Source organism: Molossus molossus, unplaced genomic scaffold, assembly GCF_014108415.1.
Source record: "Molossus molossus isolate mMolMol1 unplaced genomic scaffold, mMolMol1.p scaffold_m16_p_15, whole genome shotgun sequence".
Classification (NCBI taxonomy): Eukaryota; Metazoa; Chordata; class Mammalia; order Chiroptera; family Molossidae; genus Molossus; species Molossus molossus.
In genome coordinates this window covers 68467724-68538985 of record NW_023425350.1, presented here as the reverse complement: position 1 = coordinate 68538985, position 71262 = coordinate 68467724, and the positions used below count along the sequence as shown (strand labels likewise).

Sequence of the window (71262 nt, the reverse complement as noted above, 5' to 3'; positions counted from 1 at the left end):
GTCTTCCGCAGTAGACCCCGAAGGAGAGAAACAAAGAGTGAAGGACAGCATGACACTCAGGGACAGACAGGGAGCGGCGGAGAGAGGTGGGAGGTGGACACTGGGGTGCTGTCTACGCAGGACACCCTGGCTGGGTGGATCAGTGGCTGGCAGTGGGCAATGGCAGAAAAAAAATGCAATGTTTGTACAGTCAGGTGTTTATAATTTGAGAGTATTTGAGGGTAAGAGTCATACGTTGGAAGAGAGCATAGTGGTGGGAGTAAGTTGTTCTTCTCTTATTATTATTAGGTGGGTGTCACCCATTTTATGTCAATTGATTGGTTAATTTTATGCCTTGGCCCAGCACATAGTCACTGAGCTCCCACCATGCTCTAGTCCGTGGGTTACAGCGATGGGCACAGGCCTCTCCTGGGGGGAGCTTGTCGGCCAGGGGAGGAGAGAAACACGAGTCAGAGTCATACAGATGTGGGCTGTCAGGAAGGGCATGGCCTGCGGCTTCTGCAGCAGCGAGCCTTCAGAACAAATGAGGCTTCAGCCGAGGTCTGAATTGCAGGAGCTGAGAGTTGAGAGGAAGCGAGGGGCACGGTGGGCAGCAGGGGCAGAGGCTGCCGGAGGAGGGAGCCAGGTGGGCACGGGGCTCCCAGTGAAGGTCAGAACTGCTGGGACGAGACAGGAGAGGAACATGGGGAGGGTGAGGCTCAGGAGGGTGGCCCATTCGAGAGTGACAGATGAGGAAATGTAGGCTTAGGGAGGGAAGTGGTTTGAACAATATCAGACAGCTCAAGAGGACAGTCTTCCTTGCTGGAAAAGCCTGTGCTCCCCGCGGGTGTTTTTTGTATATTAGGGACTTTGCTCAACGAGAGTGCCTGGCGGAGACCATCTTATCGTAGCTCATTAAAACATTAACAATTTTATGGCCCTGGCCGGTTTGGCTCAGCGGTTAGAGCGTCAGCCTGCGGTCCGGAGAGACCCGGGTTCGGTTCCCACTAAGGGCACGTACCTTGGTTGCAGTTTGTCCCCGACCCTGGTTGGTCGTGCGGGTGGCAGCCACTCGATGTGTTCCTTTCACGTCGATGTTTCTCTCTCTCTCTCTGTTCCGCTCTCTTCCTCCCACTCTACCTGAACAAAAAAATGGGAAAATGTCCTCGGGTGAGGATAAAAAAAAACCAAAAAAACAATTTTATGTATTGCTAATGAAGCATCTAGAACACACACGCGACACCGTGATTTGTCTTATACTAATATGAGCATTAATTAAATATGTACATAATAAAAAGTCACTCCTTGTTTACCTACAGAGCATATGTTTCTGGAATCCCTCTGGTTAGTGATATCGCACTGGCAAGAATGGCAGTGCGCTGGGTGTCGAAAGGCACAGCCCCCGTGGCGTGGGCAGGTTGGCACGGCGCGCTGTCTGCAGTGCTGTGCAGGGTGACACCACCTCTTTGCACAGCAGACCCGTTTTGTAAACACAGCTCTGAAGTGAAGTTGGACAACGCAAACAGCAACCTGAAGAATCTTCCCGAATGAAGTCTGATGCATTCACACATTTGTCTGACAAGTTTGTTTTTCCTTAAAGCAGAGCCTCTCTGTCATGTGCCTCAAGTCATTTATTAAGCCACTTTCGAGGGCTGGCTCTGAACATTGTAACAACACTTCTGCTATCTTCATGCGAGAAGGTGGTAGGTGTACAGATTATAGGTCTACACCTGGCCACTTCTTTTTTTTTAAACCTGGTCGTTATATATGTTTCCTACCTGACGTTATACACAAATAGATTGCCTAGCTCTCTGTGCTTGGCTGGAAGCTTCTTGGGAGAGATGACACAGGTGATGGAAGCTGGACGGCTGACCTTCAAGATCCCCCGTCGGGCCACGTGCAGCATCCATAGTGAACTTCCCTCCCCCGCAGGATGTGCCCTGTGCCGAAACCACCTCTCACGGGGCTGCACTGGTTTCCTGAGCTGCCTGCCCTCCTGGCACTGCCCTGGCTTCTTACCTCGTGACCTCCACCTCGTCACCTGTCCTCGTGGTTTCTGACTGGGCACTTCGGTTCGCCACTCAAACACATCGGGCAGCTCTCAACCTCCACTTCCCTCCCCCCAGGCCAAGCGGAAGTCCTGGGTAAGTGACAGTGTAGCCATCTCATTCTTCCTTGAAGGAGGGTAGCCAGGGTAGACATGGCCAGGGTGCTCAATGGGGTGGAGGTTCAGATGATGGAGAAAGAGTTTCGGAGGCAAGCAGACTCGGTTTGAATCCTGGCTTCACCAATTGGCGAAGCTGTTAGCAACTTGGCAAGTCATTCCAGCTCTCGGGCCTTGTTCCCTTAGCTCTAAAAGGGTGAGGAAAATTCCAGTCTCGGGGTTGCCGTGAGGATCTAGTGAGATAAAGTACACAGATCATCTGGCACGTGGTGGGTGGCAAAGCCTGATAACTGTCATTTTATTCCGGAGGGGGTGGCACGCAACAAGAAAATCTTGGGGGTGCACCTAAGAGATAGCGGAATTCTGTCAAGTTCAAGGAGCAAGTGCTGTGTCAGGAAGTGCGGGAGACAGTTGTCAGAGAGGCAGGAAGGCGGACTCAGCCCCCATTCACTGACCACGGGCGGTCAGGCCGCATACGGTAGCAGTGGTCCTTTAAGGATCTGGGAGAAGGGAGACAGGAATCCGTTTCTCTGGTTGAGCAAGCCCTCTGATTCCTCCTCTGGCACCAATCTGTACCCCAGAAAGCCGCCTCCCCCAATCTGGTTGGCCGTGTTCTTCTAACCCAAAGCTGTTTTATATGTCACTCAGTGTCTCCATTAGCTGCTCTTATGTCAACCAAAATACATTTGCGTCTATGTCTCTTTGACTAATAGAACTCTAGCGGTGACCCTTGACTTTTTGTTTCTGAGACTGAACTTCCACTTGGCTCATCGATAGTGTTGGTCTCAGCAGGTTCCCAGTTTCATGCTATAAAACTGTGATGGTTTTATTGACCAATTATGATAGGTTAATGATGATTATTTTTATGAAAGTTGGCGGGTCACCCTCTGGACAGCGGGTAGAGCAATGTCATCTCAGTTGTAATCATAGATCATAAAACGCTAGAGGGTCTCAGAAGTCATGTAGTCCAGCCCTCTCATTTAGCAGAGGGAAGAACTGAGGCCCGGAGAGACTAAACTCTGGGTCAGCAAGGCTAGCAGAATGGAGAGGCATGGGCGCTCCGGAAGGCTGGCGTTCTCCTAGGCAATCCCGTAGAGTTTCTGATCTCTTTCTTACAACCGCGGAACACAGGCCTTCGAATGACAGGTTGTAAAGATGATGTTGTGATCTGATTTTTAGGCCAATAGATGAGGAACCGGGTGTCTTAAAGGCCAGATAACCTCTAAGGTTTTGATCAACTCGGACGTTCTCGGGCATCATTTTGTATGGAATGCACGATACAGAATTATTGACTTATTTGCGTATATTCTTTCTCCTGTAAAGAAGCGTGTTAAAGATGGAACTGCATTTCTCATTTTAGTTTCTCCTGCAGCCTTGCGTGTTGAATGTGCTCAGTGAAAGGGCTGCTGGATGAATGGGTGGTAACGTGTTGACAGTGTGTGGCAGGCAGTGTCACAAGGAGTAGCCAGGTCTCGACACGGAGGGCAGTCTGAGCGCAGACTGGGCCCTCATGTGGTTGAATACACTTGAGAAAAGGCCAGAGATTCATGGGGTGGAAGAAGAATTAGTTTAGAGTTGAAATAATGAGAGCTTCAGTCTAAAGTTTTACTGTAAAAAAAACAACAAAAACAAATTCTTGCAACCGGCATTGCAGCTTCTTGGCTCACGAAGGGGGCCTGGAGGACTGGAGATGAGACATGGGCCACCTCGACTAAAACATGTTTAGAGATGAGGACAACATGGAGTCAACACGTTGTCCAAGGCCCTGCTGCCAGCTCTCAGCAGCTCCGGCACCGGAACCCTGGGCTCGCTCACCTCTGTATTCTGCGGCAGATCCCCGCTTGGCTAGGAGACACGGGCAAGGGAATCTGAAGTCCCCACGTCTCAGAAAAAGGAAGAGAAATGTGAGGATACATTTCCATTTGGTTCACAGCTCAGTGAACTCCTTTTCCACTACCTGCTGTGTGAGGTTCCAAGCCCGGCCCTCCAGACACCTGGACAGGATGTTGTCACCTGGCGGCCACTGCGTCTGGGCCGAGGACCGGCTGTTGGCACTCCTCTCTGCTGGGCAGCCTCCGGTTCCCAGAGGCGGTGGCGGTGCTGATGGGCTCCTCACATCTTACTGGGTCCTGCTCAGGTTTGTCGATCTGAGCGATCTTAATCATCAAATGAGTTTGCAGATGTTACTTCTCATCAGAACACAAATTCAGTGCTCACTACAGGGTTGGTTACCAAAAATGGTGCTGGAGACAGGGGCTCTCTCTCCTGGGTGAGAACAGAAAATGAACTCTGCTCCCAGGCCGGGAGGGGAGACGCATGCTGGGGAGCCTCTGTGCCTGGTTCAGTGTCTCACATGAGAGCTTCTGAGACGCCCCTTTTCCTCACTCCTCCCCCATGCTCCCCTTCTCCCCTCCAGCCCTTCCTCTCGCCTCCTCCCTCTCTCCCTTCTCTCTTTTTTTCTTCTTTCCTCTTCTTTCCTTCTTTCTTCCTTCCCTTTAACCAGCAGTTATCGAGCACCTATCGGTGTGAGGTGGTAAGTCAGGGCATGTGTGGGGGGAGGGACATGAGGTCGACAGACTCCAGCTTCTCTTCGTGAAGAATCTGCACACGTGAGTTGCAGAGAGAGAGCAAAACCACACACAGAAGTGACTGTCCAAACCCCACCAGAAAAGTGTCCGGCGCAGAGTGGGGTGCTTCCTAAGAAGATGCAGCTCAAACACAGCTAGGGATCAGAGATGCGGTCGTGCGGGGCTTTGCACTGGCCCTCAGAGTGTCTGCGTTGCAGGTGAGCAGCCGAAGGCGATTTCTGCCTGGATTCTTACATCCAGGTGTGGCCTTTCCTCCTCTGATGTTCACAGGGCTCACCCGCTCTCTGCCGGTGTCTGCAAAGCTCTGAGGGTGACTTTCCTCCCCTTCAGCAGGCAACCTTCCGGGCCCCAATTCCTACGAGTCACAGGGGACTGAGGTCTGCCCAGGGGTTTAAAATGCAATCAAACAGCCCTGGCCAGCGGTTACAGCGTCAGCCTGTGGTCTGGAGAGACCTGGGTTCGGTTCCCGCTAAGGGCATGTACCTTGGTTGCAGTTTGTTCCCGCCCCAGTTGGGTCCTGTGGGTGGCGGCCAGTCGAGACACGTTGATGTTTCTCTTTCTCTCTCTTCCTTCCTCTCTCCCTCCCGCTCTATCTGAAGATATATGCAGAAAAGAGTCCTCGGGTGAGGATTTAAAAAAAATGCAATCAGACAGCCATGTGGACTTCTACACACAGAAAACATAGACAAGATATTATGTAGTTTGTTTGTTCATTTATTTATTTATTTTTCTATTTATTCTCACCCAAGGACATGTTTATTGATTTTAGAGAGAGAGAAAGGTTGATGTGAGAGAGAAACATCAATGGGTTGCCTCCTGCATGCAGCCCTGGCATGTGCTCTGACTGGGGATCAATCCCACAAGGCTTTGCTGCAGGGGATGATGTTCCAACCAACCTAGCCACTCGGCCAGGGTAAGAGAATATATATTTTAAAATGGACTTGAAAATGTTAGCCATTTAGCCCTGGCCTGTAGGAGGCAGCCAGTCGATGTTTCTCTCTCGCATCTGTTTCTTTCTTCCTTTCCCTTCCCCTCTCTCTAAAAATAAAAAAAAATCAATAAAAAAAATTTATAAAAAATAATAAAATGGTAACCATTTTCCATCAGCAGAAAGGAGTCCAGTTGAAAGAAGGAGATAAAAGTACCTCTTGTAAGTTCCCGGAGAGAGGCAATGCCATCGGGAGCATTGGGAAGTGATCTGGGAGGGCTTCCTGGAGGAAGGAGCCAGCTTGGGCTGGGGGCGGGGTGGGAGGTTGGCGGGCACACGGAGCGCACCACTCCTGAGCTTCTGGAGGGGAGAGCTGTGTGCAGAGGCTCTGCGCCCAGACGCAATGTGAGCCCGCACACGAGTGTGCGAGCCGTTGTCGAGGTCGGGAGGCAGTGGAGGGCCGGACAAGACAGTAGAAGAAGCTGAGGCGAAGGTGACTGCAGGGCTGAGAAGCGGAGATGGAGCAGGGCCCATGGGCACCTCCCTGAGGGTGTGGAGGTGGAAGGCGCTGGTGGAGGGGAAGCCAGTCCCAGGCTGTCAGTCAAGACACATCGGTGCTGTGGGTGGAATAATCCAAAGGGTGGCTCAGGAGCACAGGGTCTAGAAGTGGCTCTGACAGCACTCTGTGACCTTGGGTAGATCACCTTACCTGTCCCACCTCACTCACCATCCTGCCATTGAAGAGGGCACCTCCTCTGGACGTCCGATGCCCTGGAAACCCAGGGTCACGAGGCCCGAGCAGAGTGGGGTGGGCAGTGAGGAAGCTGGGAGGGGAGGACAAGGATGTGGACTAGGCACCAGCACCAGGACAACCGGAAAGACACGAGAAGCTGCAAAGTTTGGTGACAGATTCATTGTTTGGGCGTCAAGACAAAAATAAGGGGAAATGATAGTAGCCATTACTGGGACACATCGATGTTTCCTACCTTATAAGATGCGCATTGTTATTATTGTTATCCCACTTCACAGATGAGGAAACCGAGGCTTGAAGAGGTACAGGACAGTTCGCGTTAACACTTTACGTGTGATAGAGCTGGATTTGAAAACTTGACGTTTTTACTCACCCCGGAGCCCTCAGCCCTGCTTCACTCAGAACCGCGTGCGAGCCTCCGCCTGGGTCTTCGGCAGTGGCGTGTGGTTCTCCACGAGCAGCCGGCTGGGAGGCACCTGCCGTCCTCAGGCTCAGGCTCAGGTTAGGCCCGGGATCCGTGACGTGTGCAGGCTGGCCTGGGAGGAAGGGGGCGCTGGGGAATCGGCCACCAGACCGAAGCGGAGAACAAGAGGCCTCTCATTTGTGAAATGCTTTCTAGCTTTTGCCTTAACTGACTTTCACGACAGCCCTGGGAGTGAGGCTTGGAATTTTCCAACCTCCATTTTGCAGCTAAGGAGCCTGGAGAGGCGGAAAGAATTGCCCAGGGTTATCTGGTCGGTGACTAGCAGGAGAGTGGAACCTGGTTCTCTTTCCCTGGGCTCTGCTCCTGGTCAGTACTGGACATGGGTGTCCCCAGAGGACGCCCACCGTCTGCGGGGTCAGAGGGCAGGTGAGCAGAGCAGGTGGCCGGGTCCCAGGACTGCGGTGAGAGAGGCAGGAGGCCTCTTCCTCAAAGCCCTGAGCAGGGTAGAGGCCTGGGCCTGAGGGTCTGCTGAGAGTGGCAGAGCCTGAAGCCACAGCTGGAGGACAATGCCAGGGACACAGAGCTTCCCAGATGGGGTGCCCTGTGGGGTCCCTACTCCAGAACCCAGAGGGTGAGCAGAAGGCAGGGCAGCTACCGCAGGTCTGCCCTCTCCAACCCATCCCGTGCCCCCGAGGAGGCCCTCGGTCAGCGGACTGTCAGAGAGTAATGCCGACAGGCAGGTGCCCAGCCCTGGGCTGCAGTGGAGGGAACAGGTGCTTTGGAGTCAGACTGCCCTGCCTTCGAATCCCGGCTTTGCCACTTCCTGGTTTGGGGACTTGGGGTCTTGGCTGCCCTATCTGTAAAATGGACTAACAACAGCTTCCTTACAGTCACGAAGTGCGAATGAGTGAATGCACACCACGATACCAAGTACCTTCTCTTCACTCCGCGGGCCCACGGTGTGCCAGTGCTGTGCTGGGGGCTGGGATGGCCCTGGGTCCCCCCGGACCAGACTTGGCCTTCACAGCGAGGCCCCACGGCTACCACTTCCCTTCTCCCACCTGGAAGGTACCTGGCCCCCCTAGAGTGTGGGCTCTGTCCCGGCACCAGGGAGGAGGGGGTGAACAGGAGGAGAGGCAGAAACTCAGCCTTGCTCAGAGCCCACAGTTCCCGAGGTCAGAGGTGGGGCTGAGGCGGGGACAAAGTGGAGGGCGGGCACCCCTGGGGTCCTCCTATCAGTCTGCCTTCACCTCAGAGCCCCAGAGAGTTTGATGATGATGATCTCACCAGTCTTCAAAGCTTCCCCAGGAGACCACAGGCAAAGCAGAAGGCACTGGAGTGTGCTCGCGTTGACAGCTGCAGGATCAGAGAGCCTGGCGGGGCTCACAGGCTGCGGGGGTGCCGGGCAGTGCGCAGACGCAAGGCGCTGCCCCGGCCCCCAGGCCAAGTTCACTGACCACAGACAATCGAGGGAGGCTCCCTTCCGAATCAACAGCCTGCACTGCGTGCTCCACGCTTTTCCTTGGGGGTTACCTTTCCCAGTCCTCCTAGGCCTGGGCACAAACAGCATTTCCATATTCTAGGTGAGGAAACTGAGGCACAGAGGAGGAATGTGGCTTGCTTCAGGCCACACAGATCATCACATGGTTGAGGTGTGAGTTCCCCCTTGTCTCCATCACACACGCACACACACATGCACGCGCACACACGCGTGAGTGACTGGACACTCTCTCTAGCCCGGCTAACACAGTGGACTGGGGCGACCCATCTGGACCTCCGTCCTGCGTCTGTCCACCTGGAGCGGGAGCAGGGCCCGGGCTGGGCGGAGGCTCCGCAGCTCAGGCACCCGAGGTGGGCAGGGAGGGCGCTCCTGCCCACCACGCTTTCTCTGTCTGGTTTTTCACAGGTGGCTCTCTCTTGTCTAGGCACACCTTCGAACCACTCTCTCCTCATCTTCCTCCACCTCTCCTGCTTCTTGGCTCACTCCTCTGTCTTTCTCACGTTCTCCTTTCCCCTTCTCACTTGGTCTCCCTCCCTTCTGCTCCCTCCCTCTCCCCTGCTCTCTGGACTTCTTTTCTCCTCCCTTTCAGACCATTCTCCTCCTCCTCTCTTTGTCTCTTTTATCTCCTTCCCTCCTTTTCTGTTTGTTTTCCTCCCCGGGTGCCCTCGCCCACCCTCCCTGCCCAGCTCCTCCATCTGCGCCCCCAGCCTCCCCTCGCGCCCCCTCCCTCTCAGCTCTTGCTCTTGGTGATTTATTACTTGCCCTGCTGCTTCTGACAAACTATTTGTAGGAAAATGAGATTTGGTCCACGCTGGATGGCTCCTCTGGGAGGCGACGTGGGGGTCGGTGTCGGAGCCCCGTGCGGCCCCCCTAGGGCCCCCGGCGCTCGCCTGCAGAGCTCTTTAAGATAAATGAGCAAAATTAAGAGACTCACTGGGGGAAGAAAACGCTGGATGGCGGAGTTGGAGCGGGGGTGCCTGGCTTCCTCCCAGAAACGCACCCACGTGCGCCCCGCTGAGGCTCCCCATCTGCTCAAACTCCAGGGGCACCCTCCACCAGAAGAACTTGCAGCCTTGGGAGCATTTCTGCCTTCCCAGGACGTGGCCCTGAAACGGGCAGAGACCTCTCCAGCACCAGCAACAGTTTGGGGCAGAGCAGCAGGTCTTTGGAGGTGGTGGAAGGAGTCGGCGGGGGCGGGCAGGGGGGGCGCAGACAGCAGAGCAGGCGGGTGACAGAGGGCAGTGGGGTGGACTGCTGGGCTGGCGTGCACACGGGGAACAGCCCCAGGCTGCTGCAGCCACACCTGATCCCATGGGACCTCAGCAAGGTTCGTCTCCTGGGCACAAGTGCCGCTCAGGGGACAGGAGGGGAAGGCCTCAGAGAGCGAAGTGCCGCCTCCTGCCCCCATCTCTAGGGGGTTTAGCTTCTGGCCTCTGGGTAGCAGACTGTGAGCTCCGGAGGGCAGCGGGCAGGGCTGGGGTTTTCCGGCAGCACCTTAGCAACGGCCCCCACAGGCCTCCTGGCTCGCTGCTTGCTGTCTTGCTGTCTTCCAAGTTCAAGGCTCTGTTTTTAACCCCAGTGGGATGTGCACTGGAACCAGTTATTCAAACCATTTTTTCTTATTTCAAAAGACATACACTTATTTTTCTGTCAAACATTAAGAAAATAGAGATATGATAAATAAGAAATAAAAAGCACTTATTACTCTATAGTTTATTATTTATCACAGTTTAAAAAACACATATATTCAAAAAACAAGGTCATATCGTACACAGTTTTACCTGTTTTATCCACTCTACATATGTGCATACCTTTCTAATGATGTCAAATAATCTTCTGAGCCCTGGCCAGTTTGGCTCAGCGGTTGGAGCATCGGCCTGTGGACCAGAGAGTCCTTGGTTCGGTTCCTGCTAGGGGCACGTACCAAAAAAAAAAACAAAAAAACATCTTCTGAGATATCATTTTTTTATTTTTTGCTAATCCTCACCAGAGGATATTTTTTCCATTGATTTTTAGAGAGGGGGGGGGGCAGAGAGAGAAACATCGATGTGAGAGAGACACATTGATTGGTTGCCTTCCAAAGGCACCCTGACAGGGCCTGGGGGTCGAACTTGCAACCCAGGTACATGCCCTTGACTGGGAATCAAACCCACCACCCTTCGGTGCTTGGACTGACTCTCTAACCATGGAGCCACACCGGCCAAGGCTGAGATATAATTTTACATGGATATGATCTTTTATTATATGTTTGTATGTTCTTTGTATAACAGTTTTTTTTTTAGCAAGACATCTATTTTTGTTTATTTCGATAGTTTCTAAATTTGTGCTATTATAAAGATGTGCGAACTTTAGGATGATCCAAATCATCCCATTCTTATCATAGTGATAAGAGCGGTGGCTTCTGCTTCTTCCTGGCTTCATAAGAATCCTCTTCAATCCGCTGTAAGCTTAACAACCCCAGTGGACCTGGTCTGAGAAGCCCGCCTGCACCAGCCCTTCCAGGACTTTGTGGTTTTTCAGAGACCACCTGAATCTGTAAACCAGAGCCTTCTGAGAATGTTCAGGAAGCAAAAGAAGTAGATAAGGCTTCAGCTGCTATAGGAACCAAAAAAAGATAACATATTTGCAGAAAAGTCTTATTTTGCTTGGGTCTTGGTAACACACTTGCAAATAAAACACGGACCAAATTATAATAATGGGCCAAGCTACCCCTAATTGGTGTTCAGCGTGTTGTAAGTTCAAACTGAATTAAAATATGTCCGGCTGGTGTGGCTCAGTGGTTGAGCATCTACCCATGCACCAAGAGGTCACGGTTTGATTCCCGGTCAGGGCACATGCCCAGGTTGTGGGCCCAATCCCCAGTGGGGGGCGTGCAGGAGGCAGCCAGTCGATGTTCTCTCTCATCGATGTTTCTATCTCTCTCTCCCTCTAAAAAATCAATAAAGAAAAAAAATTTTTTAAATGTGTTAAAATGTAAAACTTAGATGTGCTATGGTCATTCGGAGTCTAGTATAAGTCTAGGATACATGAATGGAGAAGAAAGGAATTCAAGGTGTAAAGATGAAGAAAAAAATTCAAGATTCAGTGACGACCCACAGGTACCCCAAGTGATCATCACCTCTGTATGTCTGCCAATCTGGAGTGTGTGGGTCTCAGGAAGGCAGGAAAATGATCCAAAATTATTTGATAATTTGCTTTTTGGGTTCGGGCTGTAATCAGCAATTTATTATCAAAGATGAATGGGCTGTGCTGAGATCTCTGACTTGGGAGGTCTCTCTCAATCTTTCCTTGGGGCTGTGGGGACATCTTATGTCACTTGTTAGAAACTTCAGTGTCCCAAGTGTCTGTCTTTGGCCATAGAGGTGGGAGGGGTCCATGAACTATTTTCAATATTTGGAAAATATTTGGATTACCTACCATAAAATATCTCGGGTTAATAAAAGGTCAAGTTTCTTTGTTTTGGGTTGATTCTTACCAGCTCGATAGGAATACTTACCATCTCAGATGGATGGCTCTGACTGCCATGCTTCTAGGTCTTTGATTTGTAAATGACAGGGACAGCCCATTGTTCAATAGTGTGTGTTTTCTAAGTACCTAGCCATTCGTGGCTGGAGAGAAAAGGGGTCTTTGATGAACCGAGCTCGGGGGGCAGCAGCGGACAGTGTTACCTGTCGCCCTCTCTCTGCTGCCCAGTGGCCAGTGGGGCAGAACCTGCCCAGACAGGAGGACCCTGAAGTTGACAGCATGGTGGGGTTTTCTAGGAAAATCCATCCAAATCTCTTTCTCCTTCAGATGGAGGTGACATCTGTCGAGGGTAGGATGGGACGAGGGCATCCACTGGGTAGAGGAAAGAGGCATACAAAAAACAGGGGACCAAATCACAGCTGCTGATTCGATCTGAAGCCCCCCCCCCCCACCGCCCCGCCACTTCGTTTTATTAGAAAGAAAAGATGCAGGGAGGGGAGTGGGGGGAGAGAAAAGAAATTAAAACACCATGATCCCTTTCATACAATCTGAGATTTACTCTGCATAATCCAGCCGTATTTTTGATAAGAAATTCATGGCTCCTCTGTCCCCAGTAACAGAACGATGATCTTTATGGGGTCGGCGCGAGGAAGCTGTGGGCACGGCCCCCGCCACATTAAACTGTCTCAGTGAAGAGGTAATTTGTTTGATATTAAGAGTTATAAAAATATCAGCACAGAGCAGTTATGCCGGGGATATTGCAAAGCCAATCTGAATTTTAATGTAGTGTGAGCAATAAGCACCGTGTTCCCCGCACGGGTGCCGCACGCCCGCTCTGCAAATATTTGAAGAGAGGAGAAACGTAGGCTTTGAGTGTCTTGCTCTTTTCCCCTTGTGCCACGCGGGCTCATCCCTCACCGGGCGTGGGGGCTGGCACGGCGTCCTGGGTGCCTGGGAGCCAGTCACATTCTAGCATCGTTGTGGGAGAGAATTAGGAGCACGGCCGCACCGCCCGCTTCCTCTCACCCCCTTCCAGCCCCTCACTCCCGAGGGAGCATCTGGTGCTGCCCAGGGCTAGCCTTCTCTGCCCACTGGCCTCTCAGGGTTTCCATCCTTCGGTTTCCTAACACAATGGAATGCTGCTGCCCGTCTCCTGCGTCCTCTCAACCCACCCTGAGTGCCCTTCTTGCCCCTTACCACGCCCGGACCGCACCATCTCTGTCTCTCTGCGGCCTGTAGGTGCATTCTTTGACCTCTCCTCTCTGTCTCCTTCTATCACTTTTCTCATTATTTCCATTTTACCATCATTCCTCTTCCTTCACCTCCCAGTCACCTCTTCCCAGCCTCTTGTCCCATAAATATCCATTCAGCCTTACAGATGGGTCTTTCTGAAACATGCTCACCAATTAATTTCACTTGCACGCGGCGCCTGCTCCTCGTCAGGCATTGGCTGGTGGCTGGAGGAGACACGGCCCGGACAAGACAGGGGTGTCTGCTCCCCAGGGACTCGAGGGCTGTTGGGAGGGGTGGTGGGAGCGGAGGTGGTGGGGGTGGTCCTTTCTCTCAGGGCTCAGAGAGATAGGGTCCCCAGAAGAGGTCTGAACAAAGGGCCTGGGGACATCTGGAACACGGTGTGGAGGGGGTCGCTCAGTGACGGGGCCTCCGAGAAGGACACATTTCAGACGGAGCAAAGAAAGGCGTGGTGGGGGGATTCGTGGGGCATTTTCACAAAAGGCTGAGTCACCCAGCTTGGCTGGGGAGGCTCAGAGGTGTTCAGGGATGCGTCCAGGTTGTCCAGCTCCCAGTTGAGGACAGGTCCTTACTGCACAGCGGTGATTCCCAAGGGCAGCCTGTCCCCTGGACTCTGAGACCCTCTCAGGTCAGCACTATTCCTGAACTGTCTGCCTTTGCGTTTGCTCACCGTGTGCAGGGGTTTCCTTTGCCCGGGAGGTCTGCCCACCAGCGAGCCAGCGTTGGGCAGTGACCGGTGCGTGAGGCTGCGGGTCCGGCCTGGGTGAGGGCCATGCCAGGCGGAGACCGGTGCCCTTCCCGGAGAGTACGCACCTCATTCCCCAGCGCAATCGCCCTTAAAGAAACGGCCATTTGTTGAATTTGAGGAAGTATCAAGAAGAATATCCACGATTACCTGAAAGGTGATTAATACACTCCTCCGTGTTCCAACTGCGTATTCTCGGGAAGCCGGCGTGTTCATGTACAGCAACCGAAACAGCACGTCGCCTGCTCCTCAGCAGACGCGTGATGACGACGCTCAGCCTACTGCTTTTTGGAAATGCAGTTATTTTCCATAAAAATGCATTGTCTGCGTTAGTGTAGATATATTTTGTATTATCTATGTATGAATGAGTTTATTATTCCTTTTAAATGAATTAATAACTATATATTTTTAATGTCTCAGATTTGATTTATAGCACAATAAGTAGTGACACCTATAACCCATATAAACAAACACTCTTGGGCTGCTAGATCTTTTTTTTTAAGGATACAAAGATCTTGAGATCAAAATTTTGAGAACGGTGGGATCTGAGTGTGTCTTTAAAAGATTATTAGTTATAAGTTTGAGTTTGGTATAGAAATTAGGGGCCCACTCTTTGCCCTCCACCTGTCTCTCCCTCGCTCCCCCCACCCTGCAGTGCTCTGGGCTCTCACACTGGTCCCCTTCAGAGCAGCCTCCCCTTGGCCCCCTCCTCCAGCAGCTCCCCTTCACAGCACCTTCAACCACATCACTTCACCCCTCATTCCCCCAAATCTCAGCTCCAAAGTGTTTGCATTCCTCCAGCTGACTTCCCTCATTCTATCCACCCTTATCTTCTTCACCCCAGACTCCCTGTCCTGTCCCTCATAATTCCTTCTCAGACAGGCTCCCGTCCTCTGCTGGCGTTCATTGAGGCCACACATGCCCCTCATCCTGGCTCGCCAGCTTCTACTCAAAGTCCCTCCTTGTCGCTGCAGTGACCAGCATCTGCGTGGATGCTGGAGACCAGCCCAGCCTGGGGCCCTCCTCTGAGGGCCCAGGAGGGATGCTGTGGGTCAGAGGCAGACAGATGGGGCCAGAGCCCAGCACAGTAACAGGGCAGCTTCACATCGCTCGTGGGGATAATTATTTGTCTTGATAGCTAAATTAAGGACAACTATGGTCTAGATCAGGGGTGGGGAAGGTCCAGCCCGTGAGCCATATAAGGCCTGAGAAATCAATACCAGCTAACATCACACACTTCACCAAATCAGCCTGACCAAATACAGCAGGCTAATTTTTAAGTTGATCATTTTGTATGACCCATGAGTGATGCTATAAATATCCAAATGGCCCTTGGCAGAAAAAGGTTCCCCACCTCGTCTAGAGCGTTAGTTCTCAAACCTTCAGGTAGAGTAGGACCCCTTGGCCAGCATGGTGAACACAGGGAGGGCCGGAAACTGATCCATAGTGTACGGCAGGGTCCACACGCCTGTATCTCCAACAAACTCTGAAGCACACCCAACACTGGCCCCTATTTCTCCCGACTCTCACATGTCCCACTATTGTATGGGACGTCCCAGGATGTCAGAACCTGCTCAGTTTGTACTTGACGATATTTGTAACATCGCAGGCATGGTGCTTATTGAGTGGCTGGCTCGCACGGTGTCAGCACGCTCTCCCACCTTTAGCACCGTGCGTGCAGGGGCACGGCAACCTGGGTGTCCTTCAGTGCTGCTGAGCCCTTACTTCTCTGCCTTGAAAGTGAGGACAGCCATCTCTCCCAGGACGTTGTGGGAACTGTGTGGGCTAATGCATGTGGGGCCTGTGCGTTGTGCCATCCAGTTTCCACTTTCATTATTTTTCTTGGTAAGAAGCCCAGTTGCCTATCCATGAAAAGGAGGAACTAGAATATTGGTCACCAAGGTGTCCACTGTTTTTGTCCTACCCTAACTCCCCACCACCCCACGACAGCGCCAGTCAGGGTGAGGGTGGACACCAGCGACTGGCTTCCTGCCACATCCTCCCCTCCCGTGTGGCCCTGACCAGCCAGAGCCTTTGTCCACCACTGCCCGCCAGCACTCAGCATGCCCCCTCTGGAAGCCAGCAGTCCTGTCGGTCTTTCTTCCTGCTTCATTCTTTGGACTTGCTGAGTGTGTCTTGAGCTGGAGGATCCTGATGTAACCTCGATGCCCTATCATCTCACTGCCGTGGCTCCAGTGTGGTCCCTGTGCCGGCTGCTGGGGCTGGAGAGGTCATTATGGGAACTCAGGGCGATGCCCCCGACCCCCAGGCTCCTCCCATCATTTCAGCCGGCCTGGGGGTCACGATGCTCTCAGGAACCTCTGTGGCCCTCATCAGCTGATGCTTCTTGCTTACTGGCCGTGGGCACTTGCTCAAGCTGCCCTTGAAGGGTGGCTGTCACCACTCACGCTGGGGCCATGAGCTGAGTGTCTGCAAATGGGAGAAGAAAAGGCTCCTCTCTTCCTGTGTGGCTCCATTGCAGGGCGCCGAGCAGCCCATGCCCAAGGGGTTACAGTCACTGTACACTCGTGTGGCCTGTTCTCCGCAGAAGATCCTCTGGGCCCTGGGAAGGCTGGGCCGAGTGAGCTCGGTGGTGCTGGCCTCCCGGTGAGGAGCCATGTCCACCGCTGCTCGGGTCTGGGGTCCTGAATTTCCTCCCTGCCACGTGGCTTCCACGAAGACCCCTCAGTGTCACCACACATGCCTGTGATGTCCAAACCCCACGTTGTTTTCTCGGGAAGGTTCGCAGCCCTGCACAGATCAGTCAGAAGGTGTGTAGGGGTGCGGGGAAGCCAAAGGCTCACCCCAGATGTGCAATCACACTCAGAGGACATGAGAGAGGTTGGCCCTGCCCACTCTCCATGTGAACTTCTAGGGAGGTTTCGAGCTGGAATTTGCAGTGGGGGTGGGTAGAGCTGGCCTTGCCTGTGAAGAAGTTACTCTTTCTATGTTCTTTCTTTTGTTCTTTATCTGTTCATTTGGAGATGGCATCGCAGGGTAAAACTGAAGTTTTCTAGACAGAGGTCAAGAAGCTGGGTGCACAGAAGCCAGAGGCCCGCCGCGGGGAGGGGGGGGGATCACGTGAGTCTCGGCCTCCCCCGCTTCCCCGGCTGCCACGTGGGTGCTGCTCAAGGGAGGACCGAGGTCCAGAGTCAGGAGCACGGGAGAGAGTGGGTGGTGTGAAGGTAGGGAGGAGGGCCATGTTTCCAGGTTGCCTTTGAGGACAAAATAAACTTGAAGAATTAGGACTCGCCCACAGTCCGTCTGCAGGATCACCGCGTTCACCTTGGGGAGATAGGACACAGGTGACCCTTCTCCTCAAGGAGAAGCCAGACGGGCCCTTCGCTGGTTCCCTCATTCCCTCGTCACACGCAGGCTGAGTGCTCTCTGTGCCTGTGCAGTGCCCGGCTCTCACTTTCGTGCACATCTGCATCAAGGCGCTGGCAACAGCTGGGCCTGACCGTGCTCCCGCCCAGGCGCTCCTGGACCCGGGGGGCGGTGCCAACGAGGCCTTGGAGCCTGGGAGACCTTGCAGAAAAAGAACAGACAAGGTGCAGAGAGGGAGTACATGCCAAGGAAAGGGGAAAATGAAGAGCGATGGCTGTGGGTCCCAAGGCTAATTGAGCTGCTAGCAGTAGTAGGGAAGTGGGAGGGGCTCTGGTTTGGAAGGAAAGATAACAAGCTCCACTTCAGTCAAGTTTTGTTGCAGGGGGTGAAGGTCAACTCAGTAGAGATCGTCCATAGACAACAAGAAATGTGAGATAGGAAGGGGCCAAGGGGTCAGGGTTTGAGATGTAGGTTGAGCAGTCATAGGGTAATGGAAACAAGGCAGGGTTGGTGAGATCATTCATTTGCTTAAGAAATGTTCAGCCCTGGCTGGTTTGGCTCAGCGGTTAGAGCGTCAGCCCGCGGACCTGAGGGACCCAGGTTTGGTTCCCACTAAGGGCACGTACTTCGGTTGTAGTGAGTCCCGGTTGGGGTTGTGTGGGTAGCAGCCAGTCGATGTGTTTCTCTCACATTGATGTTTCTCCCTCTCTCTCTCCCTCTCTATCCGAAGATAAATGCAAAAATGTCCTTGGGTGAAGATTTAAAAAAAAAAAAAAGACTAAGAAATGTTCAACAAGTGCCTACTGTGTGCTGGGCATGGACCTGAGACCTAGGGGTACAGTGATGATCTGGCAGGGAAGGCATCTTGAATGACTGGTGGGCAGGAAGAGAATGGAGATGCCAAGTCATGAGTGGGACTCGGGGAAAGCCAGCATCAGACTGGGAGGTCAGCCGGGAGGCAGAACGTCAGGAGGGAGACAGCCAACACGGCGGGCCTGTTAGGCCCTCCGCTGACCTGCGTGTAATAGGAATCCAAATAACAGTGGCCTAAATAAAGCAAGGGGTTAGTCTCTCCCAAAGCAAGAAGTGTGGGTGTGTCAGCCGAGCACAGGTTCAGGGACTCCACCGAGTCACCAGAACCCCAGCCCACCCCGCCCCCCGCAGAGCTGCTTTGCCAACGGCCCACACTGTGTGATGAGGGTCAACCACGGCCCCCCATCTCCCAACCCAAATTCTGCGTATCTTCCTTCTCTGGTTTAGGCTGTGTTTTCTGAAGACTAGTCCGTGGATTCCTAGAAATCTACAGAGACACCCCAGGGGCAACCGAGAGGGCTACAGAGGCTGGTGCTCAGGCATACTTGGCCACATTTCAGCCCGGCCAGTTATGTTCTCTGTATTGTATACGATTATATGTATTTTAAACATCCCCTGAAAAAGAGTGAACTTCTTCTGGAGAACAGGCTGCCTGGGCAGCTGTTTTCTAGCATGACCGGGGGCTCATTTGCTGAGACCACTACTGCCAGAGGTGCGCGTGCATGGATGTACCCACTCGTGTACGCTCACCTTCCTGTCCCTCAGTGTCATGTACCTTTCCTCCCCTCAGTGACCCGAACCCTTCCCTCCCCAACCACGTCTGCCTCCTGTCACTCAAAGGCACCCCTTACCCGCTCCAAACCTGGAGTCTTCTCTTAGACTCCCGCCCTAAAACACAGTACCGCGTGGGAGTCCAGTTAGGGCCGCAGCTGGGGCATGGCGGAGGGAAGGCCGGGGGAGAAGTGGGAAGGGAGAAAGGTAGCCGGAGGAGGCACAGGACGCAGGGCCGCGCCTCCCTGATTGGCGGCCGGGTGGGAAGGCAGCTGGCAGGCTGAGTCCCGGCTGCAAGGCTTTGTGGAGAGCTGGAAGGGACCTCACGGGTGTTGAAAGATGGATTCTGTTCTGACGTTGTTCCAGGAGCTCTCTTATGACCGTTTAATCTCCATACCACCCGTGTAAGGTAGGCGGTTGTATGCTCACTTCAGAGAGGAGGAGACCTCACTGTTTATATATGAAGTTTGCTGTGAATGCCGAGGGCACCTGTAAGAAAAACTTGTAAGCCGGGAGGTGTGGTCCATGTACATGGGTGCTTCTCACTGGCCAGCTGGCCAGCTGACCAACCTAGTGCCCAAGGACACCCCCTCCGCTCTTCCTGCCCAGCCTGCTGACCGTGGACCTGGAGCGGAGGCCCGGGATGAGGTCTGCCTTCCAAGGGAACACTAAGGGGTGAGGACAGCGCTGCGCCTCCAGGCCAGCAGCCCAGGAAACGGGCAGATTGGGTTTGAGTCGCAGATGCTCGTGTGCCCTCTGGCTCTTTACTTCTGCTCTGAAAGGCTTGGTTTTCTCATCTGCACAGTGGTGTCTCCAAGAGGACCCCCTCAGGGGGTCGTGCTGAGGAGAAAGAGAGCGAATGCAGGCACAGAACTTCGCAAAGCCGCAGTGGCTTTGAACATTGGTTATGAGGTACGCTGTTCTCAAACCCGGACCTGCTTGGGGGACGCCTCAGCACACCGCACTGAGCTCGGAGTTCAGACGGATCCCTCCGTCCCCTGAGAATCGCCCGGCTGCCTGGGTCCCCTCCTGCTTTCCCGCATGTGGTGTGGGGGTGCCACTGTGGGAGGCGCCGGAGCCTGTCTTCACCGCCACAGCGGCTCGGGTAGTGCTTCCCGTCCCCAGGTCTCATTTCCCAGTCTGGGGAGGTTATGCAACACCTCCCCTGTCTCATGTCACCCCATCACCCCCCCTTTGTGAAAGGCCCGTTACCACTCTCGGCTGTGCAGGACAGCTGGGACTCTCTCCCTCCCAAATGTCCAATTTCAGTCATTTCTAACAGTCTCAAAAGTCATCCACAGGCATGAAGTTTTCCCTATTTCATTACAGCCCCAAGGTAGGGTTTTTTAAGGTCTTTTTATTTTTTAATCCTCACCCAAGAGGATTTAGTGATTTGGAGAGAGACAGAGAGAGAGAGAGAAACATCGATTGCCCTGACCAGGGAGCAAACCTGCAACCCAGGTATGTGCCCGGACCGGGAAATGAACCCACAACCTTTGGCGTATGGGACAATGCTCCAACCAACTGAGCCATCCGGCCGGGGCAAGGTCTTTTTATTTCTAACTTAAAAAACAACATGGAACTCTTTTACAAGTAAGTGATCATGAATGAGTGAGTAAGGGAGAGGTGGGGGGAGGGAAGTACATGAGTTTCTTTGCTGGTTGACATGGCTGGAACAATCACTTAGGGTTTGGGGCGGGCTCATGTGGGGCTGGCTGGTGACTGGTCCCAATGTGGAGACCCCCAGCCCCAGGAGCAGTAATACTGAGAGACATGTCAGACCTGAGTGACCAAGACAGAACATGAGAGGTGCGGGCAGGGGGTACCAGCCTCCTAGCAGTTCAATCTCAGGAACCAAAATGTGGGTGTCTCAGGAACCCCTAACACGAAGGATTTGAATGGAAATATTCTGTCTTGGTGACTTCAAAAATCTCAGGGGAATGGAATTCACATTAGCCACTAACACTAACAAGGTGGGAACCCAAAAGCTTACAGGCCAGGACCCTGGAGTCTGGGGTGGGCAGGAAGTGTGAGGCTCGGGGGAGCGGCGGGTCTGACCCCACAGGCTAGGTTGGGAGCCCCAGCACGCATGGCGTTTCGGGGGGGGGGGTGCTGGACAGAGGGACAGACACGCGGTGGGCAGGTTTTGTGTAGTCCTCACTCTCTCCCTGAGCCAGCGCCGTTCTTTGAAGACAATGGCCCTGGAGATGGAGGTGGGTCAGGTGGTGGATGAGGAAGTAAAGGTGGGTTGGGTTATGAAGGGGGTGAGAAATCAGGATATCATACAAAAGGCAGGAAAGGGTAAAATCTACGAGACATAATATGGAGAAATGTGGTCATCTTGATGGGGAAAATCAAGCGTTCTGGAAAATAGTGCAGAAACGAGGAGAGCCTGGCTATGCCCACGCCGCAGGAGCAGCCGCTCAGACATACGGGGCTGGACCAGCCGTGGCAAGATGTCCGACTCCTCAGAGATCCTTCGAGTCTCTTCCTGTTAATGCAGGGCCCCTCTGCCACCCTGGAAGTGGAGCCTGTGCCCCGCCTCCCACTCTCACCACCTCCTCCTCGTGTACTGGGCTCTCCGGGCTAAAGCAGGTGTCCCACGTGGGACTTCGGGGGGACCTCCGCCACGCAGAGCCTGCACTTCGAGAACACAGCTGTAGGCGTCAGGACGTGACCCAAGCGATGAGCACCTGCCAGGGTGATTTTGTTTCTCTTCTTCTGGTCTGAATGATCACCCCCTGTGTGTATACTACCAAAGAAGGTCAAACAACAGGAACAACGGCAATCACAACAGCGCCTCAACCGTGTCTTCTCAATATGTCTTGAGTCTCCCCAGCCTGTGGGTTCAGCTGAAGACCCCTTATTACCTTGGAATCTTATTCCTTTGAGCTCCCACCTTCTCATGCAGTCTCGTCCTCCTCCCAGACCAAGGGGGAGTCTGTGCAGGCATTTCAGTCTGGGCCACTACCATGCTGGCTTCTTTTATTTTGGGTCATCACCTCCAGTGGTGAGCAAGAGGCTTTGCTCTTCCCAGAAATGCCACCACCAGGGGTTCTGTCACCTGAAGCCACGGCTGATTGGCGCAACCACTAGCGCTCTTAGGAAGTAAGAACATTGCATCTTCTATGCTCAGTTGGGGGAGATCTCAGAGGAGGGCAGCCTGTATCCCTCCAAAATCAGAATTTCCTGAAACACTTCTTTCAATTTACAAACACACAGACCTTTTCTCTCCTTGCGTCCTCACGATGGCTGAGTTGGGTCGGGTTCCTCAAGAAACTCCATTGCCACACCCAATACCACCATGGCCCTCCAACCTTGGCCCCGCTGCAGTGCCTGGCCCGCCTGGACAGATTTCCTGATGGTGAACGACCTCACGAGGGCCCGGCCGTTCCTTCCGACAAAGGGCTTCCACGAGGAGCTCGCCAGGCATATCCGGCTACGTGCAGTCAGTTCACGAGTCTGCTGGGAGGTCCTCAGATCTGCTGTAAGCAAGGATCCAGGTAGATTCCTGGGAGAGAGGCATTTCTCAAGTCCATCTCAGATTGCACCCGAGTCTCTGCTCCGGCCCAACTGGGAAACTGTTACTCAAATTCGCTGCATTGACTCTGCAGGGAGCCCAGGGCCAGAGCTTCCCGGACGACCCACTCCGCTGAGCGCTTGCAGCAGGGAGACCAGCTCCCTGAGGTCAACGGCGGCACGGGCTGGAGAAAGCACAGTTCCGGGGCAACACTCCCTCCTGAATCCCTGCACCAAACTATCCCATCACCCAAGATCGCCAGCCTTCACAGAAATACTCTCTTCTGTTTTGTGCACCAGGGAACGTCAGGGTCCCAGAAGGGCAAGAATAATTTGCTTTAATTAGCATGGACCATAATGCAAGGAAGCTGAAACCATGTACCAGAGTGGATGTTGCTGAGAGGAGGCAAAGATCTCTCTTTCCAGACCCACAAAGTGCCCCAAAGTGCCTTCTCCTTGCCATTTATTACCTGTTGGTCCGGCAAATATGCCTCATCAGACCCTTGTTATAGCACCCTCTGCTCATGATTTTTCCTCTCTGTTCCTCCTTTCCCTCCTTCCTTCTCTCCATCTCTTTCTTGTCCCCTTAATTTCTATCCCTTCCCTCTTTCCTTCCCTATTAATTAAATACTTACTACATGCCTCACACTCTGCTGGGTCCGAGAGGGATGAGAGATGGGTAAGACATTGCCTTTGCCCTTGAAGGGCAAGCGCATCGAAGACTGGGGAGGCACACGTGCACACGATCGGCTATAGTAAAACACGGCGAGCAATACAATGTAGAGCCGCCCCAGGTGTCACGGGAGCACACGGGGAGTGAAGGCGCAGCCTGAGAGGTCACCGGGGAAAGCTTCACCGAGAAGGTGACTTCTGAGTTGCCTGTCAAAGGGGGAACAGGGATTTTCCACATGAACCAAGATGGGAAGGGCATTCCAGGCGGGGCACAGGGAGTCCAGAGCGCGGAGTGTCCATTGGCCGGGAGGGTGGCAGGAACATCCTGAAAAGGCAGCTTATGATCAGCATGTGATGGGATCTGGGTACCAGCCTCAGGAGCTGACATTTTACGCCGCACATAACAGAGAGCAAGAATTTTCATGCACAGACTTCTTCTTCGGATGACATTTCTCGGCTGGCAGGACTAACAGAGCAAGACTCAAGGTGGGCAGTGACCCTGTGTAGGTAATAGTGTTTACTCAACGGGTCCTACATTTATGAATGGCCAGTGTGTGCCAGGGTCTGTGTGAGACACTCTGAGACTGCGAAAGAAGCATCCAAAATCATATATTATAGGAGGCAAGAGTGATGCTTTCTTAGAAAAATTTTGGGGTGGGGAGAGGGAGTACAATACAAGATCACGTGGTTGGCTGTGAGTCAAACGCGGGCGAGACTAGAGAAGCCTGGTGGGCTCTCTGTAGGAGGTGGGCCTGAAGGACCAGTGAGAGCCATTCTCCATTAGGGAAGCCACGGGATGGAAACATGCTCTGAGCACGTGTGGGCAGTAGAGCCTGGCCTGCCTGGACACGTGCTGGGGGTGCGGGAATGAAAACGGGGACAGGGGTGAGGCCACAGGCAGGAGGGCCTTGAAGGCAGATAGAACAGCACAGGACCTTGGAGGGGGGGGACCCCGAAAGCCCTGCTAGGAAAATTCTTCCTGCCTCACCAACTCCGCGTGGTTTCTTCTATGACATCGTACACGTGACCATTGATCTTCGTTGGAACATCCGTAGAGAGAGGAGCAGGGAATTTTGTCTTTGGCTGCCTCTGACTGCCGGAAAGTTCTGCTAAAATCCAGCTCACTATTTGTCGTGTCCGCTGGTTCCAGACACACCCCTGTGTGTATCAGCATCTCCCCCTTGCTGCAGGGTAACTCTTCAGATCTTCAAAGTGGGCTCCAATTTCTGGCCTCCCTTCTGCCAAGTTGGAGATGCTTACTGTCTCCAGCTCTTCCACAAGGAGGTTGTGACCGGGGGTCACAGTTACGGCCGGTGCCTGATGGCCTCCCGGGCCTTGATTCTCCTTTAAAGCGGGGTCTGCTCAGTGTGCGCGGTCTGGACACAGGTGAGTAGGTGGACCAGCTGGGAGATGACACAGTGGAAGTGGCGGTGTGTGGCTGAGTCAGGCTCAGCGCTCAGGATGACCGGGGTGGGCGGAGCAGGGCAGGGAAACCTGGGACCCTGGCAAGGGTCCAACCGTAAGAGCTGCATCAGGAGATGAGTAGGAAAGAGGGAAGCCGGGGTGTTTCACAGATTTGATGAAGAAGAGAATAGACATGATGGTTCTAAATTTCCATCTGAGAGCCTGGAGAACTGGCAGCTGTGTGGGCGGCAATGGGGGCCACACTGCGCCCCTCGCAGGGGCAGCGGGCTCCAGCCCAGGTGCCCACGAGGCGCCCCAGGAGCCCGGAGGCTAGAGAGTGGCTTGGAGTCACGAAAGATGGGGCAAGTCAGGGAGTGAAAACATGTGGAGGAGGAGCCACCCACCGAGAAAGGTGCCGTCCATGTGCAGACGGAGGAACAAAGATGCCCAGATACAGGGTCATGAGCTACCCGAAGCAGAGCAGTGCTGAGGGGCCAGAGCGCCCAGAAAGGGGTGCTTCTCAGTGACACCACATGCTGGCAGGACAAAGGACACCCGCCTCACCCAGGGGAGGAAGGAGGCCAGCTTCCTAGGAAGGGGGGGCCAAGCCCCGGAGCAGACTCAGAGGGACTGAGTGTCTGGTTGCCCCCCACACCCCCTCCCCCGAGGGCACCTGTCCCAGGGTTTGCCTTCCTACCTTCACTCCCAATTTCCCAGCGACCCAGCTAGCCGGCCGAGTTGGTGGTCTCCGTAGGTGGCGTGGCTGAGTCACTTCCCCAGGGGAGGACAGAGGGCCCACTTCAGGGTGCAAGCCCTCAGGGGAGGCCAGGCCACCCCAGGCTGCCCAGCCCGTGCGCAGCCTGAGCGACGCCAGCCCCGGCTGGAGAAGGTGGAGGCGCGCTCTGGCAGTGACCGCGCGCAGGCCCGGGGCCCCAGCTGAGCTGCCCACATCTATTTTCCTTGACATCTGAATGCTGTGGTTTGCAGAGGGCAGAGGGCAAGCTCGGAGAAACTCCACGTCCACCTCTTCTCCATCAGCCCTTTTCCTACCAGGGTGCTCCAACTTGGCCCAGCCCTGCCCCCCACACCTGGTGCCTCCCATCAGTGCCCCACTGGTCGCCCTCAGCACTGAGCACCCATCTGTCTCCTGTCCCTCAGCTCCTTCCCGCCCAGGAGCTCATCCCAGGTGACACCAGGAGCAAACGTGTCTACAGAGGCTAACGTGCTATTTTCAAGCTTAGTAGGCAGAGACCCCGGAATTCTAGCAACCAGGAGACAGGTTATGCCAGCCCCGCTCCTCCCAGGATGCACCGGGAGCCTGGGAACCAGGAGGGAGGGAGGAGGCTCAGCTGAGGAGCTCAGGATTTAATTCTATGCATCATTAAGTAGTCCTCTGAAAGTAGTGTCCCCTATACATCATCCATGCTTAGTAAACAGCACGCTGACATTACATTAGCGGCTGGAAATGAATTTTCTCTTTTATAGGGAAATTGAGAATCCGCCAAGAAGAAAGAAAGAAAGAAGAAAAAAAACCCTCAAAACCAATTATCTAGGCATTTATGAGTTCCACCCTGGTCCCTCTCTCTCTCCTCTCTCACCCAGATGCAAAGAAGCATTTAATATTTAATATATTAAGAAAAGAAAGAAACTTTGATAGATTATGTGGAATCTGGCGTTAATTCCCTCTGCCCCTCCTTTCTTCACCATGCTCCCCTCTTGAAAACAGCGCCTGGTTCAAGCTGACATTTAAATGGATTAAGGTGTTCAGATTTTCTTAATAGTGTTGACATTTTGGAAATATTTCTGGGTGTTTTTTTTTTTCCTCTCCTCGAAATAATAATAATAATAATACATATAAATAAATAAATATTGGAATGGATCTTCCCCTCCACCTGACAGGTGGCTCAGCTCCTGCTCTCCAGTGCTGACACAACTTACATTTTCCGTTCACAGTCCTCCTTGGGAGATGGTGGGGCTGGGGGTGGGGGCGGGGCGAAACTGGGCAGGAAGGAATTTTGCTGACCACTAAGTTGCGGCGGGGCCTCCAGCCCCTTCCCGTCTTCCTGGAGCTCAGGGAGACTGTGTCTCTGCCTCTCTCCCGGCCCCTCGCTTTCCTCCACCACCGGCTCCATGGAGCTTCCTTCACGTGGTCGTGCTGCCCTCCCTCGATGTGATGTGCGGTGTGGTTCACTTGCAGACCTGCTGCTCAAACACGCCAGAGAGATGCACCTGAGAGTTGTCTCCCGTTTGGAAACCAGGCCCTGCCGTCTGGTGGTGAACCCAGGAGAAGAGGGTGGATTTGACTGTGTCTGCGCTTCCCTGGCGTTGCAGAAGCCTTGCTCGCTCTGGGCTATGCGCGTGCACGTCTAGACACCAAGGGCCCTGAGTGTAGGTCCCTGTCTGCTTCATCTCTGCATGCCAGCTCCTAGCACAGGGGGGGTGTTGGTACGTGTTTATTTCATGGGAGGCAGGCAGGAAGGAAAAAGGGGGGAAGGGGAAGGAAGGGAAAGAGGAGAAAAAGGAAGGAAGAAAGAACACCAGCAGCGGAAAGTCTTCACTGGTGATGTTCTCAAAGCCCTGACGTTCTGTGAGGTCTCCGAGCAAAATTCAGTCTGCAGGCATGCTGATTGCATCATGCCCAGTCTGTGCAACTGCCTGCCCACACGTTTTCCGTGTTCATGCTTTGCTCTCAAAGTGCATAGAACCATCTGACCACATCTGACCACATCCCACAGTTCTTTAGAGATGTCTTTTCATGAATATTGCTTGGAAGAAGAGTAAATCAGAGGTCCCTGGGGATTAACTTCTTTTCTATCATTTAGTAATGGCTACTTTAACTCTCAAGACTCAGTTTTCTCATATGGAAAATGGGCAATAATCCAGATCTGAGGGCACTATTATGACTGTTATAAGAATAACACACATTCGTGGAGTTAGATAGTGCCAGCAAACAGTGAGTGGTCCACCAGTTGTGACTGCTTTGTTGTCATGGCTGTTGTTCAAGCCAAACAGTAACAGCTTCTACCAATCATGCTAAACTAGCCAAGATCTGAGAATATTCCAAAAAGGAAGAAGGGGGGGAAAAGACCAAAACAATTATGAATTTTAACTTAGTCTCTTCCTTGAGCTCTTTAATATTTGAATGTTAAGAAGCATTTAGTGTATAAAAAAATAAGAATAAAGAAACTTGGATAGATTTTTAGAAGAGGGGTTTCCAGCGGTATCTGCTAGAAGAATTTCACCCGAGCCTTGGTCATCACACTGGAGTTGGTACAGGATCCGTGCGGACCGAGAGGTCAGCAGTGTGACTTATTCCGTCCAGGGGCTGCACTTATCTGTGCATGGTGTCCCCAACACCCTCACTCACCTTTCTGCTTCTGCACCTCTTCCTGGCCTGTGATCTGCCTGTCCTTCCCCAGGTGCTATGAGTGTTTTCCAGTTGTAGATGCCAAAAAGCATGTTTGTCTTGAATGCCCTCTTGTGACAAAGCTGACTTTTAGTCAATGTTTTAAAGATCTCCCAGCCCAAACTTCCTGGAGCCGTTTTGTCTCCTGGCTTGTCGGTGGCCTGCGAGGTGATCTGTGTGCATCAGACTTGCTTGGCTTCTCAGGGGCATCAGCAAGACCTTGGGGCTCGTTTTGCTTTGCCTTTTTACACTTAGCCACTATTAGTCTAGAGCCCACTTTGTGTTTTTGCCTTCCTTCTGATTTTCAGTGTCCTCCGCCACCCATCTATCAACACTTGAGTTTTGGTGTTGCTGACTTTAGAGTCACTGCTTTTCATAGACTACATCCCAGTGTCTCTTAGTAGAAATAAAAGCAGGTGTGCAGCCCACGTGACCTCCGAGTGCCGTAATAGATGCAGAATTAACAGATGATAAGACACATGTCCCTTTCTCAAGCTTACAGCCTGGTAAGGCCCAGAAGGGCATGGAACTTGCTAATCAGTAAAGAGTGACCATAGTCTAAGTGCATTCAAAGGCTGAATCAGCTCGGATTGGGGAGCAGGGCTCAGGGCAAGGCAGGAGGGTCAGCTGACCGGTGAGCGTGGGATGGTGGGCAAAGGCTGCCCAGAATTAACATACTCACAGTCTTTCCATTTAATACAGAAGGATTCAAGTTGGCTTATGTTAAATTAGATTATGCTAATTTTATCTGATTGACTACCTTCAGGAAATAGCAGAAAGGAAGTTCCGGTCACAGATCTCAAGTCCTAGCTCTCTGCGTCCCTCCCTCATTTGCCCTCAAGCTTCTGTTAAATACCTTCCCATTACTCAGGCCCTGCGCTGGCCACCGCAGTCAGTCATTCATCTGTCCACCCATCCATCCAATCAATCCTCCACCAGTCATTACCTTATCAAGTGATTACTATGCATCTGTGACATCCCAGCTGCTGTGCCAGGCGCCGGCCATGCAGACAGGCTGAGCGTTAGTGCTGGGTGAGCTGGGCCCTCGCCGCTGGGTGACTGTGCACTCTGCATCGTGGACAGCAATTTTCCTCGTCTGTGTCCTCCACCAACTCATGCTCACATAGTAGCCTACACAGCATATGTAACAGACACCAGTGTAAACACCACGGAACCTGAGAGATGGAATGTCACCTGTGGAGCCGTTGGAAGCCTCAGGCCTGTCCTCCCAGCAGGGTGACCGCTGTCCTAGATTCTGGGTTCATTGCTCCTTTCCCCGTTCTTTGTAGTCGGTCTCAAATCTATGCCTTCTAAACAACAAACTGTGTATTGCTTCATGTTTTCGAGTTATGTCTGCGGCGTCGTGAAAGGGATATGCTCGTGCAGTTTCATTTTCTCATCCTGTCCAGTGGGTTGTGAGGTTCCTGTGTGTCGATGTCGGCGTCTGCACCTCTTTTCAAGGCTGGATGCCCTGCCGGCGGAAGACTAGGTCTCAAGTTATTCATCCATTATCCGGTTGATGAACATGGGTTCTGCTGGTATTTTTTAGCGTGCTTTTCCATCACAGCAGTGTTGCTGTGGACGTTCTTTCCAACGTCTTGCTGCACAGGCCGCGAGCCTGTCTGTGGTGCGAGCCCAGAGCAGTAACTTCAGGCTGCAGAGCGTGCACGCCTGCAAATGTGCTGGATGGCGGGGAGCGGCTCCCAGTGTGGCTGACTCAGGTCACTCCCCCCAGGAGGAGCCGACGCTTGCGTCACTTCTTTACCGACACTTGGTGTTGGCAGACTTTCACATTTTTGGGTGTGAAATGGATTCTCACTGTGGTCTTAATTTTAACGTACCTGATTAGTGAGACTGACTTTGTGTGTGTGTTTATTAACAACTCGTGTTTCCTCTTCTGTGAAATGACTATCCACGACTTCTTTTGACTGTTTTTGTTAAATCGTCTGTCTTTTTCTTAACTGATTTTCAGGAATTCTGCTCTGAACATCTGTTGCTGATTTTGCGTTGCAAATATTTTCTCCCAGTTTGTGGCTTCTTTTTCCATCTTCTTTACAGTGTATTTTGATGAATCTGCATTCTTTTTTTAGAAAATCTTTATTGTTGAGAGTATCACAGATGTCCCCTTTTTTCCCCTATTGCCCCCCTCCTCCCAGTTTCTGTCCAACCCCAGGCCTTTACCACCCTATAGACTGTGTCCATGGGTATGCATATATGTGAGTTCTTCCATTAATCTCTTCCCGCACCCCTCCCCACTTCCTTCTGGGATTTGTCAGTTTCCATGACTCCGTTTCTATTTTATTTATTTGTTTATTATGTTCATTAGATTCTACATATAAATGAGATCCTGTGATACTTGTCTTTCTCTGACTGACTTTTTTCGCATAGCATAATACTCTCCAGGTCCCTTCATGCCATCTCAAAGGGTAATAGATCCTTCTTTTTTACAGTTGCATAGTATTCCATTGCGTACATGTGCCATAGCTTTTATATCTACTCCTACTGATAGGTACTTGGGCTGTTTCCAGATTTTAGCTATTGTGAAAAGCACTGCTATGAACATAGTGGTGCATATATTCTTTCTGATTGGTGTTTTGTGATTCTTAGGATATATTCCTAGGAGTGAGATCACTGGGTCAAAAGGCAGATCAATTTTTAATTTTTTTAGGAACTTCCATACTGTTTTCCACAGTGGCTGTACCAGTCTGCAATCCCACCAGCAGTGCAGTAGGATTCCCTTTTCTCCACATCCTCTCCAGAATTTGTTGTTAGTTTATTGATGGTAGCCATTCTGGCTAGCGTGAGGTGATACCTCATTGTCATTTTAATTTGCATCTCTCTGATGATTAGTGACTTTTAGCAATTTTTCATATGTCTCTTGGCCATTTGTATGACCTCTTTGAAGAAGTGTCTATTCAGGTCCTCTGCCCATTTTTTAGTTGAACTCTTTGTCTTTCTTTTGTTGAGTGGTATGAGTACTTTATATATTTTGGATACTAATCTGTTATCAGATGTATCATTGGCAAATATGCTCTCCCAAACAGTGGGTTCCCGCTTCATTTTGATGCTGGTTTATTTTGCTGTGCAGAAGCCTTTAAGTTTGAAGTAGTCCCATTTGTTTATTTTTCCTTTGTTTCTCTTGTCCTGGGCGACGACTCATCGGTAAAAATTCTGCTATGTGAAATGTCTGAAATTTTGCTGCCTGCATTTTCTTCTAGGACTTCTATGGTTTCACAACTTACATTTGAGTCTTTCATCCATTTTGAGTTTATTCTTGTGTATAGTGTAAGTTGATGGTCTAGTTTCAGTTTTTCGCATGTAGCTGTCCAATTTTCCCAACACCACTTATTGAAGAGACTGTCTTTTCTCCATTGTATGCTCTTGCTTCTTTTGTCAAATATTAATTGAGCATAATCCCTTGGGTCAATTTCAGGGTTCTCTGTTCTGTTCCATTTATCTATATGCCTATTCTTGTGCTAGTAACAGGTTGTTTTTACTACAATGGCTTTGTAGTATAACCTGATATTCAGTATTGTGATCCCTCCTACTTTGTTCTTCTTTCTCAAGATTGCTGTGGCTATTTAGGGCCTTTTTTGGTTCCATACAAATTTTTGTGATATTTGTCTAGATCTGTGAAATATATCGTTGGTATTTTAATAGGGATTGCATTGAATCTATAGATTGCTTTGGGTAGTATGGACATTCTAATGATGATAATTCTCCCAATCCATGAACACGGCATATTCTTTCATTTGTTTATATCTTTCTCTATCTCTTTTTTCAGTGTCCTATAGTTTTATGAGTACAGGTCTTTTACCTCCTTGGTTAAGTTTATTCCTAAGTATCTTAATTTTTTTTGTTGCAATGGTAAATGCCCTATATGACAAACCTACAGCCAACATCATACTCAATGGCCAAAAACTAAAAGCTTTTCCTCTAAGAACAGGAACAAGACAGGGATGTCTGCTTTCACCACTCTTATTCAACATAGTACTGGACATCCTAGCCACAGTGATCAGATAAGATGAAGAAATAAAAGGCATCGAAACAGAAAAGGAGAAAGTAAAACTGTCATTATTCGCAGATGACAAGATACTGTACATAGAAAACCCTAAAGACTCCACCAAAAAAACTACTAGATTTAATAAATGAATTTGGCAACATAGCAGGATACAAAATTAACACCCAGAAATTAATGGTATTTTTATACACCGATAATGAACTATCAGAAAGAGAAGCTAAAAAAAAACAAAACAAAAAAATTCCATTTACCACTGCAACAAAAAAATTAAGATACTTAGGATAAATCTGCATTCTTAATTTCAAATTAGTCAAAGTTAACATCTTTTCTTTATGAGCTTTATTTTTTATATTGACAATAAAAGTATTTCCTAATCCGAGGTTATAAAAATATTCCCCCACGTTTACCTCTAAAGTTTCAAGTTTTACTCTTTACATTTAAGTTATCAAGCACCTTAAACTGATTTTGGATATGCTGTAAACTGGAATGCCAATCTAGTTTTTCTTTATGGTTCACAGTTGTCCCGGCAAGGAGTGCTGGACAGTCTATTCTCTTCTCTATCTGAACTGTGGTGCCCTTGTGTTCTACATTCACTGGTGTCCGCGCACAGGGTGTCTGGGTTCTGCAGTCTATCCCACTGGGTAATTTGTCAGTCTCACCCTTGCTGATGGACTAGAGGACTCAGTGAAGCTCTTGAATCAAAATACTGTGTGAAGGAGCCCAAAATAATTCATCTGATTCACAGAACCTTTTCTTTATAAGGGTGATATAGTAAAAAGAATACTGGACTTGAAGAAAAGCATTAAATTCCCAGCTCTGAGGATTGTCAGTGTAATTTTTTTCTGAGCTTCAGTTTCCTAATCTGTTTAATGAGAACAGTAATTTCAGGCCCCAGAAGCTGCACTGAAGAGAATGTTACACTGCATTTGAAAGGATGTAAAAGTGCCCAGTATGAGAACGGGCCCAGGAAGATGTGCCTTGCAGCCACCCCCAAAGACGGTCATGAAATGAGACCAGGGCCAAAATGAATAATTACTTTCAGTTTACCAAACTCTCTTCCCCAAACCTACTGACTTCGTTCCAAACCATTTTAGAGAATATGGGGTTGTGAAGTTTCTTTGCTAAAAGTGATTGAAGGTAACTGGCAAGGGGCAATTTGCTACGTATTTCTGAGTCGAGAATGGCAGGCGAGGGAAACATGTCACACAGGCAAGTCATCCTCAAGTGCTTCAACTCCAGGCTCTGGAGTCCCACTCAGAAAATGACTCTCTTACCATGTGTGGGCAATATCATAATAATAACAAAGGGCACTTTCTAATTTACAAAGTGATTCTGTGTCATTTGGTCCATCCCAGTAGACTGGTCTTGTAACACCGTGAGCTGGTCTGAGGTTGGAAGGCGCTCAGGGAGTTCACCGAGCACGTGAGGAAGGCTGCCAGGACTCAGCTCAGGTTGGCCAACTCAAGCTCTCTCATTACTACATGAATGGCAACTCGACTCTACGTGCTGGGCCAGTGTCAAATACGTTGTCCCATCATCCTCACACGCACACGTGTAGGTCAGATCACACACTTCAGTTTGGGGTTCAGAAAACATTGTCACTGAGCCCAGATATCTAGCAGAACTGGGGCTGGGCATTCTCTCAGGCAACTGCCAAACGCTCAACTCTCAAAAGATGTGGACAGCTTTTAAAGTTTTATGTTCACACACACGGTAATATTTTCTAAAGGGTTTCCCCTCATGCATTTGCAGTGACGTTCCAGGTGGCGCCATGCCCTCCAGGGGTGTATTTATTTGGGGACAATGGTGAGACTGGCTGGATACCTGCTCACGTGCCAAGGTGGCCCCAGGCCGTGCAGCACTGAGTGAGGGTCATCAGCTCCCCTTCTCTGCACCCTCAGTCCCCCAGATATCTCTGTCTCTACCTGCGAAGGCTTCCTTCACCTTCCACCTCGTCTGCTCCCTCCATTCCACACTGGCTCCAGCAACTTCCAGTCTTTCCTTCTTCATCCACTCTTCCCTCTTTACTGAAAGCACCCTGGCCCCCGCTCCAGAGCATATAAACCACCTTCACTTGATCCTGCTGCCGCCCCACCTCCCAGCAGCCCCTGTCCTCCTCACTTTCCATGTGGAACCGGGAAGGACAGGAGGTCACCTGCTGGCTCACTGCCTGCTCCTCCCGGGGTCTCTCCCCAAACCAGCGGAGTTGCCCATCTTCTCGGTCCTCATCCTCCTTGCCCCTCCTGCTTCTTCACACCCCCTCTTCTCTTAGCTTTCACATCGCTTCACACGCCTACTAGCGTACACCCTTCCTGGAGCCTCCCTACTTGTTTTCTGTCTCCTTTCTGACTCCGTATCACCCTTGTCCTCTTACAAGTGGCTTTCCCCGAAACCCTGTTGCCTGCCATCTGCTCCACCTCAAGCAGAGAATCATCATCTCGTTTTACTCCACGCTCATTGAACCATACTCGAAGTATTGTATTTACTTCCAGGCTGCACCTTCCACGGAATTACTACGCACTCAGGGACGTTCAACAGAGGGTGGCCACGATGCGGAGAGAGCTAGGAGCAGCTCATCTTACGGAACACTGGAGAGAACGGGTATATTTAATCGATAGAAGAAAAAAAAAAAACATAGGAAAAATACTCTTTGCTGTCATAAAACATGTGAAAGAATGTAAAAAAGAGTTTTTGTTTACTGACTTGAATCTCTAGAGAAAATAGAATTAGACAGGAATTACCAACAGACAGCTGTGGAATCACTAGCAAGCAACACACTCCAGTCTTGTCACGGCGGTAAGAGCATAGGCTCTGCCGTCAGATGACGTGGGTTCAAATCCCAGTTCTGCCGCTTGGTTGTAAGACCCTGAGCAGCGACTTCATTTCTCGTGGCCCTTGTTTCATCATCTGCAAAGTGAGGGTAGATAATGATGGTCATTGTGATCAAGACTTGTTATTCCCTGTGTTAGACGTTATTTGCGATAAAGACACAATCAGGCCTGACGGTGACCCCCAGGGAAGGAGAAGAGTTGGATGTCCACGTGGGTCATTCGAATAGAGAGCAGGTCACGGAGGAAGGGAACCAGATATAATGGGAAAGGGAGCGCTCACACGGACAGACGGGCCAGGAGGGAAGCATTGTGAGTGAAGACCAGGGCATGAGGGAAGGCAGGACTTGTTTGAGAACCAGCAGCACCCCATCCGATTGCACCTCATTTAGAAGCTGTTGCGGTGAGGCCAAGCTAAAGTGCACGTCCTTCTCAAAACGTCCGCAGCGTGTACTGTATGGGGGGAGGGAGTTTTTCAGCTGACTGCATATAAAGCTATATTCCAACAGGATCTGAGCTCAAGAGCCAAACCCTTGATCCAAGAGGCAGATGTGAAAGCCTAGAGTGTGGCCCCAGGAGAAGATGCTGGAGAACATGCGTGCTGACCAGGAAGCCAGTCAGAGGGAGGCCCAGAGCAGGCAGGAGCGGGTCTCGACCTGGGTAGCTGGGGTTTGTGTACTCGTGTCCCTTGTGTTCATGGTCTAGGGCAGGGCCCTGTAGACATTAGGCTCCCCACGAATAAGTGAGTGAATAAATGAACATATGGCACCACGTAGGCCTTCATATATGTTGTAGTATATTTTTATATATAATCTGAATCAATAATACGTGTGGACATTTGAACATCTTGCAGTTCTCACTTGCTGCTTTCTGGTGAAGTTGTTCAGCAGCCCACACGCACTGTTGAATGTCTTAAGAAAATAATTTCTTTGCTTTTTTGATGCTGTAAGATATTGTTTGGATTAAAAAGGGCAGGAACAAATTGATGGATCTGAAATTTTTTTTCTTTTGGCTTGGAGATGACAGAGCAATCCATCAGAGAAGTTCTTTGGCTCCCTGTGACATTTCAAGCTCAAATGTTAGAGCTTTCTTATTTTTTCTTTTCTCTCTCTTTTTTTCACCCCCTGGCTCTCTATTGAGCTGTGCCTCTAGGAAATGCATCCTGTAGATGTGGCTTCTTTGACACTTGTCATGTGGCAGGCACTCCGTTGAGGCTTGTGGGGTGATGGCTGAGAATATTCAGGCTAGCTTAGCAGGCTGTGCTGAAGTTGGGGAGCTCCCTGACCCACCTGCGCTGCTGTCCCATCTGTGCTCTAGAGCATCCCACCAGCTCTTGCAAAACAGAGCAAGCCCTAGACGGCAGATCAGGGTGCAGATATTCACACCATTGATTTCCATGGCTCGAGTGTGCAAAGAGCAAAGACTAGATGTTAGAGTGCTTGGCTTCTTCTCCCATTTCTGCCACTGGGCATAATGCGAACTCCCCAAGCTGCAGCTTCCTGCCTTTGGGGCAGACAGAACACGGGTAACAATGAAACGAGACCATAATTGTGGATACATTGTGAAAATGCAAAATATAATTTGGTGACATACCACCTCCGTATTAGGATGTATTCAAACGCAGGGGATGCAAATGACAAACATCTATTATCGCACCGGTTTTGTGGGTCGGGAATCTGGATGTGACATCAGTGGGAGGTTCTGGCTCAGTCCCTCAAGACACTGGCTGGGGCTGCATCCCCTGAAGGCTTGACTGGGGCTGGGCGTCAGCTTCCAGATGGCTCGTTGGCGGCTGCTGGCAGGAGGTGCAGCTCCTCACCAGGCGGTGCCCCGCAGCTGCTCCCTGCAGTGAGTGATCCAAGGCAGAAGTCGCCATGTGTGCTAAGATCTAGGTTCAGCAGTCACAGTTATGAGTTCATTAGTATCCACCTGCGACACAGGTCGGCCAGAACAGTGGGGAGAGGGACGACACAGGGGCATGAATTCTGGGAAGTGAACTTGGTGGCTGACAACTACACCCTCTCTCGGTTGAAATGGTTCTTCTGGGAAATGAGGGACCTAGCTGATTACATCTCAGGTCTTCACTCGGTAGCCACATCTCTTCTGGCTAGAAAGAGCTCTCCAGCAAGCCTGCTACCTGCTAGGCAGCTCCTCTCCCCTACCACCCAGCTTAACGTTCCCGCTCTAGTTGTCAACCCTTGTTCTATGTACACAGTCTGTTCCAGTCTCGGGTGGGGTCCCGAGTGGACGGCTGTGCATCGCACCTGAGGGAGGCCTGGGAACCCAGGTCCTACTGGGCTGCATGGGTGGTCGCCCTTTCGCAGGTGCAGCCCGTTCCAGTTCCCTTGGTGCTACCGCATCTGCATTCCCCCTGAATGGGTGGGCTCTGCCTCGGGGTCAGGAAGGAGCTGACTGATAGGGGCGGGGAGGGAGAGGAGGGTTGAGGTCTCCAGCTTTGGCGATCTGCTTCCTATGTTGTTTTCCAAAATGTTCTCGTTTCTGGGCTGTCTGTCTGATTCTGTCACCTCTGAGGGGGCAGAGCTGCATTACCTCCTCTGTTCTGTGGATCGAACCACTAAGGCTCAGAAAGTCCGAACGGAGGCATTTGCCGGAACAGGGGACATGGGAGGAAAAGATATCGAATGTTCAAACGTGGAGTTTGGCTTCAAATGCCTTGAGCTCCACGTGTCCGCGGCATATTAAGTGAGGCTAATGTGCAACCTTGAGCACAGCTTCCAGATGATTAACTGGGCGTGGAGCAAGAGCTAATACCCCGATTATTGTGCTTTATCTGCAAATTTCTCCACTCCTCCAGCTGGCGTACTATTTTCTGTCTTCTTGCTCCCAGATGCCTTGGGTTGCTTTCCTCAAGGCCATCCTCCTTGGGCTCATGGGCCCCCCTGGATTGGTTGAAAACAGATTCAAGGGCCCCACAAGCCGACTGGGAGCTGCTTCCGGCGGGAAGGGTTCTGACTGAGGCTCCCACCGGCCCCCGTGGAAGGAGTCAGGGAGGAGCTGCAGCATCATGGGCTTCGCTCCTTCAGCAGAAAGTCTTTCAAACCATAGTCCATTCATGCAAACAGACCTCCATTTCTGCAGACCGTGGGGGCCTGGCGCGCCCTAAACCACTAGTCAGCTATGAAATAAGAGAGTTGCGAGTTAAGGCGCCTGGGAACCAACCGCCCCAGCTCCTGCCCCTTTGCCGGAGCCCCCCAGCTGTCCTTTCCCTGCCGACTCCAGCTGACACCATGCACGCCAGGACCTCTGCCGCCCTGCTTGCGGAGTCCTCCGGGAGGTCAGCAGAAGCGAGGTTCCCGGGGTCGGGCACCCCCATGTCCAGCTCCACAAGCCCTGGGAACAGCTGCGTCTCCAACCTTATCGCCCCTCTGCCTCCACCGAAACCTGAGAAAGACAGAAAGGAGGAAGTGGCCCAGTTTCCCAACACAAATAACCCCGCAGAGCCTTCTCAGCAGTGACCCTTAGCCTGTCGTGTCAGCCTCGGGCTGAAGGAGGAAGGAAATAGACCTTCTATTGAGTATTTTTCTTCCCCTGTCAGGAAGATCAGAGGAGCTGAGACAGGAGAGAAGAGGAGTCAAAAGCACCTTGTTGCTCCTTCTGCAGGATTTGTGCTGCTTCCCTCCCCTCCCTGGCTCTAAGTAAACACCTCCCCAGCCGGCAAGGCCCGGGGCCCACTCCAGCCGGGCCATAAATAAGGGCCCTTCAGCCTTTCACTCTCTCAAGTGGAGAGGGCACTTCTCAGAGGAACATTTGATAGCGGGAGCGCGGGGGAGAGTGCGCGTGTTAATTGAATCCCAATTTCCTTCTCCCAGGCCCGCTCTTATCTTTTTAATTATACAGGCCTTTAATCTTCCCGAGGACCAGTCTCTGTCATTAATGCGTGATCCCTATTAGAGATAGGGGTCTGCTCGGGGCAGTGCCCCCCCCCCCCCCAGCAGAGGCCTTTGGAAACTTTTTTGCTTTTTAAACACACAGACTTAGCCAGGGCAAATCCCGGCTGAGGCGGGGACACCCTTGGGCTCCGTTCAGCTTAGAGCATGTTCCTTGGGATGTCTGTGTTGGAGATGAAGGACAGGAGCCCCAGTACCTGCTGTGGCCCTGGCAGCTAAGGGGCAGATGAGGGACTCGCGAGGCCTTCTCCAGTGACTGCTTCAGGGGAATGAGTCCACTGTGCCCACAGGACACCGGCGCAAAGGTTGGAGCCCAGAATAGGGGCGAGTCCCTGGTTCCTAAGCACCAGGTGTGCCTTCGGGGCTGTGAATGGACACATGTTCTCAAGGGCTTCCCTCCAGGTGACGGCGGCTCAGGACGTGTGCCCCAGGACCCCCTTTCCCTTCAGACCTGTGCTCCCAGCTGGCCTGTCAAATGGCTAATGAGTTGTAAACGGATACTTCGGGGTGCAAAGGACAGGTCCTATTTCAAGGAGTTTGGCTCATTTTAGGTGTTCAATAAATGTTTGCTAAAGAAGTATTGGAACAAGGGTTCTGAGAGCCATTCAACTTAAAACATGAACTCACAAGTATTTTACAGCTTTTTCTAGGCTGCATGGTAGGCTCCAGGGTCCCTTCACCCAGCAGTGGGATGTATCTACACGAGCCCCCGAGTGTGCAGAGCGTGGGTGAGCCTGGGCCGCAAGGGAGCCCAGTGCTCAGGTGGGGAATGAGATTCACTTGGTTAGTTTTAAATACAGAGTGGGGCAGAGGTAGGTTTACAGTTGTTCCTACAGAAAATAATACAATAATTACCAAATAAAAATACAAGCATAAACTGTTTCTCTTACAACTGTAGACCTTCTTTGCCCCACCCTGTCATATGTAAATAACTGTGCGTATGAAGCAATATGTATATTTTATATACACTATGCAACTGTGTACATATGCACAGCTAACTCAAATATATAGAAATGCATACATATATAAGGACATGCTTATCTTCAGAGAAGTCAGTTGTGATTTCAAATGTATATCTCTGTCTATTATCTATCTATCTATCTATCTATCTATCTATCTATCTATCTATCTATCTATCCAATCCAAACATGCAGCTGACATCACAGCAGACTCCTCTGAAGACAGGAGCCCACACAAAGAGGGTCACCCACCAACTAATTATACATCTTAAGTGTGCATTTGTGCAGGTATTTTTTTTTTTTTCTTTATTGGTTTTAGAGAGAGAGGAAGGGAGAGGGAGAAAGAGATAGAAACATTAGTGAGAGAGAACATGGATTGACTGCCTCCTGCTTGCCTCCCACTGGGGATCAGGCCCACAACCTGGGCCTGTGCCCTGACCGGGAATTGAACTAGCGACCTCTTGGTGCATGGATCAATGCTCAACCACTGAGCCACAGTGGCCGGGCCGTTTGTGCAGGTTTTAAGCTGCGCTTCATTCCTCACTTGCTCACCACTATACACAGCCACCTTAGAGCTTATGCAGGTGGCCTGGCTGTTACTGACGAAGGCCATGTAACTAGAAGGTTCAAGGGTCAAGATTCCAACCCAGGTCGTCCACAAAGCCTGGCCCTCACCCCCTGCCCCACTGCCAAGTCTCCCCTCCTTGCTTGAAACCAATTTGCTCCTGAGAGTGTGTAGTTCTGGCCACAGTCTCCTGTGAGACATAAAGAACCTGGACATGGTCCAGAGAAAAGCAATTAAAACACTCAAGGGGAAGGAGAGGCTTCTGTCTGAGGACAGACTTAAAAAAAACACACACACAGTAAAGGCTGGAAGAGGAAGGTGAGCAGGGATGTGGTGAACTCTACCGGAGAGCGGGGAACGGAGAGGGAGGAGACAGATGTGCCTGCCAAGGGGGCACTCGCTGAAGCTTAGAAGCAGCAATTTTAGGACAATGACAAGAAAGTTCTATTTAACGTTCCATAAGTTTGCTGCCTGCTGCGTGATCCCAAGAGGTGGAACAGGCTGAAAATATAAATAGACTCCTGGTCTACGCATGTATTGCTGTGAGCTCCCTACAGAATACCTGGTTTCTCACTGTCCACTCAACCTGTCTCAGATTCTAATGGTCTAGATCAGGAGTTGGAAAACTTTTTCTGTAAAAAAAAGACTAAATGTTTTTGGTTTTTTGGATAGCTGTATTGCAATTACAGTCGTCCGTCCCTTGGCATGTGCAGGGGATTGGTTCCAGGTCCCACACGGATACTAAAATTCGAAGATGATCAAGTCCTTTATAGAAAATCATGCAGGATTTGCATATAATCTGTGCACATCCTCCTGTATACTTTAAATCATCTCTAGATTACTTATAATACCCAATACAATATAAATGCTGTGTAAATGGTTAGTATGTGTTATTGTTTAGGGAATAATGACAAGAAAAAAGTCTATGCATATTCTATACAGATGTAACTATCAACCATCAGGGACCTGACTACATGGTACACGTCAGCAACAGTGTAACACTTTTTCTGAATATTTTAGATCTGCAGTTGGTTGAATCTGTGGATGCAGAACCCTTGGATATGGAGAGCCAAATGTACTCAACTTTGCCACTGTACTTTGAAAGCAGCAATAGATGATACATACAAATGGGCATGGTTGTGTCCTAATAAAACTTTATTTACAAAAATAAGCAGGGCATGGAATTTGACCAGCACATTGTAGCCGTCCCTTATCCACATCAATTCACAGTCCGGTTGAATCATACACTCTAAAGCTGGGAGGTATCTTGGTGATTACACCATCACTTTGTAAAGCAGGAGAGTGACATCCAGAGATGTCAAATGAGCTCCCAAGGTCACACAGAGGAGACCCATTTCAGGGGGATATTTAGACTCCTTGGAGATAATGTTATGGAGTCGGCAGTGGAAGTTCTTCGTGGATGCAGTGGTCCGACTGGGCATTTCTGACTCATAAGTATGTGCTCAGGCCGAAGGCTGCCTTTCCTTAGAAAATGTTTCAGGTGTAAGAAGATTTGGAAGTTTAGCTTACTTTATAGAAAACTAAAGGCTACTTTTAAATTCCTAGAAACCAGAAAACAAAATGTACTGTTCCATCTACCCTCCCATCCCAGTACCACCCCCGCCTCAGTTCTGAGATGGGAGACTATGCAAATGACATTGACCCTAAGAGTTGAATCGCTGTCTCCCCCAGGGTCACAGGGGTTCCCTAGTGGGGCTTGTCCCAGGAGAACATTCACCACTCATATTTGGGGCAGACTTTCTTGGAAACAATCCTTGACTTTCATGTTCTGTTGGCCAAAGCCAGGAACTGCTCAAATGAGTTGACACTCAGAACCTTACTGGAAAGACACGTGTGCAGGTGCGGCGTGGAGGGAGGGGAGCAGCAGTTGATAAGTCAGGAGTGCATCAGTGCTCAGGAAGTTCTCAGAACTATTACATTTGGTCTTGCTTAGTTTTTTTCTGGGACCCACTGAAGGTCCCTCAAGGAAATAAGAACTCACTCACTCTAGTAACTCTCTACAAGTACAAAGTCTAGGTGGGAGAAAGACACGTCACTGTGCCAGATTTGGTGTCTGGACCTCTTTCTTGATGGTACCTCAGCTGACCTGGGCCACCTTGGGAGCTGGGTGATATGCTCTTTGACAACTCAGCTGAAAGGCTGCAGATGAGCGGACGCCGCATGCAGATGAGCGGATGCGACATGCAGATGAGCGGATGCGACATGCAGATGAGCGACGCGGCATGCAGATGAGCGACACAGTAAAGGGGCAGGGTCTTGGTTTGCCCCTGAGGGCAGCCTCCTGTCTCAGGGAAGAAAAAGGACTGTTCCGTAGACTTAGTAAGGGAGTCCATCAGCTGGGGTTCTGATCCATATAATAAGTGGCCTCTGAGACATTTAGCAACGGGGACACTGGAATCTGAGAATTCAGAGGTGTCCCAGCCACTCCTGAGCAACTATCCTGGAGCGGTGTCCCTCCAAAGGCTTCACACATCCGTAGGAGAAACATCTCTGTAACAAATCACAGGTTTTCCTACCTGTTTCCCGATCCAGGATGGGATGCAGGCTGGGTGTGCGCACAGGGATCCAGAGCAGGCCTGGCTCCTGGGGAAGGAGGAAGCTCTTTCCAACAGGGCATTACGGGGCAGCCGGGCCTGGGCTCAGATCCCAGCTCCCTCTCACCAGCGTCACGGCAGCGGTCACCTTGACTCTGACTCTCAGACCTGGAGCATCTTGACTGACCTACAGCCAATCCTCAGTAAATGTCTCTGTCACCTGGTGCTCTCACACGTAGCAGCCCAGCTGTCCAGCTCCCGCCCGGTACTGGCCTGGGAGGCCTCCACCTCCCCGGGGAGCCGCTATCGAGGACACCACTGTCCTTCAAATGTTTTTAATACTTTTTATCTGCCCTGGCCAGTGGCTCAGTGGTTAGAGCATCGGCCCACAGACCGGAGAGACCCGGGTTTGGTTCCCACTAAGGGCACGTACCTCGGTTGCAGGTTGTCCCCCACCCCGGTTGTGTCTCTCACATCGATGTTTCTCTCTCTCTCTTCCTCCCTTTCTCCCTCCCGCTCTATCAGAAGATGAATGCAAAAATGTCCTCGGGTGAGGATAAAAAAAACAAAAAACAAACTTTTTATTTGATTATAACAACTGGACTGACTATTCAATGCTTTCTTTTCAAATTTTAGAAAATTTGAAAAACCTAGAAAAGGGAATTTTAAAAAATTCATTGGCAAACAGCATGAGACAATCAGCACGGTTAGCACTTCCCGTCTGTGGGCGCTGTGGGCACCCACGTGCTATACAGGACTCGTGTCACCCAGCTCGGGGGTGTCCAGCTCCTCTTTGCACTGACATGCGGCCATTGCTCATGTCCCGCGTGGTGCCTGAGAACGTGTCAGCGGTCACCAACTTCCGTAAGGACGCGATGTGCGTGACCATTTCCTTACTATTGGCCACTTAGATTGTGTCCAACTTTCCGACGTTATAAATGAAACAGCAGTAAAAAGCTCTGCAGGAAAATCTTGGCCACATTCTGATGACTTCTTTGAGGTAGATTCCCAGCAACAGAAGTCGCGGACGGAAGAGTGTGAGGGTCGGTAAAGGTCTCGATGTTGAGGGCGCTGTGCGCACTGCCATGCTGGCATCTCCTCCATCGGACACTTCGTTCCGCTCACATTCCGGGCCCAAAGCCACCCTTACATCTGGCTGGTAAGAACCCATTGCCCCAGCAGCTTACAGTCCAGTGAGGCCCACAGAAAACAGGCCTGGGCCTCAGGGCTGTTCCCACACCACGTTGCCCAGGGAGCTCCCCTGGGGGTCCGGCCGCCCTGTCCCGCACAGAGGTCAGGAGAAGGCCGTGGGCTGTTGAGCCCTGGGCTGCCTGGCGCCACCCTGGCGGGCAGTGCACTTACCAGTGTCCTCAGAAGTACCTGGGACCTGGGCTTGAAACAACACTGGTGAAGAGTGCGGCTGACCCCTCAGAGAGGGCTCTCGAGTGACGCTGGACAATTCCCCCAGAAGGGGAGGGCCACTGACCCCCCCAGAGGCAGACCCTGAGGCTTTGCCAAGGCTCTGGCTCGCTTGGCCTCTCCTCGTCCTCTTTTCCAATCAGATAGAAGCCGATTCCTCTGAGACACTGGCACTTAACTCGGTTCCACAGGCGGGTCTGAGGCCCACCCCACCCTCCCAGCCCCAGCTCTGACCTCAACCGTGAGGAGCTTCAGGCAAAGGTGTTTAGCCAAACTGGTCCCATTACATCTGTCCCCACAATAGCCGCCCCTCAGTCGCCCCCAGGCCCAGGCATGTGCACAGGAGCATGGTCATGGTCCAGGTGGGGAGGGCGCGCCCACTGGGCTTGTCCCCGTGGTCCTCCAGACTCCTCATCTCACGGGGACAGTCATGGCTGAGCAGACCAGAGTAAGGCCCTCAAAGTCACAGGGTCTAGAGTAGGGACCCTGGTTGCCCCAGGGTCTGGGTGATATTACTCTCGGGCAAACTGCATCCGACCAGCCTGCCTGTCCGCAGGTCTCCACGCTTCTGTGTGTGCAGGGAGTCTGGGAAGAGGAAGTGCACGGTGTAGACAGAACACCCGAATGAAAGGGGTCGGTCCACGTCTAAGGTGCTCTGCTGTGCGCACAGAGAAGACACGCCAGGAGCACGGAGAGATGCTGGGACGGTGGGGAGAGCACTGGCCAGGGTCAGGAAGCTGGAGCGCCCCCTGGACCTGGCCACCGAACGCTCTGACCACAGGCCCCCGGCATTTGGGGCCGAGGTCGGGGTCCCAGGCACGGCAGACCACGTCCCAGGTGGCCCTCGGCCCTCGGAAACGAAAGCTCTGGATGTGTGGTCCTTGCGCACTGCTCTGCACTGCTGTTTCCCGCCACGCCCCAGTCTTCAGGGCCACCTGCCCCCCCACAGTCATTCAGTGTTTGGTTCCTATGAGTGGGGATAGCACAACTCTTATTTAATTCAGATCAGTTCAATTCCATCCCATTCAACTCTCCCCCATCAACTACATCTCTGTCTTTTTCACAACCATAATTTGTGGTTTTGAAGGAGATAAAGCAGAAAACATAAACATGCATTAAAAATACCCATCTAGAAAAAAAATACCTCCTCTGCCTTCTACTTCATATTTGCAAAATGCCTTCACATAAAGTATTTCATTACAGACTCAAGCAGCTGGCGTCATGAAATATGGGCTCCGACGTAGAATCCAGTGAAAAGCAAATGAGGACAGAGGGAGGAGCCAGCAGCTCCGGCAGGACGGCGCCCCGCCTGGGGCCTGGGCGGGGACGTGGGGCACCCGCCAGTGGCCACACCTCAGGTACGTGTTTGGAAATGTTTCCTCTTACTTCTTCTGGAATTCGCCTTCATTTTGTAGTTTCCTCTCCTGTTTATGTATTTCTCGGAATCCTGAAATCCCAGAGCTGGAAGAAGCTCCAGGAGTCATCACTTAGCCCAGCGGAGCTCAGTGGGGTCCCTGGGTTGGCAGCATCAGCCCCATCAGGGAACTTGTTGGAGACTCGGTCTCGGGCCCCACTCAGACCTGCTGGGCCCCAGACGGGGTGTGTGTGTGTGTGTGTGTGTGTGTGTGTGTGTGTGCACGCGTGTGCGGGCAAGGGGGCAGCCAGCTGTATTTCATAAGCCTTTGGGGTGATGATCTGAAACCACCCAAGCTTGAGACCACTGGTCTGGGCCAACTCCCCAGTTTCAGACTGAGGCCTCCCTCTTTGTCTCACATGCAGGCAGCTGCACAGCCTCAGTTAGAAGCCAGTTTCCAGACTCCGCCTGCACCCCTTCTCCTGCCCCACACCCCTTTGCCAGTCTCTGGGCCGGCTCCTCGCGCAGTGGTTCTGCTGGCCCGTGTCCCGCTCCACAGCCGAGTGCACAGAGGTGAACGGGGCGGCGGCCCCCAAGCAGCACACACGCTGCTCCCAGCGAGGCCCGCGGGCTGCAGCCCGGGGATCTGACGGTGCAGGGCTTTGGAAGTCACGGCTTCTGAGGACACCTGACCCTGACAGTCAGAATGCACCCCACTGCCCTGTGCCTCCTGCAATCCTCTTCCTCCAGGACACCCCTGTGACAGATTTGGCACAGAGTCCCCCCTCCCTCCCCGCAGGACTCTGGGTTATGGCTGGCTTGTTATCTTGCCTTATAGGAGCTGGGCAGACCTTCCCTTTTAAATTCCTGCCCAAACATGGACTCCAAAAGATGATGGGAGTACCTTGATCCTGGACAGCAGTGTTCTTGGGGCGGTTTGGAAACAATAAAATGTATTTATCACAGGTTAACACAGGGCATGAGATAGGTGGCTGTTTACTGAGTAGCTACAGTGCGCAGGCTGGACATTAGGCCCTTCGGGGATCCCGGTCAGTGCAGCACAGGCCCCCACAGGCCGCCTCCTCCTGCGCCATGCCCTGCGTTTCTCCTCTCCGCTCTCCGTCCCCACCGCTGGGCCCGTGGTCCCTACGTTTACCTGCGGGTGTGGGAGGAGCTTCCTGACTTGTCAGAACCAGGGAGGCAAGGTCACCTGCTAAAGGGAAGGCCAGTGTGGACTCCACGTGCAGAACACGGCAGGGGTTTTGAACTGCTCGGGTGGGAAGTGTACTCAGAATGGACACGAGAAGATTGAAACTTGGCTGAAGAGAGGGTCTACGGGCATGTGGGGCCCTTCGGCATGGCCCGGGGTTTTGCCAGAGGATGTGACAGCTCTTTGAGAGGCAGTGGCCCCGCGAGGTCGGTGAGAATGGGGGAGGGGCAGGCTGGAGGAGACTGGAGCCCAGAGGATGGGCCATGGGGGGCCCAGAGCAGCCGGGAGCATGGTGAGTACGGAGTGGGGGTGGGTGGCTGTCACAGGGCCGGGGAGGAGGAAACATGGCGGCCAGAGAGGGGCTCCCCGCTGTGAGCATGTTGGCAGTCACCCCGGGATGACAGCTGGTCAGAAACAATGGTTGTAGGATGATGGTCGTTGAACCCAGGCCCCCTGATAAGCACCTGACACGTGTTCTCTCATTTCTCCCGCACAACAAACTTTCTGGCACCTGTGAGGTCCGGTGCCCCCAAGGTCCTTTCTTGTTCCCATTGTCATCGAGTCCATGGCACCGCACCTTGGGAGGCAGATGCGGACATTAAGGAAAAGAAATATTCCGTGGCTCACCCGGGACGGACAGCGAGCAGGGAGCTGAGCGGGCCCGTGTCCAGGTGCCCCGGGAAAGCCACAGGGCTTCTAACAAGTCTCACCTGGTTCTTCCGCTCAGAGAGGCTGGTGAGGGTGGCAGCCAGGACAACCCCAGGCAGGACGCCAAAGGGACCCAGACTTCCTGCTCCCTCGAAGCCTGAGCAGGGGAAAGAGAAGAAGGAAGCGAAGCTCGCACTGTCGGGGAACGCACCAGGCCCCCCGCCCCCCGGTTCTGCACCAGCTTCACGCCGGGCGTGCATTGTGGAGCGCTCCAGGCTCCAGGGTTTGTGCTCAAAGTCCATCCTGTTGGCTGGATGCCCGGATGAACCTTGTGCCTGTCTGTGGATAACAGCAGGCACCAAGAGGAACTCTCAGGCTGCTGTGAGGTCCAACGGAGAGAGATGCTGCCGGAGGGTCACTAAGCTCAATTTCAATGCTGATGACTCCTATTCATTCATTTGACAGGTACCTATGGTGCACCTGTCTTGCCATCATAGACACTGGGGCCAAAGCAATGATAAGTCAAGGGGAGCTCCCTATGACATTAAAGCATAGCCCATGACTCCAGCAGGTCATTCTTACTCTTAGAGGAGGGTCGCTCCTCCTCTTAGTCCTAACACACACCAGCCACAGCTCCTGCCCTTGGCCTTTGAGTGAGTTGGTCAGTAAACACTGCCTGGATGCTTCTACTGGGCAGATTTCACCTGGGGGACAGCAAGGGCCCACAAAAGGGGCTCATAGAGAGGCGGTTTTCTGCAGCTCAGGCCCTCCTGACATCGCCCCAGGGGCAAGGTCGAAGCCTCCCTGACTTTGCTGCTGGGACCCACAGACTTTGGGCTTCTTGAAGAAACCTTACATCGGGCCCTTGTAATAACACTTCCCACGACTTAAATGACCTCAGGTGCACAAATCTGGCAGGGGGAGTGGTTAAATGTTGCACAAGTTGGTAATTTCAAGCACGTAGAGGAGAGACTTTCCTGGCTGACATGATCTTACCTACTTCTCCATAATGGTTTGGAGTGTTTTAATGTTTAACCCGTGTTAGGCTTAGCTCCTCCTTGGTTTGGATCTTTCTTGTCCTCTGATTTTCCAAGAAGAATGTCCATTCTGGTCCCGCTCCTCCTTCTCAGGGCATCTGGATCACTTGCTGGGGTCCTGGGCAAAAACAGAGTGGAACTGAGTTAGAAGTTTGACTACATGCTGCCCACATGACCTTGAACAAGACACTGAACATCTTAAGCGTGAGTTTATACAATGTGAAATGGCAATGAAAATATTCACCCAGTCTAAGTTAGGCTCAGATGATCACCACCACCAACCCTCTTAGCCAAGTGAGCACTTACCTCTTGCAATGTGCTATGTGAGCACTTCATTGTATTGCCTCATCTAACCCTCACAACAGGTCCACGATGCAGACACTCTCAGTGCATTTACGGGTGAGGAAATGAATTGCAAATGCATAAATGACTTGCCCAGAGCAGGCGCACTGACTGCAGGGTCTGAGCTCTCAGCGTCTGCGGCTCTCCCCTAGGAAGCCGGTATCTCCTGACTCCCAATAGCTTGGGAGCCTTCTCTTCGTGTCTCACTGTTGTCTGCCCCTCACTTGGATGACTGGGGTCACCTTAGCTAATACTCGTCTGGTTCAGAGGAGTGAGGAGGTATCTCTTCCATGCACCGGCTCTCTCTCCCCAGCAAACTGTTCTCCTCTCCTGCTTCAAGATATCCCGTGGCCCACATCAACCTGGCTGATCCTGGCTCTTTGGGTATCAAATAGCTGGTGAGGGTCATGACTGGCCTGAGGACAGGAGACAGTGGCGTGGGGAATGAGCTCAGCGTGTGTACTTTCCCAGGGCATGGCGGGGAGAGGCAGTGACTCGGCTCCGGAAGTGCTGGTGGGTGGCCTGGCATCTTGGGAATGTGCTCGGCCGACCAGGGGATGTTTTTCCAGCCTCTCCTTCTCCTCCCTATTCCTGGGATGGTACTATTCCCAGGCGCAAAATAAGAAATCAGAGTCCGTTGTTTTCAGTGACGTTAGTGCCAATGTGATCACAGCAACGCTCTGTCTATGTGTTAGGATGCGCCTGAATTAACATGAGCTATTTGGTGTTGTCTAATGTATCCTCTGCGATTCTATGAGGGAATGGATTCTGAGAGGTCAAGAAACTCCCCAGGACTGTGTAGGTGGAAATGATGAAACCAGGGTCCAGACGCAGGGTCTACATTCTTATTTGCTATGTTGCTTCAATGATCCAGTGGAGCCGGCCAGGGCACTGTCCACCACAGAGTGTGCCACCGGCGCAGGCTCGTCCTTGCCTCTCGCGTCCGGAGCTCAGCTCTGTGCATGGTCCCATCACTGGGTGCTCGGCCTCTGTTTGTCCGTGTGCAGCACCTACGGTCACTACACTGACGCACACGTCTCACAGGGTCTTTGCCAGAATAAATCAAAAGAAGGTGATGAAAGACTTTCAACTCATCAGGCATCTATTGGGCTCCAACTATTTCCTGCTGCTAAATACAGCATGAAAGGTGACTCGGGTAGAGGCCTGACCTCCAGGGATTGCAGATTTTAGGGGACTAACAGCATGAACTTAGTAGCTCAAACCCAAGGCAGCATATCTTGAGTAGAGGTGGAAGAGAAAATTATTCCAATACTGCAAAAGTTTGGAGGAGGTGGCCTTGGAAGGCCGTTGGACACAAGGATGGTGAGGTCTTCGCATAGCCAATAAGAGAATAACGAGCACAGACAGAAGCACGAACGAGTAGTGTGTACACGAGCACATGCACCCGTCTTTCTGGCTGGGGGCTGCATGGCGTGAGTAGTGGCCAATCCACGAAAGTTTTTGAGCCACTGAAGATTTCAACGTACATCCTCTAAGCAGTAAGAAGCTCCTGCCGACTTTGAACAGGGGAGTGGCATGAGACCAGCTATTTGGGGTTGCACCACAGGGGCTGGGAGAGCCCGAGGCTGAGAGGTGGGTGGTGGGGCTTTGCAATAATCCAGCAGGAAGTGCCTGAGCCAGGGCAGTCTCAGAGGGGGTGGAGAGGACCGAGGGGTACTAGAGACATTGGGAAAGGAGAACGGACAAAGCCGGGCCAGGGAGGAGGAGGGGGGATTTCTCTGTAGTATCGGCCCTCTCAGCCCTGCTGCTCACGCCCAGCTCCCCCACGCGCTGGGAGGAAGCGGGGAGCAGGGCCACGATGCTGCTGTCTATCTGCTGCCTTGTAACTGTGCTCAGAGCCAGAGTCCCGTCCTTTCTTTGCTTTACTGCACATGGCTGATTCTCCTTATAATGACTGTCATAGTCATAACTATAATAATTATGGAGGCAATAATAAGATCCTGGATGGATTGAGAGCCTTTCTTCTGAGGATGTTAATACGTGTAGGTGCGGGGGAAGGGGTCCTACCAGAAACAAGATTAGTTCCAGTTTGGTGGAAAAGAACTCTCCACTGTGCGGAGAGGACCCAGCGGTGAGGGAAGGGTATCTGGGCTTACTCCCCAAGGAAAACACCTTTCCCCCCTGTTAAGGGCAAAATACGTTCCTGCTCCTGGGTGGGCACCTCCTGGGTGCAGACTTGGTGGGAGCGATGGAGAAGGGCGGCAGAGCGTGTCTCCCCCCGTCTCTGAGAAGCACCCCTGAGGTCCGCAGTGCACGGTGACCCTCCGTTCCTGCTCAGGCTGACCTACTGTTGGTGGCACAGCTCGCCTTTCAAATCACACACGACACCGCGCAGCATTTACGAACTGCAAAGCCCCTTCGAATGCTGGATCTCGTTTACACCTCACGAGCACAGAGTGTTATCATCATTCCCACTTCACGTATGTATCCTGACATTTACGGAACCAGTCACTTGCTGATACCAGGTACTTAGAGATCAAGGGGCTGACGGAGACCCGAGCAGGATTCAAACGCGAGTCTTCTTTCTCCGAGGCATTGCTTCTGTTCCCTTTTCCATGCCGCGACTTTAATTTTTAACTGTGCGAACTACCACATTTTAACACTCTATTTTTGCGTCTTGGGTATTCATGTTGGTCTTCCCAAATATATGGAAAAATTTTATTTTAAAAATAAGGGACCTTGCCCTGCCTGGTTTGGCTCAGAAGTTAGAGTGTTGGCCGTGGACGGAAGGGCCTCAGGTTCCATTCTGGTCAAGGGCAAGTACCTGGATTGCAGGTTGGATCCCCAGCCCTGGTCAGGGTTGTGCGTGAGGTAACCAGCTAATGCGTCTCTCACACATCGATGCCTCTCTCTCTGTTTCTCTCTCCCCCTCCCTCCATCTGAAGATAAATGGAAAAATATCCTCTGGTGAGGATTTAAAATAAATAATAAAACATAAAGGACCTTGCTCTGACCGGTTTGGCTCAGAGGTTAGAGTGTCAGCACAAGGACCGAAGGGTCTCAGGTTCAGTTCTCATCAAGAGCATGGACCTGGGTTGCAGGTTCAATCCCCGGCCCCGGTCAGGGTTGTGTGGGAGGCAACCAATCGATGTGTCTCTCTCACACTGATGTTTCTCTCTCTCTTTCTTCCCTCCCTCTCTTCCATTCTCTCTTTATAAAGGGGGGACATATCCTCAGGTGAGGATTAAAAAAATGATAATGAATTAATGAATAAAGGACCTTACTATTAGTTTATTACTGTTATTACTGAAGCCTGTTTGTGGCAAGGAGTATGCCTTTTTATTTTGTATCCCCGATTACGCTTAGCTACATGGTTGGGCACACAAGAGTTGATCCATAAACGCTGCAAACTAACACTCCAGTGCTGGCTCCCTTCCTCTCCAACGCTGGTCTCTGCCCTCACCACCGGCAGTCTTTCGGGCGCTTTACTTCTGGCATTTGGAATCTTTCTTTTTAAATTACTTTGCAGCCAGTTTTTAAACGATGCCAAATATTTGGGGATACTATCAAAGTGCTCGTTATAAAGACAGGACAGTGAAGCTGGGTGCGGCCGGTGTAACATTCTAAGTCCCTTTCCCGTGGTCTGAGGGCCGGTTTTCATGCACGTGGGTTCTTTCAGAAGGACCGGGCGGGGCACAGGCGGCCCCCCCGCAGCTGCCCTGGCTCTGGCGCTCTCCGTGGGGAAGGAGACTCTCCATTGACTGGGCGCACGCTGCCACCAGCTGGTGGGATCCGCAGTCTCGGGTCTTCCACCTGAGCCGTCCTCTGGGGACCCGGTAAGTGTGGTGATGAGCACAGCTGCAGGCCCAGGTGCTCCTGCTGGGGAGTGAGAGGTGAGAGGGAAGGAAGACCTGGTGTCTTCTGGGCTCACACTCCGGGGTGTGTTGCGTCTGGCGGAGGAGATGGGCAATAAAGTCATGAATGCGGAGAGCAGACGGGTGTGGGCTGGCCATCACTCGGGGGCTGTGAGAGGAGAAGGCAGGACCGGCGCCTGGATGTTGGTGAGAAGAGCTCGCTGCGCCTGGACTGGGCCTGGAAAGCGACTCGCGCGAGCATGATTGAACTTGCAGCAGAGCGCAAAGGGGCACGAGGCCCCGCTGGGAAGGGGGTCGGGGCAAAGGCCTGGGGACTGGCAGCCTGGGCAGGTTTGGAGGCACCTCTGGTGGCTGGCTGCTGGGGGACCCATCTGCCTTCACGGATCCCAGCCTCCTAGATGCCTCTTCTCTGCAGAGTCTGCAGTCAAAGCAGCTGCTCACTGACCTAGCACACCCTCGAAGGCACTGGGCTCTGGTGGGTGGGTCACTGGCACGCTGGGGCAGTACACCCGCCCCGGGGCTGCTAAAGCAAAGGGAAAATGCATATATTCTGGTGACAGACGGTTTACAGGGGTGACTTCAAATCTGGCTTGCTCTCATACCAACCCCAGGCCAGGGGAACGTCAGGTTCACACTGGTTGATTGAGTCATGGTCCCCTCCCAAGAGTAAGGGACGCGTCAGCACCATCACCAGAAGACAAGGGCTGAGAGTTGGGAGGGAACGGTTCACTAGAAGAAAACCATCAGATGCTGTTATTCCAAAATCAGCGGCCACGGGTGCTTTCGGGACCCAGACCAGCGCGTTCCCTGTAGTGGTCCCTTAACATGTGCTCCCAGAAGAGTGTGGACTTTACCACTGCCTTGTCGCGCTGATTGGTTCAGGAAACTGTGGCCCACGCTTGAGGATTTTGAGGCTGTGACCTCACGTTGGCTGAGGCGTGGTCAGGGATACTTGGCACTGGTTGGACTGTCCTCCAGTAACAGACCAGAGGTACACGGCAGAAGGACTGGCTGTCGTTTGCTTCCCCGTCTCAGCTGCACCCCAAAGAGATGAATTCCTCGGGGAAGACATTCCCTCGCACAGTGACAAGGCACTTGCTCTGGAAGTTGAAGTAGAGCCTGGCTGCACTTGGTAATGAGGATATGGGCGGGTACGGGTGCTAACTCCAGACCGAGAGCCCAGGGACTGGACTGGGTAATGTCGGGGTGTTGTGCAGAGCCTATGAGGAGGGGAGCCAGGTTCAGTTCAATACCAGCCACCAGAATCATCAGACTGAAAGCGTATACTCGAGGTTATGATGAGAGACCGCCGATGGAGGTGTGGGTGCTGGGCCCTGCTGGGCAGGCTCTGGGTTAAGCCCTGGCAGAGGGGCAGTCAGGCTGCCAATGCTCAAGCCGTCGTTACTGACAAGTTTCTTTTTTAAAATAATTTTTCTTTATTAATTTTAGAGAGAGAGGGCCTGGGAGAGAGAAACATCAATGACAGAGAACATCAATTAGCCGCCTCCTGCACGTCCCCCACTGGGAATCTGGCCCACAACCCGGGCATGTGCCCTGACCGGGAATCGAACTGGTGACCTCTTGGTGCCTGGGTCGACGCTCAACCCCTGAGCCACACCGGCCGGGCACTGACAAGTTTCTTATTACAGGAATCTCTCTGAAGTGCTCCTGGTTCTGGCCAAATGGGAAAAAAGCAACAAAACACCTAAGTTTTCCCTGTGATATCCATGAACAGAACTGTGACCGGAGAGCTAGAAAAAAGTGAACACAGAGATTTCAACGTGGACCTTGCAGCGGTGCACTGAGCAGCTGGGTCCCTCGGCCAGGCGTCCAAGCTAAATGCAACAGCGGAGAAAGAAAGGCAGGAAAGGAGGGAGCGAGAGGGAGAAAGAAGGAGCGAAGGAGGGAGGAAGCTGAGCAAGCGGGAGCACGAGACAGGAAGACGGTGAGTCACGAGTTTTCTGGAGGCACAAATAGTGTGATTTACTATGGAAGAAGGTGGGAGAGCCCCCGGGAGCACACAGACACCCCCACCCCGCGGGGTCAGCGCCCTGGGAGGGGGGGCGGGGAGCCGGAAGTCCGTCCAAGGCCACCTGGCCAGCTCCTCCTGGGCTCTCTCCTCTTCCACGAAAAAGCTCGGAAGAATTAGCTCCAGCATGTGAAGGACGTGATACAATTAGAGCCTCAGACGCGAACGGAAGCCATTAACAGCTAAATAAAGGTAACAAGGAACAGATTACGAAATTAGGGAAAGAGACCGAGCAGAAAGCAGATAACTTAATTTCCATAATTCAGACAGCAGTGCAATTTAACAACCATACTGACAGCCTGGAGAGTTTGTCAAGGAGAGAAACCCCAAGAGGGAAGAACTCCCGAAGAAAAGAACAATAGAAAGGACAACCACCTAATTTTGTTTTGAAAAAACAAAACCCCAACGCCTTCTTCCAAATGCTCAGGTCTGTACCCGCATCGTCTTTGCCAGCTGGTCACGGGCAGGAGAGAAGTCCAGTAATGCAGAGCCACGGCCTGGACCCCTAGATGCTGACGCTGGGCTTTAAGCCCCTCACCCCACTCTTCCTGTTCCCCTCGCGGCTCTCTGTCTTCACTGTTCAGCCTGCCCCTGTCCCAGCTGTCAGGGGGGCTCTCCTAAGGCAACTGTGGGCAACCGGCTCCCCAGCCTTGTTGGTTGAAGTTACAGCAAGCCTGGCAGCTGCCCAGGCCCGAGATCCATCCATGTGGTCTCTGGTGGGGCCTGGGCGCTGGTCTTTGCAAAGATGTCTACGAGGAGATTCTAAAGTGCATGAGGCTAGAGAGCTCCCCGGCCACAGAGGTCTAGCCCCCTTCATTCACTGCTGCTGACGCTCAGGGGCTTTGCTGGAGCTTTCTGGGGGCTTCGTCTGAAGAAGATGGGTGAAGAAGGCACGGCCTGGTGTTACCCCGCAAAGGGCCCTCACCCTGCTGGGCTGAGCCGCGTTCTCTTGCCTGCTACTGAGTCCCCACTGAGAAGTCCTGCGCGTTGAAGCTGGGTGACCGTTTGTGTGGGTTCACTTGTTTGTTTGTCTCAGATGTGGTCTTAGTCAATATCGAATTCCAGCCATGGCCGTTTTGGCTCAGCAGTGAGAGCGTTGGCCCTTGGACCAGAGTCGCAGGCTCGCTTCTGGTCAAGGACACGTCGTACCTCAGTTGTTATTGGGTCCCCGGCCCGGGTCAGGGTCCTGCAGGAGGCAACTGGTTAATGTGTCTCTCTCACATCGATGTTTTCTCTCTCTTTCTGTCTCTCTTCCTCCCTCCCTCCCACTCTATCTGAAGATGAATAGAAAAATATCCTGGGTGAGGATTAAAAAAACAAAAAATCAAATTCCAGCACACACACACAAAAAGTACACACAAACAAGGAGAATTCGTACTCAGTAACTCCACAGTCACAGAGAGAGAACGAGACACTGAAGGAGCCCCGGGGTGACGAGGAAGCGGGGAGGGTTCAGGGCGCAGGGACCGCAGCGGCGAGCGTGCCACACGCAGCGCGAACCCGCTTCGAGGAAAGAACACCCCTCCGGGAACACCCGGCCGGGTCATTAACATCGTCAGGGCATCAACAAATCACTCAGCCCTTGCAAAAAACTAATGGGAACAGTGAAAAAATTCAGAAAAACAAAATTAAAACTGGAAGCAGGACTAATCCCAGAATAGAAACCGAGAGTTGATTCTTTATTTAAAAGTATGACTAAAATAGTCTGGCTTGACCAACCAACAAAAAAGAAAAGGAATATTATGAGAAAATTAACTTGTTTTAGAAAGCAATTACCATCATTTAAAAAGGCAGTCATCATCACAGAAGAAGGATGGTTTTCTGCAAGGTTATATATCGGTTCAGGTAGCTGTAACTGCTCTGAACTACTGTGCAAATTAAATCAAACAAGCAGAGAAGCCAAACTGTCCGAACGTGTGGCCCTTGGGTCATAGGAAGACCCGCACTGTCCATGCCAGGGGGTCCCAGGAGCAGACCTGGCTGCCACTGCCACCATCCCCTTGTCCGTACTTGGCTCTGTGGTGACTCCCCTCCCCCGGTGCCCCTCCTGTGCTCCTCCTGGGTTCCTGGGGGTCCTCCCTGCCACCCCCAGCCTCCCCCAAATAAGGAGACCCGCACTGCCTCTCCTTTCCCAACGCTGGGCCCAGGTTGACCTTAACCCACCCCGTCAGGAGCCCGGTCATTGTCCCTGCCCCTGTTCTCAGGTACCCAGCAGCTGGACCCTGAAATCCTTTCCCCCATCGACCACTCCCAACCACCACCCTGAAGTTCCCAAGCCCCCGTAGCTGTGTCCTGAGGTTCGAGGGGTGTCACCCTCTGACCTGGAGCTCCTTGGACCCTTCCACACAAGGTGTATCCCTCTGGCTGTTGCAATACAACCGACCTGTTGACAGATAGTGAGTCCTCCTCCCAAGAATAGGCAGAATGACTCCATTTTCTTCTTTGGTCAGATAGAAGAACAAAAATGAGCCTTTATATAAAGTTCACTGTCCTGTGCAAACCGTGGTTATAGACCATGTGGCCGCTGCTTTCTGGAAGTTCATGGTCCGGAACAGAATGTGAAACTGCGGCCCAGCGTGGTCCGGCGTCGGCCGGGTCGCGGGTCCCTGGGGTTCTGAGGAAGGCACTGACCCAGGCAGCAGGAAGGCCTGAGGAGGGGCAGCAGTGAGGTGGGGTCTTAGCACATTTTTAGGATTTTTTGAAGTGTGTAGTATTTAAGGAAATATAAACAGGATTCCAGACAATTGCAGGGTCAGGAGACAGTTGAGATGGCAAGGCGTGTAACAACTCTCCATAGTATAGTCTCCGAAAGTAGCATTTTTCCAAAATTTTTAAAAACAATATGCTGGTTTTGACCTGGCCGGTGTGGCTCAGCAGTTAGAGCATTGGCCCTTGGAGGGAAGGGTCGCCGGTTCGATTCCCAGTCAAGGGCATGTACCTAGGTTGCCCATTTGATCCCCGGCCCCATGCAGGAGGCAAACAATCGATGTGTCTCTCTCACATCAAAGTTTCTCATATCGATGTTTCTCTCTCTCCCTCCCTCCCACTCTATATGAAAAAAAAAAAAAAAACATTAATGGAAAAATATCCTCAGGTGAGGATTATAAAAAATAAAATAACAACAACATGCTGGTTTGAAGGATTTTAGTCCTATGATGAAAGACACTGGAGGAGGTGGTATACACCCATGTCGTCCGACCGGTGGGCGGTTCGGTCCAGGGGCAGCACACCTCTGGGCGCCCAGCCCAGTCAATGGTATCTGTCTTCCGGCGCCGACTGTCCCGGGGAACTTTCCTGATGTCAGATTCCGATGCTTTACTTCAATACTGTTTTCTTCCTTCTAGACAAAATTAACTAAGATATTTAATCCTAGATTTACCCCTGCTTCTGACCACATGGAATCCACAATAAAGCTTCATTCCCTTAAACCCTCCCCCAAATCACCTGACAGCCCAAATCCCACAGGTTCTTACTGAGACACCCACGTTCCCTGCATGTCTGTTCTTCCCGACTCGACAGGTAACAAGCCCGACTTGCTCAACTGCAGGTGTGCTCCTGGAGGCCTTTGACTGCATGGCCTTAACCCACCAACCTTTCCGGTAACTGGGGGAACGGATGGGGGTGGGATGAAGGTCCTCGACGGGTCTGAGCAAGGGCGAGGACGCCGAGGGCAGCTCGCTGTCTGACATCTTCCCCAGGTCACATACCAGAAGGGTGTGAGCACCATGAGGAGATGCCAGGCTGGCTTTCCTTACTCGGTGTGGAGCCCTGGCCTCTGCTACAGAGAGGCCACGCTGTTCTGATGCTCCTGTCTATCCCCAGCATCCATTCCCGCCAGTCTCCAGCCAAGAGAGGGACATGGATGCATTTGGGTGGATTAGCGACAGTCCTCAGCGTTGGGAGGTGGGTGTGGAGGATGGGGCTGGAGGCCGATTTAGGAGCTGAGCAGAGCTGTCCTCTGCTTTTCTCCAGAATCTTCTTTTCCTTTTCCCCTCTCCTGAGTCACCACCTTCCTTATTGTGTTGTTAGGTCCCTTCCTCGTTTGATTACTGTTGGTCATTTCTGATTGGCCTTTATCGCTTTGTCAGTACCGGGGGAGGAACGTTCTGCAGTGCTGCTTCTTTCTAGTTCCGGGGTCTCCTCTGGTCGCACTCACGTCCGCAATCACAAACCAAACCTCGCGCTTCTCAGCCAGCAAACGCTCTTTCTCTGGGACCTTTTCTGTAGACCTCGCAAGTTCTGTCGGTCTGTGCGTTTGGAAACAAATGTCAGTTCTTTTGGCCGTAACACTCACCTCCTTCAGAGCTGGAGGAGTCAGATGCCTGATGGAAGGCCTGGAAGGGAGGGGCACAGGAGGAGCTATAACAAGGGAATCTACCTGCGTACATGTGAGCTCATTCATCGGAGCGAGTGCCCATCCTCTCAGATTGCTGTGCGTGCAGGGAGGTCACAGTTTCGGGGGCCTCTCCTCAGTGACCGCCCACCCATTGCTGCGTTCCATTTCTAAGGAGTTTGTCCACGTGCTGAATGATGATCGGTTTTCCAGGAGATTTCGTCCTCTGAACTGGTTCTACTCTCTGCAATACTGTCAAATATGTCTGTAAACTTTCTCAAGTGACCTTTCAACTAGCCGAAGCCAAACACCATGGCCCACTTTACGCTTCTGTTCCCTTGATTAAACGCCTGTAGCTGTTAATACAGACTTTATGGGACATGGAAAACAAACTTTTTATTCTCCAAAAAAATATTTTATTTGGAAATCCCTGATTTTACAAATGCCATTCGGAATGACAGGAATTAGGTGATGTCCGTTTAAAATGAAATGTTTAAGAATTCAGCCAACAGCCACACCACACTGTTGGCTTGTGTCACATTTGTGATTAACGAAAATATTCATCTGGTTTCCCTTTACGCGTGTTAGTCATTTAGATTTTTTAATTTAACTATACCATATTTCCATTGAGTTCGCTTTAGTTAACGAGTTTGTGAGCTCTCTCCGGGTTAGCATTGCCTATTCATTCCAGAACTAGCACTTTGGTTGTACTAAAAATGATTGGAAAAAGAAATAGCTGCGTCGTTTATGCCCTACCCTCTTGTTTCTAGTTTGTGAAAAACACCTGGGCGCTGGACAGATTGGTCCAGGGTGAGAGATCACCTCGCCCTGACCAGAACACAGACGCAGGACATGCATCGCCCACTGTCTGTTCCTCAGCGGTGTTCCACATTACCCTTCCCTCGCTGCCCTGGTTGCAGTGGCCCCCATCTCTGCTGCACCCATCCTCATGGGAGCTCCCTGTGCACGAGGAGCTCCACCTCCCGTTGCCCCGCCCCCGCGTGGCACACGGGCCTCTGTGCTGCTGCCCGTGAACAGAAACGAAATGCACCTGTCTGCACACGCACAGCCCCTGCAGAGGGGCTTCATGAAGCTGACACCAGTGGCTGACTTTCGGGAGAGAACCTGGGGTCTGGGAAGTCTTGCTGGTGACTTTTACATCACGTGCTCCTCTCCCTTGTAATAAATAAAGTAGTTGAAATGGAAGAAAGTAAAACAAGATGGAGAATTATATAACGGACCAATCGAGATCAATAATGGCATAGGGGAGCCCTGGCCAGTGTCTTGGTTGGAGCATCCTCCCATCTCATCCTCTCTCTCTAAAGTTAATAAAAATCTTTCCTCGGGTGAGGATTAAAAATAATAATGATGACGACAGAGTGGGTGAAAACAGTGTCCAGGTCAAACATGAGGGAAATTGTACCTTTTATGGCAGCTCGAAGATCTAAGAGATCACTGCCTTCTACCTTAAAAAGGAAGGGAAAATTGAAGACCCGTCTTTATTTTTTATTTATTTATTTATTTTTGTTGTTGTTGTTGTTGTTAATCCTCACCTGAGGACATTTTTCCATTGATTTTTAGATAGAGTGGAAAGGGGGGAGCGAGGGGGCCGAGAGAGAAAGACACATCGATTGGCTGCCTCTCGCACCACCCTGACCAGGTTGGGGATCGAGCTTGCAACCCAGGTGCATGCCCTTGACTGGAATCGAACCCGAGACCCTCGGTCCCGGGCTGATGCTCTAACTGCTGAGCCCTCTGGCAGGGTTGGAGACTCCCCTTGAAACTGAGGCACTGCTCCTGGCTCGCCAGGTTGTAGAGTGTTTCTTTACTCACTCATCCGACAAGAATGACTGTGGTTTACTGGGCTCGGTGTTTAGGGCAAACGGAGGACATAACATTTCTGATGAACAAGTCTGTGTCTCCAAGGAGTTCGCAGGATGGAATGACCCTGACAAGTGGAGTCTGCGTGAGGAGTGCGGGGGTGGGGACAACGGCCTCCCTCCCGAAGCGCCTGTTCTCTGTCCCGAGCCTCTGCACGTGCTCCTCCGAGCTCCCCCGCGCACCTGTCGCTCCAGCTCAGTGTGGACGTTGTGACTATGCAGCAGCCCTGCTAACCTGCCAGGCCGCGGAGATGCCTCTTCGGGCGCTTCCCGCCCCGCCGACTCCACGGAAGCCTGGGACACCGGTGCTAAAGGGCTGGTTTGCCCTTCTTTCGAGTCTGGGTTCCGCCCCTTGCCGATTCCCAGGGCCCAGTATTTATTTAGCTGCATCCTAAACCCCGACAGGGCAGATTCTGGCTCCACATCAGGAATGTCGCTATAATCCGAACTAACCAAACACATAGTGGTTTGTATGCGGGAGGGAGAAGCCAGTCTTTCATCGCAGGTGTTTTTAAGGTAGAGCCAAGAAGTGGATGGTGCCAAGGATGCGTTCAGTGCTTGCTGATGCCAGACATACAGATAAGATTGTTCTAGAACTCCCTGGACAGTGCATGGGAGATCTTTTTCATTTTTCTTTTAGAATACAAAAAGTAAGCCTGGCCGGTGTGGCTCAGTGGATGAGCATCGTCCCATGGACTGAGAGGTCCCTGTTTGATTCCCAGTCAGGGCACTTGCCTAGGTTTTGGGCTCAATCCCCAGTAGGCAGCATGCAGGAGGCAGCCGATTGATGTATTTCTCTCCTATTGATGTTTTTCTCTCTCTCTCTCTCCCTTTCTCTCTCTCTAAAAATATCAATAAAAACATATTTCAAAAAATAAAATACAAAAATAACACCTGTCCACACTGGAGAATTGGAGAAGCATTAAAAAAAAAAACATTAAAAGGAGAAAAGTAACTAAAACTGATAATCCTACCAACAAGGATAAACTCCCTAAAATTTTGGGTTTTTTCTTTATCTTTATATGTGTATAGTTAAGATTGAAATACAATAGTAATAATTTTTGCTATCTTGATTTTTTTACCCAACAATATGTAGATGTCTCTTGTGTCATTACCTTTAGTTACTATTATCATTTTAGGGACTATTGTTATTTAAAAGAGGCATGTTTTTCTCCCACCGTTCTATTTTTGGATTCTTGCCTAGTGTCTGATTTTTCTCTAATGTAAATAATGCTGAGATGAACAGAATATTTAGATTTCTAATCACTTTAAAATGAATATCATATAAGCAGCACTTAATGTTGCAGTCATAATGATCCAATACAAGGTTTAAAGAGATTATTTTTATTTTGAACATTCCTTTTTAAATGTGTTCTATAGGAGGTTTTGTTGGTAAATTGTTAAACTGGAAAAAGTGACTTCACCTGACTTGTTCTGATGCTCACAGATGATGAAGAGAATGGAGAAATCAAAAAATGCCTTTGCCTTACCTTAAAGTAGTCAGCTTGAAGGACAGGGCAAGAGTACTGGCTAGCTACCAAATCTAAAATAAGAAAATAAAACCCAGTGCTTAATGATCTAATATCTCCCTCTCGTGGCCAAAGTAGATAAATACAGCTTTTTTCAATCACAAGAGCTAATGATCCTTAATTTATACTTATAGTCTCCTGCGATGAAGAACTGGGAGGAATCTTAGCCAGCACACCCTTCTGTCTCATTTGCAAGTGACTGAATCAAAGTTCATAAGAGAAAAGTGACTTGACCAACACCATACAGATGTTGTGAACTGAGCTTAGTGGAGAACTCTGACTGCTCCAGGAGCTGCAACTCCATCTAGTCTCCCTTTCACTGCCCTCCTTGACCTGGTGTGTGTGACCGTGTGTGTGCCTGTGTGCACGTGTGTGCACAGCAAGGAGGGTGGGCACTAGGCGTCCTTCCTCACCGACAATCCGAGCCCCATACAACTGACCTGTGACCCAAAGAGTGCATCGTGCACTTTTCCTGACTCGGGTTCTTCGAGTGTTTTACTCACAGTCCCACGTGGCCACGGACAGACTTCCCTTGGAGAATGCCCCCAAGCACCAGCCCGCACACCCCGCTCATGAGGAAAGCCAGCAGGGCTTGCTGCCTTGCTGATCCACGCTGCAGAGGGCTCTCAGAGGCGGGGTCTCACAGAACGTGGTGTGCGTTCATTTCTCAGACCTCTAAACTCTGGAAAGCACATGCAACTTCTGACAAAACAGCACCATCTTGGACCAGAGTCTTGCCTCGGTGATCTGCTTAACAAAGATTATTTTCACAGACACTGACGCATCGAAATGAAAGACTTTCCCCGGCCACATTTCCTCTGGGGACAACCAGGCTGAAGTTAGTTTTGGAGAATCAGGGACCCAGGTTCCTACATGGAGTACCTAGTAAGTCCTTTGCCAGATCACAGCACACTCGATAGCCAGTGAGCCAGTGAATTTTCACAGAGGTAAGCTCACAGGGAAAAAGAATAAGACGAGGACTGAAGAGAGATTTTAGGCATGCCAAGAAAAGGGAGGGCAGAAAAAATGTATTCAGTAAAATACATAAAGACCTGTCAGTATGGCTCAGCGGTTAGAGCGTCGGCCTGCAGACCAGAGTCTCGGGTTCAATTCCTGCAAAGGCACGTATTTCAGTTGTGGTTTGTCCCCGGCCCTGGCTGGGTCGTGCGGGAGGCAACTGGTCAATGTGTCTCTCTCATATCGATGTCTCTCTCTCTCTCCCTCCCTCCCACTCTATCTGATGATAAGTTGAAAAATATCCTTGGGTAAAGATTAAAGAAAAAAATACATAGAGAAAGAGCAATTGGAGAGCCTGGAGGAGATTAAGAGAGAACAGACTCCCAGTGCAAAAAGGAGGGAGTTTTAAGACGGGAGTGAACACAGTGCCTGCCCCTGCAGGAGGGTTAAGACACTGGAGCTGGCGATTGCGCGGCTGCTGAGGATTCAGCCGTGGCGAGTTTGTGGCTCCAGCGAGTGGCGAGCGGCAGTCGGACTGAAGTGGGTCCAGGAGTGGAGGAAGGCAGGGAGGTGGAGGCAGTGATAGCAGACACTCTTTCAAAGCAACACTCTTAACTTAGAAAAGTGTGGTAGTCGGAGGGAATCACACTTCAAAGGAAGGGGAGCTGATATTTGGACATCCTTATTGGTTTAGGAGGAGGAGGGGCAGTGAGGGGAAGGTTGAAGAGGTTGCGGGAAGGGGCCAATGGGGAGAGCAGAACTGGAGAAGCAACGGTGGGGGGACAGGCTTCCTCTGAGACTGGAGGATGGTTTGGTCACTTCCTCTTCTCTTGGAATCTTCCGCAGTCTTTCCTCAGGCAAGACCCAGAGCAGCAGGATACGGGAAGTTCCTCTGAGCCTGCAGGTCTGTGCTGTTCTCTGCCTGAGGCCAGCCCCAGGGTCGCAGGGACCAGTTCTGTGAGAAAGTGCAAACAGCCCGCTGCCCACTTCTTGGCCTCTTGGTGTGTATGAACTGGGTGGACTGAAAAAAAACCTTCTCTAATTATGCTGGTTTAGTTCTCAATTTGTTTCCTCAACTCTGAAATCTCCCCTTTCACCCCATCAACGATTTCATCTCAAGTTTGGGGTGGGGGGGCTCTCAGTTAATGGAGTTAAGTTGTATTAAGTGTTTTCATACATGCTTGTGAGGATATCATTCTTTTTTCTTGGGTTATGCTTTCTCCCAGAGTAGGTTCTGTTTCATAAGCATCCTTCTTTTCCTACAGTACGTTTTCATAGCTGCCATTTTGCACTTGAAAAACTGGTGTAGCTCGTAATGACTCTCTTGCTCTGATGTAGTAAATCTCTTGAATCCTTCCCTGTCTGCTATATCTGGAATATTCTTGCCTTCCTTTCTGAGGTGAAGTTTGGGTGGGTTTCTATTGCGTGATGGCATGGGGGCAAGGGAGTGTTCTCATAGGGCTGTCTCCAGCCTTGGTCTGGGACCCGAAAGGGTTAATAATGTTTTAAAGGGTAAAGGCAAAAGCTTGCAAAGGGGGGAAACTGTGAAAATGCATTGCTTGCATGACCTTTGCTCAGCCTTCTCTTAAGTACGGATTTGACCTTCGCTCAGCCTTCTGTTAAGTGAGGATTATCCAGATTACCCACAAGACAATGAATCACCCAGCAGATGCAGGACAAGATACCAGACCAGTCCAACTGCAAAGTAGACAATGAGCCAGGCAGAGTATGACAGCAGGAACTGCCAGAAGCTAGAAGCAGAGTTTATAACCTACACCTCAACTGTTATTCGAGGCTTCTTTTTCGGGCTCAGCCCGCCTTCCCCCAGGTGCATGCAATAAAATCATTTTGCTCTATGTTGGTCTTGCATTGTGGATGTGATCTCCCGCCAGCTCAGAACTTTTAGGACCCGAGATCCTTTCCCTTGTCTGTATGTACACGGATTCATACAACCTACGTGGGCATGAGGACTATTCCAATGGGAAAACACCTCTGGGGTTCAGATTATTCCCTCATAATCACTGTGGACCTGGGAGTCCTTACTTCCCCCAGAGAGAGACCTCTGGCAGTTGCCTACAAGTGTCAACAGTTCTCCTTTCATTGCCTGTGTTTGTTTTTGCTAAAGAACCAGAGCCAGTCAGCAGGTCAGCAGTCAAGTCAGATTCTGTCCAGGACTATTGCAAAGCGGGAAACAGACCTCAGTATAGAGCTGAGCTCAATTCTGAAAACAGCTTGGCCAAGTGAGAATTTATAGCCCAGAAGCACGGGGAGGGGTTGGTGGAGGAAATATCAGAGGTAAGGGTGTGAGGAGGACCCTGCTGAAAACAATCTAATAGGATTTTTGCTAAAGGTGGCCAGAGTGATCAGACATCACCTGGGGATGGTGGAGAATGGGGAGCCCCATCAGATATCGAGGGCGATCAGATTTAGAGGACAAAGGACTTGTGCTAAGCTGATTGAACAGGATTCGCGGTAAAATTGAACAATGCGGAGACAAAGGTGGAAGCTAAAAGTCATTGACAAGAGTTCGGGGGGCCTGAGCAGGGTCTGGTCAGGGAGAGAATCTCTGTCAGTCTGTTCCATTTCCCATGGGACCCGCTAAGTGAGTGCAGGGCGAGATGTGGAGGGGAACTTGCATGGAGCTGGTATGTATCCCGCCAATACTCTATTGGAGAATCATATATATATTTATGTTTTTATTGATTTTTTAGAGAGAGAAACACCGATTGGCTGCCTCCTGCACGCTCCCTACTCGGGATGGAGCATGTGCCCTGACCGGGAACTGAACCTGGACCTCTCAGTCCATGGGAGGACACAGTCCTCTGAGCCTCACTGGCCAGGTGAAGAATCCTATCTTATTTCTTCTCCAGTTTCTTTAAGTAGGTGGAATCTTTATTGATTGCTGAAGACAACTAACGTGTTTATGCTTGTTCTGTTTTCCATCTCTCCTTCCTTCAGAATTTACGGACCCTGCAATGGCATTACGATTTTTTTCCAGATCTATACTTTTTCTCTTGATATTTTTCTGTTAGCCTTTGACATAATGTGTTTTGCATTTTCCCATGAGACAAACATGCCTGTTTTCCCTTTAATAGCCTCTATGTTTCCTATCCTGGTTAGGAGGCCCCCTCTACTTTTTGTTTTTTGGGTTTTCTAAAAAGTGAGGCCATAATTCCCACCAGCTGCCAATTCCCAAGTCAGTTGCCTGCCCACTCCTCGTAACCAACACGACGCAGCAAGAATGAGGTAGCCCTCCCCAGAACAGGCCCAGCTTGCCGGCCTCAGCTGCTGTCAGGGTCCCACCCTCGTACCACCCTGGTCTTGTCATTTTCCTTTTAGTGGACACCAGTCGGGCATCCATTTCCCTGGACGCAGCCAGGAGAGAACCAGATGATGTGTGCTACTGGTTCACAGACCCTGACCAGTATTCCTGAGCCTTCTCTGTGGTCCGGGTACCAATTTTGCAGCACTGGGAAGCCACCACACACACGGCTCCTGACCCACCACTTATTGGTCAGTCCGAGCACCTGCTACGACTGCCCCTCCATTCACTGACCAGTAAGAAAGAGGGGGTGAAAGTGCCCTTTGCTGGGCTCTGGCAGATGAGAAGTCCATGCTCACCGGCTTCCAGGAGCAACAGGAGTGGACGTGGCTGCCAGAAACTAAGATCAGCCAAGAAGAGAGAACTCGGGGGGCGGCGGTGACTTCCTTCCAGTCAGACAATGAGACCTGAGCCTCCCTGCACTGAGGAAAGCTACAGACTTCCTCCGAAGTTCCACCTGTCCACCTTGCCCTCCCTTGAGCATCAGGGGAGATAATCCCATAATGCCCCACAGATCCTCACCTCCCACGTTCCCCCTCCTGGTCTCTGTTCACTCTCTTCTTCCTCTTCTTCTTCCTCTTCTCATTGGGGCAGAAAGAGGAAAGTTGATCTCTGTAGTTCACTCAGTCAGGGGACTCGCCAGGATAAGTATTTTTTGAGCCGAGCTGTGCAGGGCTCGGTGGGATGGGGCATGAGCAGGAAGGAAGTAGAGCAGTTTTCTGTTTCAAATTGTCACCCTGAGTCACCCAGTTACATTGGGAACCCAAGAAAATGTATCACCTTTGCTCCTGAACTTCCTCCAAGTCCTCTTGTAAAGAGTCTCTACTGGATGATTTTCCACTGGGGCCCTCTTTCCCCAAGACTCTGTGTAGATGCTGTCCTCACCTGTCAGCCAGATGACTATTTTGATCAACTCTGTACTTCTCTTGTTGAGTTCTGTGGCGTGCTGTTTCCTCCTGGGGGGTTCTCTAAAGTGATCCACACCTCTCCCCGGGCGAGAGAGATGGAAGAGGCATTTACTTCTCCGTGGGTGTGGGGGACACACATGCTTGGAGTTGAATTCCAGGATACGGACATAATGAGGCACTAAACCAGAAAGTGTCCCTCACCTTAGCCCCTACCCCTCCAGCAGTAGTAAGAGAGATATCAACCGCAAATGTCGCATACTCTATGATTCCACTTACATGACACCTTTGAAACGACAGATTTATAGAAATAATGTACAAATAACAGCTTAATGATCGCCAGATTTTAAGGTGAAGGTGGAACCTGAAGGGAAGTGATCATGACTATAAACCCAAAGGATGCTTGTGATGATGGAAATGGGTGTCTTGAACTGTACTGAGGTCATTACCCTGGTCTGACTCTAACCCCATTTGTACTGGAGGAACCTGGGTAAAGGGCACATGGGGTCACTTTGCATTATTTCTTATAGCAGCATAAGAGTGTAAAATTATTTTGAAATAAAAAGTTTAATCAAATATTAAAAGGGTGTAAAAAGAATATATAGTGTTCAGTAATATATAGAAAGGTAAAATATCACTCCCTTTCTCCCTCCCTCCCACTCTATCTGAAAATAAATGGAAAAATATCCTCGGGTGAGGATTTAAAAACAACAACAAAAGCTTTCCACAATCAAAACTCTAAGCCTAGAATTATGAAATATTCCAAGCAATTAAAAACAAAACCAGCCCAGCCGGTGTGGCTCAGTGGTTGAGCATCGACCCATGTACCAAGAGGTCGCTGGTTGATTCCCGGTCAGGGCACATGCCCAGGTTGTGGGCCCAATCCCCAGTGGGGGGCATGCAGGAGGCAGCCAATCAGTGTTCTCCCTCATCGATGTTTCTATCTCTTCCTCCAAAAATCAATAAAGAAAAACAATAAAAAACAAAACACCAGCTAAATTTCCCAGGTTTTCCCGTGTGAAGAAAAACAGAGAACTTAATAAATTTCCTTAGTGAGGTCACCATTACATTGGCATCATATTCCCACCAGGACAGAAAATAAGCAACGTGGAGGGCATAGAGACGTAGATATTCTGGGCAAAATATTACATGAAGTAAGCCACATAGGGAAACAGAATAGATTACTACCAAGTGAACATACCAAAACATGTAAGGGTGGTTAAAATTCAACGATGAATTATGTAAAACATTCCATTAAGCAGAAAAACACTAGGAGAAAAATTATACGATCAGTTAGAATAAATGTAAAAACGTATTTAATAAAACGCAACGCTCAGCATAAAAACAACTCTAAGCAAAATCATGAAAGAAGGCAACTTCCTCATTTGACTATTTTTCTAAAAGAACATAAAACAAACATCAAATTAATGCATGGTTATTGAAAGCTGTTTCCCTGGAAGCAGAGACACACAAGGCTGCCAGCTTTCACTAGTTCTGTTCGATACTATACTGGAGGTATAGTCAGAGCAATAAGGCAGGAAAAAAGAAATAAAAATGCATAGAGTCAACTTTTAAACAATAAAATCATTATTATGTGTGGATGACACTTTCATATACATGGAAAATACACCATAATCCAAAATGATTAAAATTAGTAAATGAATTTCAATGTGTAAAGTCAAATTATTACTGCCCCAGCTGGGTGGCTTGGTTGGTTGGAGTGTTGTTTCTGACACCAAGAGGGTTGCAGGTTTGAGTCCCGTCAGGGCACGTACCCGGTGGAGGTGCCTACAGAAGGCAACCGATTGCCCTGGCCAATTTGGCTCAGCAGTTAGAGCATTGGCCTGTGGTCCAGAGAGACCCGGGTTCGGTTCCTGCTAAGGGCATGTACCTCGGTGGGAGTTTGTCCCCAGCCCTGGTTGGGTTGTGTAAGTGGCAGCCACTCGATGTGTCCCTTTCACGTCAATGTTTCTCTCTCTCCCCCTCCTACTCTATCTGAACAAAAAGTGGAAAAATGTCCTCAGGTGAGGATAAGAAGAAGGCAAACGATTGATGTTTCTCTCTCAATCTCTGTTTCTCTCTCTCCCTTCCTCTCTCTCTAAAATTAATAAACATACCTTCGAGTGAGGATTTAAATTTTTTTTTAAAATCAAATTACTGTGAACCAGCAAGAACAAAATAGAAAATGTAATTAAAAGAGACTGGACTGGGAAACAAATATCTACAAGATAAACGAGTCAACAAATGATTAATTTATATAATATTGTTTTAAAACGTCTTTAAATCAATGCAAGGAAACTACAAATGACCCAAGGAAAATGAGCAGAGAATATGAGGAAAAAGAAAGGCTCAGAGGCCAAGATACAACTGCTAAACAAGTAAATGCAACCAGAGCAGGTAAATGCAAGCTCCAGGTGACAAGGTCCTCAGAAGGACTCAGAAGGATAGGATCCCAGTAGAGTCCCCAAAATGTCACCCCTAATGACTCCATCCTGGAAGACCCCCTCAATCTTCCCTGCCTGAGTCTCTGTGCAGAAAGACCTATGACTCTCTTTCCCTTCTCCAGCCCCTGCCTCCCTGCCCCCCATCCCAGAGACTTTGTTTTACAGAGTGAACAAGTGAATCGGGGGACAGAGAGCTGCTCATGAGCAAACCTGAAAACGGACGAAACAGCTTCCAGCCTGCTCTCAGGACCTACAAACCCTAGGGTTGGAGGAGGGGCAAAGAAGAGGCCCATAGTCATTCTGTCTGGTCACTCTCAAAACTGCAGCTTTGGCCCTGGTCAGTTTGGCTCAGAGGTTAAAGTGTTGGCCCGTGGACCAGAGAGTCCCAGGTCAGTTCCCAGGGTATGGGACACTGTACCTCGGTTGCAGTTTGTCCCTGGCCCTGGTTGGGGTCGTGTGGGTGGCGACCAGTCAATGCATTTCTCTCACATAAATGTTTCTCTCTCTCTCTCTTCCCCCCTCGCTCCCTCTTGCTCTATCTGAAGATAAATGCAAAAAAAAAAAAAAATGTCCTCAGGTGAGGATAAAAAAACAAAAAACAAAAAATCTGCAGCTTTGTTCTCTAGTTGAAGCTCCCCCTGGGGTTTCCATGGTGACTGTGAACATGTCTCAGCTCTGGGGATATACCTGCTCCCTCTACTGACAGCTTCTCCCATCTGATGGCTGGTCACCCATCACCCACAGAGGGGGACCCAGGGAGCTGGTTCTGTGTGCACGCTGACAGGAGCTCTACTTGCTCAGGACACGCTGGGGAATGTCCCCACGGCACAGAATGAGGGAAAGTGTGCGTGGAGGAGGTGGGAGGAGCGGGATAGAAGGGGTGTCAGTCTTCAGAGGGCCAGCAGAGGAAGAGTTTGATGTAGAAAATTGTTGTTTTTGAGGTGTGTTTTTGTGGAGTGTCAGAGAGTGTCCCATGTCACTTGTTTGTTTTATTTTGCATTTGGCTGTCCCACGCTCCCAGCATCATTTGCACAGATTAATTTCAGGGCTCCCCATCCTGCGCCATTGGTCTGTGATGGTTTTTATGCCAATGCTGCAGTTTTGGTGACTATAACTTTGTAATGTAGTTTGAAGTCAGGGAGCATGATGCCTCCAGCACTGTTCTTTTCAAGAGTATTTTGGCTATTCAAGGCCTTTGTAATTTCACAGAAACGTCAGGATCATTTATTCTATTTCTATGAAAATGCCATTAAATTTTGATAGGATTGCATTGACTCTGTAGATTGCTTTGGGTAGAATTGACATTTTAACTGTTAATTCTTCTAATCAATGAGCACAGAATCTTCCTCCATTTATTTGTGTCTTCAATTTCTCTTATCCATGCCTTATAGTTTTGTTTTGTTTTTTATCCTCACCTGAGGACATTTTTTTGTTTTTTGTTCAGATAGAGTGGGAGGGAGAGAGAGGGAGAGA

At 50.9% G+C, this 71262-nt stretch overlaps 1 long non-coding RNA gene across 1 annotated transcript; it reads right to left on the bottom strand.

Moving 5' to 3' along the window:
* Positions 1–47054: 47054 nt before the first annotated feature.
* Positions 47055–48321, bottom strand: LOC118630469. Its single transcript, XR_004959647.1, has 3 exons — positions 48212–48321; positions 47238–47332; positions 47055–47104 (listed from the first exon to the last, which is right to left on the bottom strand). It is a non-coding gene; the product is annotated as an uncharacterized LOC118630469 (long non-coding RNA).
* Positions 48322–71262: the final 22941 nt, after the last annotated feature.